Here is a 72,089-nt window from a genome sequence, read left to right on the forward strand (position 1 = left end):
TGCTCCCACTGTCCTGATATTGTTAAGGTCCGGTACCAATATCTTAGCCCGAAACAGGATCTCATAGGGAGTCCAGGAATCAAGGGATTTTCTAGGTAGATTGTTGAGGGATCCAACTGTGCCTAACTGAGCCTAATACCATTTCTCTTAAAGACTGATTAAAGTTTACATTCTTCCTTTTGACTACCATTTTTACCTCAGGATGATAGGGGTAGGAGTACTGAATGGTTACACTCAGTGTTACCATGGTGTGTTTGTAAGCCTAAGAGGCGAATGTTGGCCCCTAGTCCAAATGGAATGTACCAACTGCATATGTTGATGTTTTCGTCACGATAAAGACTTGCAAATCCTTCATACCAGTTCCGGTGTCAGCCGATCACTGTGGCCAGAATCATAAGAGTGGACAGCATGAAACCACTGCAGCCAATATTTTTTATAAGCCATATCTGATTGTAGGGGGACTTAGTGGTCTGAATAAACACAAGCTTATGGTGTATTTGAGATCAAGAGGGTTGTCTCCTGGTGGGTGTACAACGTGGAACCTTTCATCTGGTGGCAGATTTTGCATTTAAGGACAAAGAGCTATATGTATCAAGCTATTTTGCATTCACAATCGGGCCAATTAGCAAAAACGGCCCATTTGCAAATACAAAAAAGGTATTTTACATGTATAAAAACACATTTTGGGATTTGGTAACCTGTTACTGAATTGCAAAATCGGCTTGTGATTCGCTATGCGTGAGGGGTGTGTTTAAGGCATCCCTTCCTAATATCAAATTGCACCAGTATGTAGGAATGTTTTGTGACTGAAATGCAGTCGCAAAACATTAGCATTTTACCACCTTCTTCAGGTAGGTTGGGGAATGTTTGCTACAGCAGTTTTGTAAGAGCAGGCTGTGGTCCCAAGGACCACTGCCTACTCTTAAAAAATGAAAGAAAACTTTACATTTCTGTTTTTGAAATCCATCCCGTTTTCCTTCAAGGAAACTGGCCTGCATATCCCAAAAAAAGAATGCATTATTTAAAGCAATCACGGAGATGGTGGTCTCCTGACCCTAGCAGGCCAGCATCCCTGTGATTTCCTAGGGGCTCCCAAATTGCAATGTACCTCGTTCCCTGCAATCCCTAGAACATGCTATGTGAATCTCTCTGAGTCTCATATGTTGTAAATTGTGAATACATCATTGCAATTCTCAAAAATTCACAACTAGGTGTTTGTAATGTACAATTTTGATATATGCAGCCCAAACTCCCTAATCTGTTTGTAAAGACCTGCCCATCATTAGTGTTACTATAATTAAACCTGCACTGCAATCTGAATTTGGTATAGTCTATCTCCCACTCTGGGAATACTAGAAAATTGTATGTTTTGCAGAATTAAACGTTAGAAGTAGTTTGCTGGAAAGCCTTCCAGCAAGTAGGTGTCATGATGAGCAGTGTTGAGAGCCATTATTATGTCTCTATCTATCACAAAGAACAAACTGCGGCTGATTTTGTGGGTTGAGGCATGTGTTGTAATTAAATGGGACAGTTGGTGTTTCAGTTTTTTAAATCAACTCTAATAATAAAAACAACAACAGCAATAATAATATTCATATTAATTATAATAATACGTCTTGTTCTTACTCCTAATATTCTTAACAATTTTAAATATAATACTGTCTTCCAGGTGAGAGGTTCACACTTGCAGAGTGTCTCATGTTCAGATCTGGCCAGTGAAAGGGCTTGAAAAGGATTTAGGGTCAAGGTTTGAGTTTTTAGGAATTGTGCAGTGAGCAATCTTCTCCATATGATTAGACTAGTCCATTTTCCACAGTTCACCTTCACCCCCAAAGTAGTGAGACTGAAAAACTCAAAGTAATGATGATAGAATATACACACCATGATGCCAAATAAGTATGTTATTCCATCTGAAAAGTAATACAGCAGCACCTTCCAGACCCAGCTCACACTACCCCAGTCGACTCCTTCTGCCACAACATTCCCTTACATGTGCCCCATGCTATTGGGTATGGCTGGAAAATGTAATTTCCGAGTGTAGAAGGGAAAAACCGTTGTGTTCAATCTTGAATCAATCAAGGTACATCGATCGGCAGGCTAAAATATCAAAAGAGAGGTCTGGGAGTCACTCATACTGGAATGACCAACAGTAGCAATAGCAGCAGTTGCTTTTCCTGCTTCATCAGAGATGGAATTCCCTATAACATGTATTCCTACACGCTGGTGACTCAAGGTGTGAATCAAATGGGTCCGTGCAAGGATTCGTTCAAAGTTTAAGTGTACCCTTTGGAGTCTACTCTGGCTCCGGTAGTGTAGATACTTGTTGTAAGACTGGACACAATAATATGAACCAAACAATATGAGTGTGGGGAATCCGGACTCCATATTCTGAATCGCCAGAATTAGAGCTCCTAGGGCCACCATGAGAGTAGTTTTTAATTTGTAATTATCAAATGCATTTTTTATCATTCGCTATAAGGTTATCGTAAACACCTACATACTAATGTGCCTTTGACATAGTTAGCGATTCCTAATGAGGTCATAATTGACCTACTTAAGTAATGTTCTAGAGGTAAGTTAGAATTTTTGACCCATTGGGAAATCCTACAAACACAGGTATGGTGGCTGCCTGTGGACAGTAGACCACCATGTCTGTGATTTCTTTTTAAAATGCTGTCTGTTTTTCTTCAAGGAAAATGGGACACGTTTCAAAAACAAAAATGAAAAGTTATGATTCATTTTAATAGGTGTAGGCAGTGATCTTTGGGACAACCTACTGCTCTTTAAAAATGTTTTTACATACATTCACAAAGGGTCGCAAAACATTCTTACGAGTCCCATCCTAATATCGAATTGTTAACGTGTTTTGGTAAAAGGGTTATCATATGAATAATTGGGGCTTTGTGCATAGAAAAATACTTCTCTGGTCCAAAATAGCCCGATTCTTTGAATCAGGCAAATTGCAAAATGAAAAAAAGCTATGTGCAGGTGGCCCTTACTTTCACCAGCTGTACTGTAGTGTAGTTCCTAGTTTCCCACTAGGCCCTGCGCATTGGAAAAACATAAACAGTAGTATCGACGTGGAACTGCGGATATTCCAGGCCTCCACTGACTATGCTAAACTTAATTGGGTTGTGTTACCAACTAGCTCAGAGGTCACTGGAAACTTTCTTCTCTGCATAGGAAGTGATCAGCTTCCTTGGCACAGACAAGAAGGGATTCAGTTTTCCAACAACCGTGCAACATGACAACTTTGCTCCTCAGATCAAGAGTCAATCTCTAGGGTCGTGTGAAACAATAGACATGTATTTCACTCAGTCAGTCTAGTGCAGTTTACTTTCACGAGATGTAGAGAATAGAGAGACGGGCGTTTGTCAATAAAGGGTTAACATTTATTGCACAGTCTTTCTTCTCGTACAAGAGAAATGTATTGCCACAATTGCAATAATTGTTATTATAAAAAGTACGTACAGTAAGATAAGTATTGCGAAATAGAACTGTAAAAGCATTGATATGGTTTCTTAGCCATACAATGGTTTAAAAGTAATAAAACATATATACAGTCATATATACATTAGGCTAACATACTCAACTGGTGCTTCTAACTAAGCCTACCCCAGTGTGCCTGACCTAAGCCTAACACGTGAAAAGGGGAGTAAGTAAGTAGCTTTAAGTTAAGTTGGTTTTGCCAAGGTTTGTTTCAAGAATTCTCGTCTAAGGGTTTAGTCAACACCATACCTCTGAATAGAATGATGGAGGATTGGTATCTCCTTCAGGGGTCTCTCTCGATATCCCAGTCACCCGCGAGGGTAAACCGGAAGCGCCGGGACTGGATTTCTCTGCACGAGAAAGGCAGCGGCTTCTCTTCAGCGCGTCGAGGAAGGAGGGGGGACAGCGTCCGCGGGCAGCTGGAATCTGCTGGATGTCTTCGCAGAGGGACGGCTGTTCAGCTCCTTAAGCGTACTGCACCATAGTTTGCGCTTTAGCGGCGATAATGGTATCAGCAGCTTCACCACCACCGGATAGCAGGCTGCAGCGACAGAGTGCTAGATTTACCAACACGGGGTCTTGCAGCTCACAGCTCACAGCTCTCTTGCTTAAGGCAACGTTGGTAATATTTATACCTGACAGGTGCCGGGTTTGACGCAAGTTTGCTGGACATAAGACGTCAATTAAAGATGTCACTAGGAAGTGATAGTTATCAGTTGCTCATTAGAGTTCCATTACTAATCAAAACATAGCAAGCGGGGATTTCCAGGTTTGCTAAGTTTTTATCTTGTTGAAGAACTCGGAGTGTTAATCTAGGAATATCAGATAGTGACCACTGCTCTGTCATTGCACTAATTGGTCGCAAAGGAAGTGGCAGAGAGAACTATGCTGGAATGTGGCTCTGTTCGTGTGAGGCCAGAGATGACTTTTCAGAAAATCGCACTTGAACGGTTATGCCAATATAGGAAATAAATGGCTTTATAGCCGAATAGGGGCATAAGGTCACAGTATCGATCAGGAACCTAGATTAACACGCAACACCCACTCCACGGGTTAATGTCCATCAAAATTACTAAAACTAAGCAATTAGATGCATGTGTAACATTGCCCACCCCAAAATACATAAATGCATTCGAAATAGGCGTACTTGTAATACATGAAATGTAGGTACTGTAAGTTTTTTTAAAAGCATAGAAATCATTCAAATAATTATTGCATATGAAATCAATGAACGATTATGCAAAAAGAATTACACATGAAGTATCTCTGACAGAAGAAATGCGAGATAAATCATCACATAAAAATGCATTGTAATAACATGTGTGCTAGAGGCTGGTGTAGTATTGTTATGTCTCTAGATGTGTTTAGAAATAGAAGTGTGAAGCTTCTGTTCTCTAAGAATAGTTTTTACGTTAAGCAAAGAATTGTTTGTGCCAAAAAAGGTCAATATTAGAAAAAATTGTCCAATTCAAAGAAAATAGATTTCCAAAGCTCTTGGCAGTTTTTGTTGATCAGAACTGAAGGCCGAATTCAGAGTTCATCGTATCAGACAGGCTCTCAAAGAATTGGTCTACAAATTCAGGTGATAGTTCAACCAAATTAGATAGCGCTGTAACTTGGCAGGTGTGAGAATGATTGCTGTCATCGAAGGCAGGACCAGCAATGCTCACAGAACGTTGTACCTGGATGATGTTGCTTTTGTCACTCGCTCCACTGTTACCACTTGGCTGTAGTACAGGAGTCTCCACAAATGCCGTCATCAGGATTGGTAGCCGCTGGGGACAACACAATGCGTGAGCCGTTATTGGACTGAGCAAAGTATTGACGTCCATTGGTACTGCTGATGGAAGTGAAAGACAGATGTCCAACACGCATTCATCGCCGCAAAGCATACACCGTAGCACAGGTAAAATGCAATTTTGCCATATCGGTCTGAATGAAAGGAACCAGGTCATGTTTAGATCTCTCAGCCTGGCCAATCCAAGGACGTTAGTTATCCTGTCCCGGTAGCGCATTGCTAGGATTGTCTCTTCCATTCCCATGGGAGCTATGTCTGAGCCGAGGCTTACCATAACGTAGCAGGAGGGTCAAAAATAGAATCCCTGCGACGAGTCCCAAAAATAATGGTATGCCGCCAAAAATGGAGTGCACAAAATTAGGAAAGATTCCCAAAATTGCCTGGAAGGGTGTTAGCAGTCCCGTAAAGACTGTCTTAAATATGCCTGGGATGCTTGTTGCACTAGACATGTTAAGGAGTTGGCTGAACATTTCTACGAAATGCACGGGGCAATTTGTTGATAAAAGGTCATGAACTTCAGTAGCTGTCCTTGCAACTAGAAGATCATACGTCTCTTTAGATGACGTTATAGGCACTGTTGTCTGTAAAAGTACAGATTTCATTTTGCTTAATGTATCAATTCGTATAGAATAGAGATTCAGACGAGGCCAGATGGGAGTCACTGAGTCTGGAGGCCCACTCGGGAACAATGCTTGCATACAGCATTTGACCATGGATGTTACTTCTACTAGATAACTTTTCCCTGGCGCGAGGCCACAACATCTGTGATCCGTTCTAAGAATGTAACTCCCGTTCGAAAGTTGCATAAAGAAGGGCTCTATCTGAGTTGCAGGTGTGACTAGCTGGTGGCATGAAAGGTTGTTTGAATTTCCATCACATGCTCCGTGTAAATTAATACCCTGACACAAAAGTATACCGCTTAGTGAATGTTTACAACTCTCACCACTAAGAAATACATTTTTGTCGCTGTCACTATAGCAAGAATGAGTGTATGGTAATTTCCATATAGATTTTACATATCCTTTACCCAATTGTTCATATTGGCCAGCAGGTATGTACTCAAGGCACTTTTTAAATCGGAAAGTTGTTATCGGAATTGTGATAATTCCGTGTATTATCCATTCAATGACAGGACTCTCTGACATTGTCAATGGTAATCTCTCGAGTTTTTCGATGCTCAGGATTGTATAGGCTGCTCCTTTCTGTGCCAAACTGATCTGTTTATCAGTAAGGTTAAAACTGGAAAATAATGACGTTGTGTTGATTAAACGCCAAGGCACATAGCCTGAATGAAGATTTTGCAGCGTCCAGCCTAATTCTATAATAGAGCGTATTTGAGACTGGCCATGTTGTAACATTAGCAAATCTCTGTCTATCACATCAAAGGCAGAGGATACAATATTGTCCAACGAATATATTCTGGAAGACAGAGTCATTAACCCATTGTCTACCACAGAAAGTGATTTCTCCAAATTAATACGATCAATTTCTCGTATTTTTTCAGCAGTTTCAATTTGCTTTACTTTCCAAGCCTCGTTGTAAGTAGCATAGATACTGGTCGCTATGAAACGCTTTTGACGCTGTCTGCGTGGTCCAAGAATGAAGTCGCGCAAATCAGCACCTTCTTTTAGTAAAGACAAGTGTTGCTTAATTTCAGCCAGTGTGGACGAAGTTAGCCATTCGAGGCAGAGTTTCCCTACACTGTATGTTGTTATAATCCCTGGATGTTGTCTCTGGGAATATCTTGAGTCTAATCTGGTCATTTTTAACCCCTGTGTTTTATTCAGGAATCTATCTTGACAGCTATTTGTGTCTATAGGCCAGATTAACCATTTTTTCCAATCAGGATGTGTTCTGTTGAAATGTAAAATTTGTGACACGTCTAACTCAATATCTGCGGTTACATTTTCAGGTATTGGCTTTGGTATAGACGGTGTTTTAAGGTCTTTGTTCTTAGCTAGGCCAAGACAAGATGTTTGGTGTATTGTGTCATTCAAAAATAACATTTGTTCTGGTATCATGCAGGTTCTAAATAGTGCTTCTATGCCTTGCACCTGCCAATCTTTTGTACCCCAAATTGTTTTCGTTTCAATATTATTTTTCCAATAATCAAAACCAAATGTCATCATTTTGTCATAAAATGCTTCTGAATATATCAATTTAGAATTTGTCAGCATTGTTTTCATTCCTGTTTTATCTAACAGTTTATAATAAAACGTTTCTGCATCACTGGTGTTAAACCCTGAGAAGTATTTGAATTTCTCAAAAAATGCTTTAGAACTGCTTTTAGGTGGTGTAGAACAATGTTCCCATTGATTATACATAAAAACATTTCTAGGCTGTGCAGATTTATGCAAGTAATGATCCCCATAGTGGGTGTAACAGAATAACTGCTCATAACTAGATGAACCTTGTAAATAATCATGATCTGTAAATCTAGCTGACATTACTAAATCAGACATCATGTCATTAATACTGTTAAAGTCCCAATCATCAGAGAATATACTTGGTGTCACAAAGTCACTTAAGGAAACCTTTAGTTGATGAGGATACTTCAGAATTTCGACCGGACCATAGATCTCATAGTCTGTTTTCTCCCATACTTCTCCCATACTACCCCACCAGGTATTGGAATTGCTGTGACATTTACTGTTGACAGTTCTCTTTTCTTCACGTGGGATGATCTGTGTGGTTTCAGGACTAGGTTGATGTTCTGACTTGCTGTGTCCATTCAATTGTAATGAACTTTCCTAAAATTAAAACTAAAATTAGGCATAGTAGGAGTATGAATACCCCTGAGATAATCCAATGCTCAATCAACGGTGAATCCAGATATAGTTCTTTGATTTGTTGAAGGAGTCCTGTTGAATTTTCTTTAGAATACTTTTTTGTTTCTGGCATCACTTCGGGGTCGTTTAAATCTTCAGAGAAGTTGTCGAAGTTGATGAAATAACCAGAGGCAGTTCTGTCAATTGATGGGATTGTTCTTTCAATCTGTCTCTCGGTAGCACTTTCTGATGCCACATCATTGTAGACTGGTGTTGTTTCTTGACGAACTGTTTCAATCTGTGTTTCAAGAGGCACGAGTTCCATGGCATTATTGCATAGTCCTTCATTGTGCACTGCAGGCTGATCGAATGTGATTAGTCTTTCAGTTTGAACCTCTTGGATTGTTGCAAGTTTGGGTATTCTGTTGTTTCTTGGGAGTCCACTGGGCCTACTGTTGATTATAGGCCACATGCTTGTGGTTTTACCAGATCGATAGACACAACTCTGTTCTCCTTATTACCAGCAAGGGGCGGTAGCACAACTGATCTTGTTCCGGTGACTGCCAAGACAGGTACTGCTTTTCTGTAAGAAGGCCCAAATTCCTTCTTAACCGCGATCTTTTCTCTGACTAGATCCCCAATCTTTGGAATCCAGACAGGCCTTGCTGGGGCTGTTGCGGGTGGTGCCTCGTCAGTGGTACTTGGCTGTTGCTTTAACTTTATGTTGCTTAATGATTTTCTTGTTTCATTCAGTTCCTGTAAAACAGCCAAACGATCCTTTACATCAAAGTGCTTTGTTTCTTCTTGTACCACTGACATCTGACTATCGAGGTCCTGAACTCGCATTCTAATTCCGAACAATAGTTCGTATGGGCTGAAACCTTTTAGAGAATTTCTTGGCATGTTGTTAAGACTAGTCTGGACACTTATTAAATGTTTGACCCACCCAGCGCCTGAACCTAATACCTTCGCTGTTATAGATTGCTTTATGTCCCGGTTTTTTCTTTCTACCACACTATTCCCTTCGGGGTGCGACGGACAAGAATACCGCAACCCAATTCCCATGCTAGCCATGGCCACCTTATAAGCTCGAGAGCTGAAAGCAGGACCCTGGTCAGAATGGAACGTGGTAATTCCGTATATGCCGATATGGACTCGCAAATCTTTTATAACCGTTCTAGCGTCAGCCGAGCGCTGGGGGCCTCATTTTTTTAAGTGCTTTTCGTCTTAATGGTGTACACTGGGACGCGCTTCTCTTCTTTGATTGCGCAGATAGACCGCCTCATGCTGTCTAGCAGGGATCCTGAAACTACACTGGCCTGTTCATTACTGTGATCTCTGTTGCAGTCTTCACAATTTTGAGCAAAACATTGGATATCTATACTCATTCCTGGCCACCAGTACTCTGATTGTAATTCTTTCAGAGAGGCTTTGATTGTTTGGTGTCTCAGACCCAACCCCATGTGTGCTTCCAGTAAGAGGAAGCCCCTCCTGCTCCTGTTTGGAATTACTCTGTCCCCCACTCCAGGGATTCGAGCAAAAGGAACGGAGTTTGCATCGATGATGTATGCATAATTGAGTGGATAGTTTACGGGTAGTGCTGCACAGTAGCCTTTTACGGTCATTCTTACTGCCAGCATGGTTTCCCCGTCAATATATTTATCTGTACGCTTTTTTGTGGCTACGGAAGCCGGTTTAGTTGCTTCCGCGGTGGCTGTATTAGCCAATGAATTCCCTGCAACGTGAACGCCATCACGTTGAAGACTCTGTGCGTGAATCACGTGAGTCTTTTGTAGTTCTTTACTTAAAAGAGCTACCTCGTTCCAGAGCAATTTATGCTTTATTGTGGCACCTGTGTCATCTTTGTAGTCGTTTTTGATCCAACTCTGCAGTTTATTGTTGTAAGAGTTGACGCAAAAATGAGAATCGCACACTATAAGTATCGGGAATTCGCGTTCTGCATTTTCAAGCGCAATCTTTAAACATCTAATTTCAGTTCTCTGAATCGAACACTTTCTTACAGATTCAGTTTTTGTTACTTTCGGTCTGATTTTACCGCACAGCCAACGACATTTAATGATCGCACATGCTGCGTCGTAGGATTTTCTCTCTACGTTGAAATGCTGTACAGAGCTATCTGTATAGATTATACAGGCATATTGTGGGAGAGGCAGAATTTCGATTGGCAGAGGATATTCTTCTTCATACTCTAAATCATTCAGTTCTTCGTATTGCGGGGCGAAATAGTATTTTACGTCTTTTGCTCCTAGAGAATCTATACACTGTATCCATTTCGGATCCAGTGACACTGTAGGCAGGTTTACTGGGCTGAATAGCGCTTCGAAGGCGGATTCCGCTGTGAGGATGTTAATCCTTTTGCCGTGTGCTAGTTCTCGTTCATTTGCTAATGCGATTTGCACTGCGTTCACAGTTCTTTCTGTGTGACTGAATGTTTTTCTGCTTGTGTGTACAAGTGAGATTTAATTGAAATTGGTACCTTTTCTCCCTCATTAGAGGTTAGGTATGTGAATCTGCATCTTCCTGGGATGACTCGGATTACAAGATCATGTGTGTTGTCACGTGTGTCTAATTTTGTTTTTGCTAACATGTCTGTTTGCAGTGATCTCAAAATTTCTGTGTGTTTTTGAGTCCAATTGATTTGTTTAAAATCAGGTTTTATTAGTTCGTAGAGAGGTTTAACCCTCTCTGCGTAATTTAGGATGTAAGTTCTTCCGAAATTCAGAAAACCTAGAATGGATTGTAAATTCTTCAGCGTTTTTGGAGCTTGGAGTACAGCGCACTTCTCTAAGAAGTTGTCCGCTAGGCTTTTCCCTTCACTTGATAATTCGTACCCTAAAAATAGTACTGTCAGATGGGCGATTCGAGACTTTTTAAAGTTGAATTTGTAACCCTCTGCTGCGAACCCAAGTATAATGGTGTTCACTCTCTTCAAGTGAGTATCCAAGTCGTCATCTGTGAGATAAATATAATCTACGTAAGATAATGCTTCATCATCATAGATTTGTAGTAACTCTGTTACCCTAGCTGAGAATAGTCCTGGGCTGTACTTGAACCCCTGTGGGAGTCGACAGAATTTTATCTGCGACCCAAATGCGGAGAAAGCGGTCAAATATCTGCTTTCTGGTGCAATGTTTTGACAAAAGAAACCATTAGATATGTCTAATGTCGTTTTATATTTTTTCCTAACTATGTTATTCATTAGGGCTGCACTATGCGAGTTTTGTACTGCAAAAGTTTTGCAACATGTATTAAGATGTCTGTAGTCCAAAACTAGACAATATGAATTGTCTGGCTTGGAGACAGGAAACAAAGGATTGTTCATTTGGGAGGTGCATGTTTCAATCACCCCCTGGTATTCAAGTTGATCTAAGATCTCCCTGACCTGTTTTTTAGCTTCTTGCTTTATGGGATACTGCCGTTGGGCAGTTGGTTCACTTTTTAGTTGGATTTTGTGAGGAGGAGAGTCCTCATCCCATCCTACATGATTTTTATACAATGCAGGTGCCTGGGCCACTGCCCATTTCCTTGCATATGTATATTTTTTGTGAATCGGTGTGTGATTCGAGAAGGCAGGCATAATCACTTCTTCGCCACGAGGGCACTCCCTGACAAACTCTGGGGGCCAATCTTTCTCAGCTAACAGAATATCATAGCCTTTTGAGAGCTTATCCCAAAATAGACCCTTAATTTTCCTAGTCTTATCACCCTCTATACGCAATGTTATTTCGTATATTTTATGGGGCTCGCTAAGTCTGGCGTCGGCAGTTTCAACCTGAATGTACTCATTCGTGTCCACTGTCTCCAGATGACTCATCAAGTTCTTGCGCGCTATACTGATTTCTGCTGCACTGTCCAACATTGTCAATGCCCACTCCCCGTTTTTCAACTGTGTCCTCAGTATTCTCGGCATGGTTGATTACTCTAATACTGGCTACCTTCTTTTTAGGAAATTGAGATTTTTTACTCTGAGCAGGTTCCTTGTCTTTGGACTTGGTGTGCTCTCCTGGGTCTGACCGTCCTCTTCTTTCCGAATTCTGTGGAAGAGATCGAGAGGGACGTGTATCAATACTTTGATATCTATCAGGTTTTTTCAGATTATCCCTATTTCTAAGGTTATATCTTTTCTCAGAGGGCTCCCTCTGGGGAGACTGGCGTTCTCGAGTCGGAGTTCTTTCCCTCCGTTGAGGAGACCTTCCTCTGGACTGGAAAACTTTTTCCTTGGGAGTGGATTGTTTATTTCCATCCCAGCTCTTTTTAGGAGTGTTTAAATTATTTTTAATAAATAATTTTTCAGGATTTTCGAGCAGTTGGGGCTTTACTGGTTTCCCACCCAAGCTGTCTCTACCTAATTCTTCATAGCATTTTTCTATGATTTTTGCAAGCTCAACAGGATCTTTTATATCTGTTTCCCTCAACTTCTGGCGGATCGCCACAGATGCTGCTTCTCCTTTTATGTTGGCTAATAATATAGCCGAGACCTGCTTGAAGTCTTTCAGTAATTTCATACCTAGATTTAAAGCGGGCTCTGGACCGAATTCATTTTGAATCTGTTTTAGCACTTCTGGTATTACCGCCATAGACGGAACACCATGTGTTTTTGTGTAAATGGAAGCAAAGACTGTACCCCAAGTGTCGCAGTCCTCCACGTGTGGTGCGATTCCCATAGGAAGGCAGATGGTCAAGATTCTGTGTTTCTCTATAGGGGTAGTATCAGGAAATACTGCCTCTATTTGAGTGATTTTCTGTGCTAACCAGAAAGGAATTTGTTCCCGTTTTACGGGTGTTTTACCAAGACATGACTGTATGTTCTGTGGTGTAATTTTATTTGTGTTCCCCTGATGAGGGGTCAGCTGGTGTGAATTAACAGCTGGCTGGACTGTTGCAGTCCGCATTACATATTGGACTAATTGCCTATGTATTTTTATTAGTGTGTTTAGCTGTACTAACAGCTCTTCGCTAGACATTTTTGCAATGTCAGGATGTGGTGTGTAGCTGGCTAGAACCGGCCACGTTGCTCCTGGTCTCCCTAGTGGACCGAGCCTAGTTATGTGATCATTGTGTTTTAGGGCGCCATTAAACCAGAGCAGGTGCTCTTGAAATTTAAGTGGGATTTCAATCTCCTCGAAAGGAGCGTACTCTCCCGGAGGTTCCTCTATTTTGTAATAGTGAAACTCTTTTGTTCTAGCGTTTACCGCTGGAAAGTTTATCCATGAATAGAATACCTCTGTCTGCCGATACTCGTGAGCCTCTATCACGAAAATTACTGTACCACCTTGAGGTGTCAGTCCGTTTTCTATAAGTTTTAACGTTATAGATCTTCTTAAGTGGACCGGGATGATTATAGCATCCGGGTCTGCCTGTAGGAGACTCGAGTCCTCCTCTATTAGTATGGAAGCCAGCCTAGCTGCTTCCCTTTCTTCTTCACTGTCTGGCATTTAAAAAATGCAGGCTTTGCAGAGTAGGTCTCCAAGGAGACAAAGATTAGGTGCACAATATTTTGGAACACTGTATCCTTCAACGTTGAATAAACCGGAGCTTTACATAGGAATCTCTTCCTACTAAGGTCGGGCGGATTTTAACCTTTCACCCACTCCAGACGTCTATTGGAGTATTTACGGGAGAAAGGGGTCTGTGTGAAATATGCATGACTGAGTTACTCTACTGTCTTGCGTTAGTTTATCGCCTTACCAAACGTTGGGCGCCATGTAGTGTAGTTCCTAGTTTCCCACTAGGCCCTGTGCATTGGAATAACATAAACAGTAGTATCGACGTGGAACTGCGATATTCCAGGCCTCCACTGACTATGCTAAACTTAATTGGGTTGTATTACCAACTAGCTCAGAGGTCACTGGAAACTTTCTTCTCTGCATAGGAAGTGATCAGCTTCCTTGGCACAGACAAGAAGGGATTCAGTTTTCCAACAACCGTGCAACATGACCACTTTGCTCCTCAGATCAAGAGTCAATCTCTAGAGTCGTGTGAAACAATAGACATGTATTTCACTCAGTCAGTCTAGTGCAGTTTACTTTCACGAGATGTAGAGAATAGAGAGACGGGCGTTTGTCAATAAAGGGTTAACATTTATTGCACAGTCTTTCTTCTCGTACAAGAGAAATGTATTGCCACAATTGCAATAAGTGTTATTATAAAAAGTACGTACAGTAAGATAAGTATTGCGAAATAGAACTGTAAAAGCATTGATATGGTTTCTTAGCCATACAATGGTTTAAAAGTAATAAAACATATATACAGTCATATATACATTAGGCTAACATACACAACTGGTGCTTCTAACTAAGCCTACCCCAGTGTGCCTGACCTAAGCCTAACACGTGAAAAGGGGAGTAAGTAAGTAGCTTTAAGTTAAGTTGGTTTTGCCAAGGTTTTTTTCAAGAATTCTCGTCTAAGGGTTTAGTCAACGCCATACCTCTGAATAGAATGATGGAGGATTGGTATCTCCTTCAGGGGTCTCTCTCGATATCCCAGTCACCCGCGAGGGTAAACCGGAAACGCCGGGACTGGATTTCTCTGCACGAGAAAGGCAGCTGCTTCTCTTCAGCGCGTCGAGGAAGGAGGGGGGACAGCGTCCGCGGGCAGCTGGAATCTGCTGGATGTCTTCGCAGAGGGACGGCTGTTCAGCTCCTTAAGCGTACTGCACCATAGTTCGCGCTTTAGCGGCGATAATGGTATCAGCAGCTTCACCACCACCGGATAGCAGGCTGCAGCGACAGAGTGCTAAATTTACCAACACGGGGTCTTGCAGCTCACAGGTCACAGCTTACAGCTCTCTTGCTTAAGGCAACGTTGGTAATATTTATACCTGACAGGTGCCGGGTTTGACGCAAGTTTGCTGGACATAAGACGTCAATTAAAGATGTCACTAGGAAGTGATAGTTATCAGTTGCTCATTAGAGTTCCATTACTAATCAAAACATAGCAAGCGGGGATTTCCAGGTTTGCTAAGTTTTTATCTTGTTGAAGAACTCGGAGTGTTATCTAGGAATATCAGATAGTGACTACTGCTCTGTCATTGCACTAATTGGTCGCAAAGGAAGTGGCAGAGAGAACTATGCTGGAATGTGGCTCTGTTCGTGTGAGGCCAGAGATGACTTTTCAGAAAATCGCACTTGAACGGTTATGCCAATATAGGGAATAAATGGCTTTATAGCCGAATAGGGGCATGAGGTCACAGTATCGATCAGGAACCTAGATTAACACGCAACAGTACTGTGCAATCGCCTAGTCACTGCGTGTAGGTACTTTAAAGTTAAAATTCAACCTTATACAGTCTACCCTTACCAGCAGCACATGCTGCCAAGTATTGATATTTTGTCCCTATTGCAAGCTGTGCAGAACTATCACAATATTTCAGATGCATAACCTTAGAGTTAGGCATGCTGTTCTTTGTGACAGCCTCTAAGGCCGGCACTGGAATCTTACTCAAGGAGAAGAAGTGATTTAAAAAATGATGATGGATTCAATCCAGATCTGTGACTGGGGGTAAGAGTCTGAAAAGTTTCAGTGCTCCGTCTTCATCTCCTTGTGTTTTCTGTTTTCACCCTAAGTTGGCAGGGCATGGCCAGGCTTGGGTTCCGTGCTCACTTTGCCACTGGATTCAAGCTAGCCTGGCTGGTGAGGGCTGTTAGTCTGAAACCGGTCCCAGGATTCTTGTTTCTGGTCCAGGAAAGATATGGCTTTGCAGTTCAGACTGGACTGTTCCCATGAGGCACAGGGTCAAGACTGATTTGCATACAGCTTTGTCTGAACTGAGCTGGCAAAAATGATGATGGATTCAACACATGTCTGTGACTGGGGGTGAGTGTCTGTAAAGTTTCAGTGCTCTGTTCGTCATATCCTTGTGTGGGCAGTAGAACCATGCCAATTGTTGTTTCACCTGAGCTAATGCTCTCACCACAGCAGTCTGTAACTTTATCAGAATATTTTCTGTTGGTGCAAAACACATCTCAGCATCAGTGTATAAATGTGATGTAGATGCAATTGGTAGAGTATCTCCGTCTTTAAATGCAACATAGCTATATCCTAAAGCAACTGCAATGAAACGAATCACCCGTGTGGGTGAGTAGTGCGCTATACAAGTATCAATTTACATTTACATGTACAAAGATACGGATCACCAGGTATGCTATGTTTACACAGGTGTGTAAGTGTTTTAAAGCTAGCATGGCATCGTATACTAAACGTAAAATCTGTGTGTGGTCAGTTGTCCAGTGTGTGCTTCAAAAGTCTGGACAAATCAAGTCATGGAATGGTTTAACCAATTCTGCATATTTTGGGATGTAAATCCTGCCAAAATGTAGGAATCTCAATATGGATTGCTCTTTCTTCAATTTGTTTGGTAATTGTAAGAGCACCCATTTCTCTAAGAAGTGAGTTGTAAAGCTCTGCCTTTATTTAATTGCTTGTAACACAGAAACAGGACATTTAATCTTTGATTTTTTTCAATGAAATCTGTAGCCCATGTGAGCGAATCCCAAAACAATGCAATCTACTATTGCAAATTATATATAGATCACCATCCATTAAGTAAATGCCTTATCATCAAGATTTTGTAAAAGTTCTGTAACTCGGGCAGAACACAACCTAGGGCTGTTCTTATACCACTGGGGAAAATGTCTGGACTGTTTTTGAGCACTCAGCGCACTAAAGGCAGTCAAATACCTGCTTTCAGCTGCAATATTCTGGTAGAAAATTCTATGTGAGATATCTAGTGTTGTTTTGTATCTTTTAAGGAATATATTGTTTATTACTGCTGAGCTGTGCGCGTTTTGTACTGAGTAAACAGATTTAGCTGTGTTGTATGCATGCATTCTAATACTAGATGATATGACTGGCCTGGCTTCATAATTATCAACAGGGAATTATTCACAGGAGAGGTGAAACTTTCTATTACACCTTGATATTCAATTTATGTGACAATCTCTCTAACTTGATTTTTAGCTTCATTTTTACAGGGGTATTGCTTTTGAGGTTGTGGGGCTAAAATCACTGGTAATACATGATGAGGGGAACCGTCATCCCAGCCCACATGGAACACAGGAGTTAGCACTAACATCCACACCTTGGTGTAAGAGGGCCCTATTCACAGAATGAACTTAAGACTAAATCCTAAACGTACTACCATTTTGGTATTCACAGAAGGCACTTACTACTCTTGGCATTCACAGAATGAACTTACTACTTTTGGGATCACAGAATGAACTTACTACTTTCGGTATTCACAGAATAGACTTAGGACTACTAACTTTACGTCCGCCGCTGGGCCGTAATTTCCGCCACCGGGCCGGAATCTACGGCTCTTTGGCGGAATTTATGATACTGGCACGCAATTTCCGACATAATGCCGTAATTTCCGACTCCGGGCCGGAAAATCCGATTACGGGCCGTAAAATCTAATTACAGGCCGGAAAATCAGATTTTTGGCAGTTGGCCATGTTAGCCAAGGGTAAACTCCTGTCCAAGTGTGTACCATCCCCCACCATTGATCAGCTGACACACTGCAGCCAATCCCAGCCAACATCTCCATTTTGGCATGGAGAATGTTGCCAGTGCCTACCATCCCCCACCACGCTCCAGCTGAAGCCAATTAACAATAATTGACCAGCACTAGAAAACACATAAAAGCAGCACACATTGAAGGAACAAGTTTGTCCACAGAGAGTTCGTATCTATAACGCTCACAGTGACCCTGAAAATGGACATGAGGAGGAAAAGGAACTTCACAGCAGAAGAGACCACCATGCTTGTGGAGTTCATAGTAAGGCACCACAAGCGCCTCTATGGCTTACCACCCTACTGCACCAGTGGGACACAGAAGGCAGAGCTATGGCAGCAGATAGCCACTTCTGTCTCAGCCTTGGGGGAGGACATGAGAACTGTACAGGACATTAAAAAAAGTGGCAGGACGAAAGGCAGAGGGTCAAGGAGAAATAATCTAGGATTGAACTAAGCAGGATCCTCCCTGCTGCATGCCCTATACCCCGAATTCGGCTCACCCTACTGGAGGAGGATATCCTCACTACAATACACCCCCACTTGGTCCTTGGGCTGCCTGTCAGTGATGTTCGTTACGTGGTACCAGGTAAGTGGAATGAAAAGAAAAAGTGCATGAAAAGATTGTCTGTTACACTGTCATTGGGATTAAGGAACTGGTCCAAAGTGTATATAAAAATATAGTCAGTCAGAGACTCATGTGTCACTCTCTGTATGTAGCACCACAAGTCCCAGAATCCTTTGCATTAGAAATGGCAAAACCCTCCCACCCTTTTTAAAACATGGGCACAATACTGCAGCCGTACATGCACAACCCTGTAAATTTAATAACTGTTCATATTGACAGGAAATGTGCAAAGCTATATGGAAATGCTAAATTAAGTTAAAAATATGAAGTAGCAATTGACAAATATTAGCAGGGAAGCGCCAGTACCAATGTGACATGCAATTCAACCCTTGCGCCAACACGGATGCGATGCGTTCAGATGGTGGTGCACTGTGGCGCATGGATTGATAGCTGTGTGTTGAATCTGATGGTGTGTAAGGGGGGCTTTGCTGGAGTTGGGTCGCAAGAGCTATGCAACTCCAATAATGTCCATGCACTGCCCATACCTAATGTGCTGCGCCACTACTTACGTCTGCTTCAAGCAGGCGTAAGGTTACATCGCAGCGGCCTCTGAAAAGTGACTCAGTGAAACCTTGTAGATTTCACTGAATCACTTGTACGCAGCATATCCCAAAGGAATGCCCACCCTGGCTACAGCAAAGCTGACGCAGGTTCAATATTGCGCAGGGCCTCACAATGTGACGCTTCACCATAGAATCGTCACGTTACAAATAATGCTAAATGTGTCATCTGTTGTACACCACCGTTGTGTCACAGAAGTGATGCAACAGCAGTGTAAATCTTATTCAAGGTGCATATAAACCTGCCACAAATTCTCAAAGAAGTACGTCACCCTGTGCCAGCTTAAATCACAAAGCAGAAGGTGAGAGTATCATCAGATGTAAATATGTCATACACATATTCTGTTGTCCATTTTCCATTCTGCCACGCCATAACATCCCCAACACACAACTGCTCCTGCATGCCCCGTCTGCCGCGGTACTTCACAACACTGTTAGCACGCAGAAGATATGGGCAAATCCCCGAAAAGTACCACAAGCACATTACCCATTTGTTTACTTTTCTGTCTTCTCACTCATTGACACATCCAGCCAGAGCACAGACAACTGCAGTAGCAGAGGTCACCGCATCTAATGGGAGAAATCGGCAACGTACAGAGGGATGGTCAAAATGCATACATTGCCAGAAGACGACAGAGAGACAAATAGTGCCCACCTATGTAAGTCAACCAGAGATGCAAAATTCGCTTCATCACAGCGAAAGACAAAATATAAAATGTATTGCCTCATCATACCTTTGTAAATGTGGTACACAACATGTATTTCACAAACAGACTTGGAAAACCAACTGCTCATCTCATCCCTGGCAGAAACCTGCGGAGGGGGCCTGCACGTGGCGATGGTGGCTAGTAGGAGCAGGACAGATGTGAGGCAGGACATTCATGCTATAGGGGCTACCCTGGCAGTCATGTTAGGGTCCCTGCAGGACATGGTCCAATTCCCTCAGGGGGTGAAAAGGATGTGCCAAGCTTTGGATAGGATGAATAGCACTTGGCAGGAAATGTCTAGAAATATGACTGACCTGATATCCATCCAAAGGGAAGAGAGTGCAAGACGTTATGCCTTGGCCATGAAGATGATGGAGGGCATGGTGAGAGTGTTACAAATTCAATCTTCACGGCCAACGCAGGGAGCAGAACAATCATATTGGCCTGCAGGACAGCACATCCACACACCTGTAGCACCAACTGCACAGCCCCACAGCCAAGGTACACAAACACATCTGCACCCATATCAGGCACCCCCTGCACCCCCACCCCCTGCACAAACACCACCATCATCTGGACAGTCACTCGAACCACCTGCTAAAACACCACCAACCTCTGGACAGTCACTCAAACCACCCCCTCCACCTGCAAAAACACCACCAACCTCTGGACAGTCACTCCCACCACCTGTAAAAGCACACCCAAACTCTGGACAGTCACTCCAACCACTCCCACCACCTGCAAAAACACCACCAACCTCTGGACCATCATTCCAACCACCCCCACCACCTGCTAATACACCACCAACCTTTGGACTGTCACTCTAACCACCCCCACCACCTGCAAAAACACCACCAACATCTGGACAGTCACTCCAACCACCCCCACCAGCTGCAAAAACACCACCAACCTCTAGACAGTCACTTCTACCACCTACACAACCAGCCCTTGTCCAGGTACAGTCTCCGAATGTGCAGACACCATCTGCACCTGCACCTCTTGATCACCCTGTACAACGCCCACATACACAGAGGCAACAAGCTCAATCTCATCCCTCCCCGCGTTCATCACCCACACTATTGCGGAAACGCAAACACGATCGCCAGTAAAATTCTTGTGACCAATTTGTCTTGGGGTCCTTAGGGGTAGAGTGTAAGTAAAGATCTACAAAAGTAATATCCTGTTCTGTATCATGTCCTGTCTAGCGATGTAGGCATGTGTGTGTGTGAGACAGTCACAAGAGTGACACAACATAGCAACATGTTATTATGTACCTAGCATATGACTCACCAAATGTGTGTCCACCTTTGGCAACAGTCATTCATAATGAAGTCAAACAAGTTGAACAAAGTAAATTTCCGCAACAACATTTATCTTGGAACTAAAACTAACAGTCCAATTGGAAGGGAGAAATAAAAAAAATGATGATCTTAATGCAGAAGGAGAAGGGAACTTGGATTGGGGTGGGGCAAAACAAATATAATACGTCAGGGAAACCAGTCTATTCACAAGGGGAAAAATAAATCCTCGTCCAGAACAATGCCTTATTCCAAAAGTCAAGTGTCTTTCTGGTCATCCTCCAGGACCACAATGTCATGAACACAAAATGGCTGCCAACAACTTCCTGTGATGTATTTCCTGTCTCCTACTCCCTGTATAACATTGCCTGTATGAAATGATGTGTTCTAGTTTATTTTCGGAATTTGCGGCCCGAAAACGTAGTTTCCGTTTCTGGGTTCAAAATTACGCGCACAAATCAGTCTGACCCTGTGCCTCATGGGAACAGTCCAGCCCGAACTGCCAAGCCATGTCTTCCCTGGTTCGGAAACAAGCATCCTGGGACCGGTTTATGATTCATAATCCTCATCAACCAGGCTATCTTGAATCCAGTGGCCAAGTGAGCAAGGGACTCACATCTGAGCATACCCTGCCAACTTAGGGCGAACAAAGCGATACAAAAGCGGATGATGGGCGGAGCGTTTGAGCAAATCAAACACTCACCCCAAGTCAACTGATCTGGGTTTAATCCATCACCATTCTTTAGCTCATTCATCCACTTGATTCAAGCAAGCCGGGCTGAAGAAGGCTGGAATGCCGTAAACCGGTCCTCGGGAGCTTGTTTCCGGTCCAGGGAAGGCATGGCTTGGCAGTTCGGGCTGGACTGTTCCCATGAGGCACAGGGTCAGACTGATTTGCATCTAGCCATGTCTGAACTGGGGTGGCAGAGTGGGCTAAAGAACGGTGATGGATCAAACCCAGATCTTTTGACTGGGTGTGAGTGTTTGATTGGTTCAGATGCTCCGTCCATCACCACCCCCTTTTGTACTGCATCATTGACAACAGACAGCAAACCACATTTTGTCCATGACACTACAGGTTGCTCATGTGAAAAACGTGGCAACGAGCTGATCACGGACTTGCACGCCCTGCCGTCGGTCATGTGCAATTATCCGGTTTCCCAGATTCAGAGCTAGCCGAGGTTCCAGAGGCATGTGTAAGCCATCCGTTAGAGCAATGTTGTGCAAAACATAACAGGCTAATATAATCTTGCACACAACTTCTAGGGAGTGCTGCAGCACACCCCATGTACGGTGATGACATCTGAATCGCGACTTCAACAACCCAAAAGTGTGCTCTATGATGAGTCCGTATGTGTGCCCTATTGTACCTACGCTGAGGTACAGTGTTTGCACGGCTGTAAGGCGGGAGGAGATGTTGGGAGAGTGCATAGCCAGCATCGCCTCAGGAGGAAAGAAGGGGCAGTTGTTAACATTTCCCTTTTTAACTTGCACAGAACATGATCTATACGTTTGACATGCAGTGTCTGTTGGGCCCTGATTCTCATTGTACAATGGTTAATATTGGGGAGCATTCAGACATTTCAATGGCACATATCACTCATTTTTAGTGCTTGGTACTTACCCAGTAGCCACATGTTGCAAAAATCTCCTGCAGCCATACGCCGGGAAAAGAGGTGACATGCAGAATCTGAAGCTGTCATGTGTACTGCCTGGGCACACTGCATGCACGTCGATGAACATCCCACTGGCATCACAGACAGCTTGCACATTGATGGAATGCCATCTGTGTCTGTTGCAGAAGATGTGTGCAATGTGGCGGGTGGCTGAAGGGCCACATGGGTGCAGTCAATTGCACCCAGCACACGTGGGAATTGTGCAAGGAGATAAAAGTCTCTTGCTGCGGTTTGTCTCATGGCATTTGTATGTAGTTGGGGGCTCTAGCAGTGATGCATCTGAGTACCTGATGCAGGCACCGCAACTGGCTCACCTGGGAAATGCCCACAAGGTCACTGGTGACCCTTTGGAATGACCCAGTGGCAAAGAAGTGTAGGGCAGACAGGATCTTGAGATATGCTGGTATTCAATGTGAGCAGCAGGTCACAGAATCAAGTTCCTGCTCCCACTCACAGACCATATCCAAGATGACTTCTGGTGGGAAACTGTACCTGGCCCTTACATCTTGGCTGGTCATTCCAAATAGGTTGATCCTCTGCCTAAAAATACTCTCAGCTCTTCTCCTCCTGCTCAAGTAGATTTGCCGCATTGCAAGGGGCAGTGCTACGAACACATTCAGTGACATTATGAAAAGGTTTTGTTTGTTTCTGCTATGCATTTATTCATGTTGGTTGGTTGGGATTGGTTGCAGTTTATCAGCTGATCCCTGGTGGGGGATGGTAGGCACTTGAACAGGTGTTTACCCTTGTCTAACATGACCAACTGCCAAAATTCGTATCTTCCGTCCCGAAATCGGAATTTCCGGGCCATAATCGTAAATCACGGCAATATTTCGCAAATATTCGTATTCGTAAATTCCGCCGGGGTGCCGTTAATTCCCGCCTGATGGCGGAAATTACGGCCCGGCAGCGGATGTAAAGTTAGTAGTCTTAAGTTCATTCTGTGAATAAAGAAAGTGGTAAGTTCATTCTGTGAATCCCGAAAGTGGTAAGTTCATTCTGTGAGTCCCGAAAGTAGTAAGTGCATTCTGTGAATGCCAAAAGTAGTAAGTGCATTCGGTGAATATCAAAATAGTCGTAAGTTTAGGATTTAGTCTTAAATTAATTCTGTGAATCGGGCCCAGAATGTTTAACTGATTCTGGAGTTTGGGTACAAAAAGCAGATAAAAAAGCTGTTTCTCTCCCTAGCTATTCGTCACAATTTCTGGTCGCCAATCCTTTTCTGCCAAGAGAATGATGTAGCAGAATGGCAAGTTCTCTCAAAAGAGAACATTAATATATCTTGGTATGACCCTCTTCCTTTGGAGTTGTATCTCATCTAGTCAATGGGGACACTTACCCTAGTATGTGTTGTTTCTACCTGGATATAGTCACTCAACGCAATGGCCACCAGATACTCCGTCAGGTTCCATTGAACTATTGTGACGTGAGCATTGGTATCCAGTATGCTCCTTTCAGTATTTCTTCTTATTTTTAATTAAGGCTTTGACTGTTTCGTTTTATTGTCCTTCTTTATTATGTAGTCAGAAGAATGCTGTGAGTCTTACTTTGGTTTCAAAGACTCCTCTAACCTGGCTCTCTCTGTCCACCTCTCTCTGATCATTTCTCGAATGAATCCTGAAAGGAACAGAATACATGTGTATCAGTTTCCTGATACCTGTCAGGTGTCTGAATATTATCATGGTTACACAAATTATAGTGGGTGTCAGTAGCCTCCTGTTGAGAAGATCTGCCATGAGACTGGCTGTATTCTCTTATCCCAATTCTTCTTCATTGAAAAGTTGAGTGCTTGCTCTGATTCATCATTTTCATAACAACTGTTATTGGGAGGTTTACTAGGTCTGACTCCTAAATTATCTCTACTCACTGTTGCCATTAGTTTCATCCCCATTACAGGGCAGGGGCTGTCCCTTACTCATTTTGGTTCTGTTGAAGTCCCTTTGGCAAAATAGCTAATGAGGGGTTACAATGGGTTTTGGCACACACCCCAGCGAAGACTGTTCCCCAAGTTGGGCAGTCTTCCACAAGGGAAGCTATCTCAATTGGCCATAATATAAAGATTTAACATGTGTGCACTGAATGATGTCTTTAACTGCATTAGTAGAATCTTCATAGCAGTCAAAATCTTCATGTAATTTTGTTTCAGTGCGCCAAGACTTGACATTTGCAGGAGTACTAAATAGAAACATTCTCTCGTATCTGCACAATCACAACTGAGTTTTCTAGGATAAATAAGATTCCCTTAGACATGTTTCACATTAGACCAATTACTGCATATCTTTTTTCTTTTATATTCTCTCTAACATTCTTTTTAAACATATCGGGCTGAAGTATTTCATACAAATATTATGACACCTGTGTTCAGACCTCATGCTCTCTAATTATGTGTACAAGCAGGTGTATGTATTCCTTTCTGCGCATAATACAGTGCTCATGTTTACATAGTTATATAGACTGGGATATAGGTTAATACATCTGTCAACATGGTTTAAACATCAGTGTTCTCTACTACTTTCATTAGACATTCAGGAAGTACACATATTAGTATGCACTTTTTCAATCTTCATTTAAGTACAGTAAAACAAACTTCAAAACGAATTCATACATTTGTTAATATATTTCAAACATCATATTTCTCCAGTGCTTTGCAAGCTTTATAAATAATGCATTACTATCTATAACATATAATTACAAACACAGAAGAACTCCTACGCAATACATAACACACCTTAGACATTTCTATCTCACCTCTGAAATACTATTGCAGAATATGGAAATGTCAGAAACTCCTAAAAGATCATCATTCCAATACAATAAATCCGGTGCACTTCTCTCAGCAAGGTAAAAGTAGGGGTGAAAAGAGAACTCCGCTCCACTCCCCCACCCCCTGGCCCGGTCACTGCTTCTGAACCTAGCAAGGTCGGGTGAGCCTGCCATGGCCCGATCGACACCCATTGACAGTTCCCAGACCTTCGGTTGGCTTTTAGGACTGGGGGCTCCTGCACCCCAGGGCCTGCAGGATGGACAGATCTCAAGCCCTGAGCTCAGTCCCAGCTTCCGACCCTAGTCAGGCTGTGGAGAGTCTCCCTTGGCTCCAGAGGACCCCTGTCCCCAGTGCCTGAACCTTCAGCTGGCTTGCAGGATGGGTGGCTCCCGCTCCCGGGGCCCGCTGGATGAACGGAGCTCAAGCCCCAGGCCCGGTCCCAGCTTAGGGAAACCCTAGCCAGGCCGGGGAAAACTTCCCCAGGCCCCTGTAGACCTCTGTCTCCAGCACCTGGACCATTGGCTGTTTTGCAGAATCAGGGGCTTCTGCACCTAGGGGGATGCCAGACAGAGCTGGACGTCCTGGATCCATCCCAGATTCCAAACATTAGCCAGGCTGGGGAGAGCCTCCTTTAACCCCAGTGGACGTCCACAGTGCCCGGACCTTCAGCTGGCTTGCAGAACAGGGGCTAACACATCTTGTGGCCTACCTGATGGAGCTCAAGCACGGTACCTTGTCCCAGCTTCCGAACCCTGGCCATGTTGGGGAGAGCATCCTTGGATTCCGGTGGATGCCTGCCCCCAGCACCAAGAACCTTGGTTGGCTTGCAGGATTGGGTGCTCCCACACCCTAGGCCCCACCAGACATTGCTCAAGCCCCAGGCCCGTACCAGCTTTCAAACTTTAGCCAGGCCGGGTAAAGTCTCCCTGGGCCAGATGAACCACCTTCCCCAGTGTCCAGACCTTTATCCGGCTTGCAGGACAGGAGGCTCCCTGCACCCTGGGGCCCGCTGGACAGAGCTCAAGCGCCAGGACTGGTTCCAGCTTCTAAACACAATCCAGGTCAGGGAGAGCCTCCCAGGGCCCCAATGGACCCCCTGTCCCAAGCACCCAGACCCTCAGCTAGAACCAAAGAGGGTTAAGCTCAGGCCATGTCCTCACCCTACCGGCCTGCCCGGGAGCCCATGTTTCTCAACTATTAAGGCCCAACATAGTGGAGGCTTACAGCACCGAGGGGAAGGACAAAAATTGGAGTTAGTCTGATTGGCCGGCAGGCTTGCAAACTAGTCACCCTGCCCGCAGGCCATCTGGTCTCCCAGCTTGTAGTGTCATGTGGTTGCCTGGCCCGTAGGGCCATCTGGTCGGCTGGCATGCAGGGCCATCTGGTCACCCAGCTCACAGGGCTATCTGCCAGGTGCTCTGAGGCTGCTGCTCAGGAGGATCCTTCCCCGGGCAGCTCACCTCCCTGATTGACTTGTTTGGGAGCGGGGGGAATAGGAATCCTGGCTGGGCTAAGCCATCTCTTCAACAAGTTGACCTGCAACGGATGATGACCCCCATCTGGGCACTCTGGTGGCACAGGGACGGGAGGGAGATGCCCCATGCCAGAGGGCACATGGTAGAGGCGGCCTCCGACAGACCCACGACACCCCTGCGCCTCTGGCCTGGTCACCCCCTTTCTGCTGCCCGCTGCCTTTCTGCTTTCTCTGCCGCTGCCCCAGCCGCCGCAGGGCCGCCCCCAAGCCTCTGCCTACCAGTTATTCCGCCGCTGCCCCAGCCGCCGCAGGGCCGCCCACCAAGCCCGACTTCATTTTTCCCGCCGCTGCCAGCCCGCGGCCCCGCCCCCCCGCCAGCCGATTGGTCGGCCCGCTCCCGCCTCCCCGCAGACCCTCCCTACCGGCTCCCTTCTTAAGGGGACCCAGACCCTTCCAAGGGAGCGACCACTGCGCCTCTGGCCTGGTCGTCCCCTACCTGCTGCCCGCTGCCTTTCTGCTTTCTCTGCCACTGCCCCAGCCGCCGCAGGGCTGCCCCCAAGCCTCTGCCTACCAGTTATTCCGCCGCTGCCCCAGCCGCCACAGGGCCGCCCACCAAGCCCGACTTCATTTTTCCCGCCGCTGCCAGTCCGCGGCCCCGCCCCCCCGCCAGCCGATTGGTGGGCCCGCTCCCGCCTCACCGCAGACCCTCCCTACCGGCTCCCTTCTTAAGGGGACCCAGACCCTTCCAAGGGAGCGACCACTGCGCCTCTGGCCTGGTCGCCCCCTACCTGCTGCCCGCTGCCTTTCTGCTTTCTCTGCCGCTGCCCCAGCCGCCGCAGGGCCGCCCCCAAGCCTCTGCCTACCAGTTATTCCGCCGCTGCCCCAGCCGCCGCAGGGCCGCCCACCAAGCCCGACTTCATTTTTCCCGCCGCTGCCATCCCACGGCCCCGCCCCCCCGCCAGCCGATTGGTCAGCCCGCTCCCGCCTCCCCGCAGACCCTCCCTACCGGCTCCCTTCTTATGACGCCCCCGGAGCGACCGCGCGCAGCGGGAGCGCCGATTGTGCGCCGAAGGCGCGCCAAAGGTAAGCCCGTCTGCGCCCGTCCGCGCCTGGACCGCGCCCAGTGCCAGGACCCCTGGGCCCCGCAGACACCAGGCCACCCGCCGGACCTACGACGCCACCACCCTCAACGCACTCAACACTGGCCGAATCCCGGGATGCTACCGAGCCACCCCGAGACGAACCCACGGACCCTTCAGCTGCCACACCTGCAAGTTCACCTGCATCCGGACCTGTCCCGCACCAACACCCGCCAAGCCGAACACCAGCAGCAACCACCTGAAGTGCATCCTCCTCAACACCCGCTCCGTCCACAGACACGCCATCGAACTCTGGAACCTCCTCGACACCACAGCCCCTGATGTCGCCTTCCTCACGGAAACCTGGATGAACGACTCCTCAGCGCCCGACATCGCCATCGCCATCCCAGAGGGTTACAAGATCACCCGAAGAGACCGCGACATCCAGACTGGAGGAGGCCTCGCCATCATCTACAGGGACACCATCCGCATCAAGACCAACACCGACGACACCCTGACAACCGCCGAACACCTGCACTTCCAGATCCACACGGACCCCAAAACCACCCTCAGAGGCACCCTGATCTACCGACCCCCGGGCCCACACACACAATTCAGCGAGGACATCGCCGACTTCATCAGCCCACATGCCCTCCCCTCCGCCGACTACATCCTCCTGGGGGACATCAACTTCCACCTGGAGAACAACAACGACCGCAACACCATCACCCTGCTCGACAACCTCGCCAACCTCGTTCTCAAGCAGCTGGTGTCCACCCCCACCCACCTCGCTGGACACACACTCGACGCCGTCTTCTCATCCAGCAAAGACATCACCTTCAGCCACACCACCGGACTCCACTGGACGGACCACAGCTGCGTCCACTTCACATTCAAAAGAACGACGATCCACCACCACCAGCAACAGGTTGCTCGAAGAAGCTGGAACAAGATCACAGCCGACCAGCTCGCCGCTTCCCTGAGCCAGCACCCTCCCGCCAGCTCAGCGAACCCCAGCCAGGCCGCCGACAACCTCACGAATTGGATCAGCAACTGCGCGGACGAACTCGCCCCACTGAGGACCCCGCCCAGCAGACCCGGCAGCAAGAAGGCCCCATGGTTCACCGACGAACTCATGAGCTCCAAGAAGAACTGCCGAGCCCTCGAGAAAGCCTGGAGAAGGGAACCAACTCCGGACAACATGACCACACTCAAGCTTGCCACCCGGAAGCACCACCAACTGATCCGCACCACCAAGAAAACTGCATTCAAGGACCGGCTGGACAACAACGCACACAACTGCAAGGAACTCTTCAACATCGTGAAAGAGCTCTCCAACCCCGGAAATAACGACATCACCCCATCGCAAGACCTCTGCAACTCCCTCGCCTCCTACTTCCACAACAAGATCGCGGACATACACAACAGCTTCAGCACTCAACCGGCACACGCCACAACTGAACCACCGCCCCCCACCACCACCCTCCGCGCCTGGACTCCGATCAGCACCGAAGACACCGTCCGCATGATGAACTCCATCCACTCCGGATCTCCAACCGACCCCTGCCCTCACCACGTCTTCAACAAGGCCGACGCTGTGATCGCACCCCACCTGCGGGACATCATCAACACCTCCTTCGACACCGCCACCTTGCCGGAGAGCTGGAAGCACGCCAAACTCAGCGCCCTACTCAAGAGACCTACAGCGGACCCCACCGAACTCAAGAATTACCGCCCCATCTCGCTCCTCCCGTTTCCAGCCAAAGTCATCGAGAAGACCGTCAACAAACAGCTGGCCGCCTTCCTCGAGACGAATGGATCCCTCGACCCCTCACAGTCTGGCTTCCGAGCCAACCACAGCACCGAGACCGCCCTCATCGCTGCCACCGATGACATCCGAGCCCTGATGGACAACGGAGAAACAGCGGCCCTCATCCTCCTAGACCTCTCCGCGGCATTCAACACTGTCTGCCACCGCACCCTAGTGCAGCGCCTCAGCAACGTCGGAATCCAGGAGAAGGCACTGGAATGGATCATCTCCTTCCTCGACGGAAGAACACAGAGAGTCCGTCTACCACCGTGCAAGTCAGAGGCCACCGAAGTCATCTGCGGCGTCCCTCAAGGATCCTCGCTGAGCCCCACCCTCTTCAACGTCTACATGAGCCCCCTCGCGGCCATCGCACGCCAACACAACCTCAACATCATCTCCTACGCTGACGACACCCAGCTGATTCTCTCCCTCACCAACGACCCCGCCACCGCCAGAGCCAACCTTCACGAAGGGATGAAAGACGTAGCCGAGTGGATGATAACCAGCCGCCTGAAACTGAACTCAGACAAGACGGAAGTCCTCATCCTGGGCTCCTCGCCCTCCGCCTGGCACAACTCCTGGTGGCCCCCCGCCCTGGGCACCGCACCCAAACCGACAGACCACGCACGCAACCTGGGCTTCATCCTGGACTCCTCCCTCTCCATGACCAGACAAGTCAACGCCGTCTCCGCGTCCTGTTTTAACATCCTGCGCATGCTACGGAAGATCTTCCGGTGGATCCCCACTGAGACCAGGAAGACGGTCACCCAGGCCCTCGTCACCACCCGACTGGACTACGGCAACGCCCTCTACGCCGGAACCACCACCAAGCTCCAGAAGTGACTCCAGCGAATCCAGAACGCCTCAGCCAGACTCATCCTCGACATCCCCCGACGCAGCCACATCTCCGGACATCTAAGAGACCTCCACTGGCTCCCCGTCAACAAGAGAATCACCTTCTGTCTCCTCACCCACGCACACAAAGCCCTGCACGACCAAGGCCCGAGCTACCTCAACAACCGCCTCAACTTCTACCCTCCCAAACGCCATCTCCGATTGACCAACCACGCCCTCGCCGCCGTCCCCCGCATCCGAAGAGCGACAACAGGAGGAAGGTCCTTCTCCTACCTAGCCGCCAAGACCTGGAACTCCCTCCCGTCCGACCTGCGCCTGACCCAAGATCACCTCTCCTTCAGGAAGAAGCTCAAGACCTGGCTGTTCGAGCAGTAGCAGCACCCCCCCCCCAAGCGCCTTGAGACCCTCCGGGTAAGTAGTGCGCTCTATAAATGTCTTTGATTGATTGATTGATTGATTGACCCCATCCATGTCCCGCCCACCATCCCAGCGGCAGAGGGACCCACCCCTGGGTTTGCTGGAGGCGGGCATCTGCAGGCACCCATGCACAGAAAGACAAAAGCTTGGCTTAGAGGATGACTTTCAATAGATTGCAGTGAGGGTGCTACTCTGCTACTTATGAAACCCTGACCCAGAACCAGGTCATCTACGAATGAATTATCACCGGGTACCCCATGAACATGCGGTGTACTAAGGGCAATGGAGGCGGTCCCCAAGTGAGCAGCTCTGTGTACCAGCCCCCGGAGAGAGCCCAGCTATCCCAGGCCAACCGAGGCTCCACTGCACTGCTGTATAGTTAGGGTTTAGGGAGGATTCTGACTAGAGGCGTACTGTCATAATCCCACAAATGGTAGTTTCGTCCCATTGGCTCCTCAGCCAAGCACATAACCAAATGTATGAACGTGCTATTCCTCTCGGACTGAGCAAGATTACACTCACTCACGGAGGGACAGACCCGCGTTAATAATGAAGTAAAGAACCCTGACTTAGGCAGTTTGAAAAACAAGGAGAATCACGGACTGATAAAGCGAGGACACATAACTAGCCCGCAGTGGAAATATGACGTCACTTGGCAGCTAGGAGGCTCCCCCTTTTCCACAAAAAACTCCTGATTCATCACTATAGGGATTCCAAGACAGCTCCACCACATATGATCTTGGTTGTTGAGAAGACTTAAGAGTCTTTCTGGTCCTGATGAGAACCCCACTAGTTTGAGGGTTCGAAACGCGTCGACCTGGTCCCAGGTCACATGAATTAAGGATCATCATTGTTCCTTTAGTTGATTTAAAGTTAGAAATTGAAAAATCACTATAAATAAATATTATGTACATATTTGTATATAGAATTTGTTATATAAGGTGTCTTCGCACAGAGAATATTTATTTCAAAAATTTACAAAAAATAAAAATGCATGCTATATCATTATATGATGCAAATGATTAAGCAGACGTTTATGTTTCATTCATAGGGGTCATTAATAGGTTTCAGTTTTCAAAAAATTATCAGTCCTGGCACACATATTGTTATTTAGACTGATTCCGAGTCAAGGCTCATTCCTGTTTTCTGATTCCTCTCGTACTGAGCAGGATTACTATTGCAACACATCATCAGTAGGGTAAAACGAACCTGCCTCACAACGGTCTAAACCTAGCTCACAATCCCTATTAGTGGCTGAACAATCCAAAGCTTGGTGAATTCTGCTTCACAATGGTAGAAAGAACCGTCATTGAAGGATCAAAAAGCAACATGGCTATGAACACTTGGTCGCCCTGTGGTAACTTTTCTGACACCTCCTGCTTGAAACCCAAAATGTCAGAAGGATGGTGAGCCCCTGCTTTCACAGTCTATATTCATATTGAAAATTAAGATCAAGCAAGCTTTTGTCCTTCTGCTCTTTGGGAGGTTTCTGTCCTTCCTGAGTTTGCCTTAGGACACGTGTTATCGTTTGATAGGTGTACCACCCCAGTCAAACTCCACACTTGCCACTGTTCCCTTAGTGGGTCGCGCCCAGCGGGTGCCGGGTGCTTGCCCTCTCGCCTTACCGGTAAGTGAAAAAACATTAAGAGTAGTGGTATTTTACTGGTGGCCCAAGAGCCTCCCACTTATCCTTCACCTCTCATGTCTCGTTACAGTGCCAGACAGAGTCAAGCTCAATAGGGCCCTCTTTCCCCGCTGATTCTGCCAAGCCAGTTCTCTTGGCTGTGCTTTCATTAGATAGTAGGTAGGGACAGTGGGAATTTTGTTCATCCATTCATGGGCGTCACTAATTAGATGATCAGGCATTTGGCTATTTCTGTACCACTTTGCAGTGGCTCATTCTGGTTATTATGCTGCCCATCAGCGGCAAATCAGTTTTGCTTCCAATAATACAACATTTGTTTGATCCCTCCGGAGTACATCCACACTGAATGCTGTCCTCACTGGAACTGGGATCCCTTATAGGCCAGAGATAGTACACCCTGCAGTCTTCTGCTACGGATGGTAAACTAGGGCCTTTGACATGATCTGAATCGTTTATTTATTTGAACTGTTTTATATAGCGCTGGCTAGACTCGAAGGTATCAGAGCGCTTTACATCAATATCAGATATAGTCGCAAGTTACATCATTCCAAGATTTCACAGTTACAGAGCATAGTTACATAGTTACATAGTTACGTCGAGAAAAACCTTAAAGATATATTCTTTAAGGCAAAGAGCCTGCATGGGGGTGATTCAAGGGAGATGGTTAGGTGCAGGGGAAGTCGACAAAGAATGAAGGAGGGAACGAGGTGGGAGAAGGAGAGAGAAAGAGTATGAAAGAGGTGGGGAGGGTGAGGGGGGCACAAACCGGAGGACGAGTAAAAGCAGCATCCTAAGTCCGGTAAGCTGTGATCCCAGGGAAAGTGGAATAATTCCCACATCTCCGCTGCATGAGGCTCCTTTTACTCAGAGGACTCTCTCATAGGGGTCTTCGAGACTCCAAGTCTTAACTACTGGATGCTTCCCGACAAGGGGAGAGGGAGTGCTTTGGCAATAGGGGCCATACTATAACTAAGCCTGGGCGTAGTTCGCGTAGCCGCACTCCGCGAGCTACGCGAAGATGCACTTGCACTCCGCGAACTACGCATAGCTCCGCGAGCATGCGTAGTAGCTTGCTTGACCCATTCGCGAGCCATTTTTCGTCTTCGGGAGCGCCGTGGAACTCTGGAACCTGCTCGACACCACATCTCCAGACGTCGCCTTCCTCACGGAAACATGGATGAACGCCTCCTCAGCGCCCGACATCGCCGTCGCCATCCCGGACGGATACAAGATCACCCGGAGAGACCGCGTCAACGAGACAGGAGGAGGCATCGCCATCGTCCACAAGAACACCATCCGCATCACGACCAATCAGACGACACCCTCACAGCCGCTTAACGTCTTCACTTCCAGATACACACCGACCCCAAGACCATACTCAGAGGCACCCTCATCTACAGACCCCAGGACCTCGCACACAATTCAGCAAAGACATCGCAGACTTCATCAGCCCGCATGCCCTCGCCTCCGCTGACTACAAAGGTAAGCCCGTCTGCGCCCGTCCGCGCCTGGACCGCGCCCAGTGCCAGGACCCCTGGGCCCCGCAGACACCAGGCCACCCGCCGGACCTACGACGCCGCCACCCTCAACGCACTCAACACTGGCCGAATCCCGGGATGCTACCGAGCCACCCCGAGACGAACCCACGGACCCTTCAGCTGCCACACCTGCAAGTTCACCTGCATCCGGACCTGTCCCGCACCAACACCCGCCAAGCCGAACACCAGCAGCAACCACCTGAAGTGCATCCTCCTCAACACCCGCTCCGTCCACAGACACGCCATCGAACTCTGGAACCTCCTCGACACCACAGCCCCTGATGTCGCCTTCCTCACGGAAACCTGGATGAACGACTCCTCAGCGCCCGACATCGCCATCGCCATCCCAGAGGGTTACAAGATCACCCGAAGAGACCGCGACATCCAGACTGGAGGAGGCCTCGCCATCATCTACAGGGACACCATCCGCATCAAGACCAACACCGACGACACCCTGACAACCGCCGAACACCTGCACTTCCAGATCCACACGGACCCCAAAACCACCCTCAGAGGCACCCTGATCTACCGACCCCCGGGCCCACACACACAATTCAGCGAGGACATCGCCGACTTCATCAGCCCACATGCCCTCCCCTCCGCCGACTACATCCTCCTGGGGGACATCAACTTCCACCTGGAGAACAACAACGACCGCAACACCATCACCCTGCTCGACAACCTCGCCAACCTCGTTCTCAAGCAGCTGGTGTCCACCCCCACCCACCTCGCCGGACACACACTCGACGCCGTCTTCTCATCCAGCAAAGACATCACCTTCAGCCACACCACCGGACTCCACTGGACGGACCACAGCTGCGTCCACTTCACATTCAAAAGAACGACGATCCACCACCACCAGCAACAGGTTGCTCGAAGAAGCTGGAACAAGATCACAGCCGACCAGCTCGCCGCTTCCCTGAGCCAGCACCCTCCCGCCAGCTCAGCGAACCCCAGCCAGGCCGCCGACAACCTCACGAATTGGATCAGCAACTGCGCGGACGAACTCGCCCCACTGAGGACCCCGCCCAGCAGACCCGGCAGCAATAAGGCCCCATGGTTCACCGACGAACTCATGAGCTCCAAGAAGAACTGCCGAGCCCTCGAGAAAGCCTGGAGAAGGGAACCAACTCCGGACAACATGACCACACTCAAGCTTGCCACCCGGAAGCACCACCAACTGATCCGCACCACCAAGAAAACTGCATTCAAGGACCGGCTGGACAACAACGCACACAACTGCAAGGAACTCTTCAACATCGTGAAAGAGCTCTCCAACCCCAACGCCGGAAATAACGACATCACCCCATCGCAAGACCTCTGCAACTCCCTCGCCTCCTACTTCCACAACAAGATCGCGGACATACACAACAGCTTCAGCACTCAACCGGCACACGCCACAACTGAACCACCGCCCCCCACCACCACCCTCCGCGCCTGGACTCCGATCAGCACCGAAGACACCGTCCGCATGATGAACTCCATCCACTCCGGATCTCCAACCGACCCCTGCCCTCACCACGTCTTCAACAAGGCCGACGCTGTGATCGCACCCCACCTGCGGGACATCATCAACACCTCCTTCGACACCGCCACCTTCCCGGAGAGCTGGAAGCACGCCAAACTCAGCGCCCTACTCAAGAGACCTACAGCGGACCCCACCGAACTCAAGAATTACCGCCCCATCTCGCTCCTCCCGTTTCCAGCCAAAGTCATCGAGAAGACCGTCAACAAACAGCTGGCCGCCTTCCTCGAGACGAATGGATCCCTCGACCCCTCACAGTCTGGCTTCCGAGCCAACCACAGCACCGAGACCGCCCTCATCGCTGCCACCGATGACATCCGAGCCCTGATGGACAACGGAGAAACAGCGGCCCTCATCCTCCTAGACCTCTCCGCGGCATTCAACACTGTCTGCCACCGCACCCTAGTGCAGCGCCTCAGCAACGTCGGAATCCAGGAGAAGGCACTGGAATGGATCATCTCCTTCCTCGACGGAAGAACACAGAGAGTCCGTCTACCACCGTGCAAGTCAGAGGCCACCGAAGTCATCTGCGGCGTCCCTCAAGGATCCTCGCTGAGCCCCACCCTCTTCAACGTCTACATGAGCCCCCTCGCGGCCATCGCACGCCAACACAACCTCAACATCATCTCCTACGCTGACGACACCCAGCTGATTCTCTCCCTCACCAACGACCCCGCCACCGCCAGAGCCAACCTTCACGAAGGGATGAAAGACGTAGCCGAGTGGATGATAACCAGCCGCCTGAAACTGAACTCAGACAAGACGGAAGTCCTCATCCTGGGCTCCTCGCCCTCCGCCTGGCACAACTCCTGGTGGCCCCCCGCCCTGGGCACCGCACCCAAACCGACAGACCACGCACGCAACCTGGGCTTCATCCTGGACTCCTCCCTCTCCATGACCAGACAAGTCAACGCCGTCTCCGCGTCCTGTTTTAACATCCTGCGCATGCTACGGAAGATCTTCCGGTGGATCCCCACTGAGACCAGGAAGACGGTCACCCAGGCCCTCGTCACCACCCGACTGGACTACGGCAACGCCCTCTACGCCGGAACCACCACCAAGCTCCAGAAGTGACTCCAGCGAATCCAGAACGCCTCAGCCAGACTCATCCTCGACATCCCCCGACGCAGCCACATCTCCGGACATCTAAGAGACCTCCACTGGCTCCCCGTCAACAAGAGAATCACCTTCTGTCTCCTCACCCACGCACACAAAGCCCTGCACGACCAAGGCCCGAGCTACCTCAACAACCGCCTCAACTTCTACCCTCCCAAACGCCATCTCCGATTGACCAACCACGCCCTCGCCGCCGTCCCCCGCATCCGAAGAGCGACAACAGGAGGAAGGTCCTTCTCCTACCTAGCCGCCAAGACCTGGAACTCCCTCCCGTCCGACCTGCGCCTGACCCAAGATCACCTCTCCTTCAGGAAGAAGCTCAAGACCTGGCTGTTCGAGCAGTAGCAGCACCCCCCCCCCAAGCGCCTTGAGACCCTCCGGGTAAGTAGTGCGCTCTATAAATGTCTTTGATTGATTGATTGATTGATTGACCCCATCCATGTCCCGCCCACCATCCCAGCGGCAGAGGGACCCACCCCTGGGTTTGCTGGAGGCGGGCATCTGCAGGCACCCATGCACAGAAAGACAAAAGCTTGGCTTAGAGGATGACTTTCAATAGATTGCAGTGAGGGTGCTGCTCTGCTACTTATGAAACCCTGACCCAGAACCAGGTCATCTACGAATGAATTATCACCGGGTACCCCATGAACATGCGGTGTACTAAGGGCAATGGAGGCGGTCCCCAAGTGAGCAGCTCTGTTTACCAGCCCCCGGAGAGAGCCCAGCTATCCCAGGCCGACCGAGGCTCCACTGCACTGCTGTATAGTTAGGGTTTAGGGAGGATTCTGACTAGAGGCGTACTGTCATAATCCCACAAATGGTAGTTTCGTCCCATTGGCTCCTCAGCCAAGCACATAACCAAATGTATGAACGTGCTATTCCTCTCGGACTGAGCAAGATTACACTCACTCACGGAGGGACAGACCCGCGTTAATAATGAAGTAAAGAACCCTGACTTAGGCAGTTTGAAAAACAAGGAGAATCACGGACTGATAAAGCGAGGACACATAACTAGCCCGCAGTGGAAATATGACGTCACTTGGCAGCTAGGAGGCTCCCCCTTTTCCACAAAAAACTCCTGATTCATCACTATAGGGATTCCAAGACAGCTCCACCACATATGATCTTGGTTGTTGAGAAGACTTAAGAGTCTTTCTGGTCCTGATGAGAACCCCACTAGTTTGAGGGTTCGAAACGCGTCGACCTGGTACCAGGTCACATGAATTAAGGAGTCATCATTGTTCCTTTAGTTGATTTAAAGTTAGAAATTGAAAAATCACTATAAATAAATATTATGTACATATTTGTATATAGAATTTGTTATATAAGGTGTCTTCGCACAGAGAATATTTATTTCAAAAATTTACAAAAAATAAAAATGCATGCTATATCATTAAATGATGCAAATGATTAAGCAGACGTTTATGTTTCATTCATAGGGGTCATTAATAGGTTTCAGTTTTCAAAAAATTATCAGTCCTGGCACACATATTGTTATTTAGACTGATTCCGAGTCAAGGCTCATTCCTGTTTTCTGATTCCTCTCGTACTGAGCAGGATTACTATTGCAACACATCATCAGTAGGGTAAAACGAACCTGCCTCACAACGGTCTAAACCTAGCTCACAATCCCTATTAGTGGCTGAACAATCCAAAGCTTGGTGAATTCTGCTTCACAATGGTAGAAAGAACCGTCATTGAAGGATCAAAAAGCAACATGGCTATGAACACTTGGTCGCCCTGTGGTAACTTTTCTGACACCTCCTGCTTGAAACCCAAAATGTCAGAAGGATGGTGAGCCCCTGCTTTCACAGTCTATATTCATATTGAAAATTAAGATCAAGCAAGCTTTTGTCCTTCTGCTCTTTGGGAGGTTTCTGTCCTTCCTGAGTTTGCCTTAGGACACGTGTTATCGTTTGATAGGTGTACCACCCCAGTCAAACTCCACACTTGCCACTGTTCCCTTAGTGGGTCGCGCCCAGCGGGTGCCGGGTGCTTGCCCTCTCGCCTTACCGGTAAGTGAAAAAACATTAAGAGTAGTGGTATTTTACTGGTGGCCCAAGAGCCTCCCACTTATCCTTCACCTCTCATGTCTCGTTACAGTGCCAGACAGAGTCCAGCTCAATAGGGCCCTCTTTCCCCGCTGATTCTGCCAAGCCAGTTCTCTTGGCTGTGCTTTCATTAGATAGTAGGTAGGGACAGTGGGAATTTTGTTCATCCATTCATGGGCGTCACTAATTAGATGATCAGGCATTTGGCTATTTCTGTACCACTTTGCAGTGGCTCATTCTGGTTATTATGCTGCCCATCAGCGGCAAATCAGTTTTGCTTCCAATAATACAACATTTGTTTGATCCCTCCGGAGTACATCCACACTGAATGCTGTCCTCACTGGAACTGGGATCCCTTATAGGCCAGAGATAGTACACCCTGCAGTCTTCTGCTACGGATGGTAAACTAGGGCCTTTGACATGATCTGAATCGTTTATTTATTTGAACTGTTTTATATAGCGCTGGCTAGACTCGAAGGTATCAGAGCGCTTTACATCAATATCAGATATAGTCGCAAGTTACATCATTCCAAGATTTCACAGTTACAGAGCATAGTTACATAGTTACATAGTTACGTCGAGAAAAACCTTAAAGATATATTCTTTAAGGCAAAGAGCCTGCATGGGGGTGATTCAGGGGAGATGGTTAGGTGCAGGGGAAGTCGACAAAGAATGAAGGAGGGAACGAGGTGGGAGAAGGAGAGAGAAAGAGTATGAAAGAGGTGGGGAGGGTGAGGGGGGCACAAACCGGAGGACGAGTAAAAGCAGCATCCTAAGTCCGGTAAGCTGTGATCCCAGGGAAAGTGGAATAATTCCCACATCTCCGCTGCATGAGGCTCCTTTTATTCAGAGGACTCTCTCATAGGGGTCTTCGAGACTCCAAGTCTTAACTACTGGATGCTTCCCGACAAGGGGAGAGGGAGTGCTTTGGCAATAGGGGCCATACTATAACTAAGCCTGGGCGTAGTTCGCGTAGCCGCACTCCGCGAGCTACGCGAAGATGCACTTGCACTCCGCGAACTACGCATAGCTCCGCGAGCATGCGTAGTAGCTTGCTTGACCCATTTGCGAGCCATTTTTCGTCTTCGGGAGCGCCGTGGAACTCTGGAACCTGCTCGACACCACATCTCCAGACGTCGCCTTCCTCACGGAAACATGGATGAACGCCTCCTCAGCGCCCGACATCGCCGTCGCCATCCCGGACGGATACAAGATCACCCGGAGAGACCGCGTCAACGAGACAGGAGGAGGCATCGCCATCGTCCACAAGAACACCATCCGCATCACGACCAATCAGACGACACCCTCACAGCCGCTTAACGTCTTCACTTCCAGATACACACCGACCCCAAGACCATACTCAGAGGCACCCTCATCTACAGACCCCCAGGACCTCGCACACAATTCAGCAAAGACATCGCAGACTTCATCAGCCCGCATGCCCTCGCCTCCGCTGACTACATCCTCCTAGGGGACCTCAACTTCCACCTGGAGAACAACAACGACAACACCACCACCACCCTGCTGGACAACCTCGCCAACCTCGGACTCATGCAACTGGTGAACACCCCCACCCACTACGCCGGACACACGCTTGACCCAGTCTTCTCCTCCAGCAAGTACATCTCCTTCAGCCACTCCACCGGACTCCACTGGACAGACCACAGCTTCAGAAAGACCACGACTCACCACCACCCGCAACAGGTTCCCTGCAGGAACTGGAACAAGATCACCACCGACCAGCTCACCACTTCACTGAGCCAGAACCCTCCCGCCAGCTCAACGGACCCCAACCAAGCAGCCAACAACCTCACACAGTGGATCACCAATTGCGCTCGCCCAACCAGCCTCGACCACTCGCAGTCCGGCTTCCGCGCCAACTACAGCACCGAGACCGCCCTCATCGCAGCCACTGACGACATCTGAGCCCTGCTTGACAACTGGGAAACAGCGGCCCTCATCCTCCTGGACCTCTCCGCAGCATTCGATACGGTCTGCCACCGCACCCTAGTGCAGCGCCTCAGCAACATCGGATTCCAAGAGAAGGCACTGGAGTGGATCATCTCATTCCTCACCGGAAGAACCCAGAGAGTCCGCCTCCCCCCGTACAGATCCAAGGCCACCGAAGTCATATGCGGCGTACCACAAGGATCATCACTCAGCCCCACCCTCTTCAACGTCTACATGAGCCCCCTCGCAGCCATCGTACGCCAACACAACCTCAACATCATCTCCTACGCCGACGACACCCAGCTAATCCTCTCCCTCATCAACGACCCAGGAACCGCCAGAACCAACCTACACGAAGGGATGAAAGACGTAGTCGAGTGGATGAGGAACAGCCGCCTGAAACTGAACTCAGACAAGACGGAAGTCCTCATCCTTGGATCATCACCCTCCGCCTGGGACGACTCCTGGTGGCCCCCTGCCCTGGGCAGCGCACCCAAACCAACGGACCACGCACGCAACCTGGGCTTCATCCTGGACTCCTCCCTCTCGATGACCAGACAAGTCAACGCCGTCTCATCATCATGCTTCAACATCCTACGCATGCTCCGAAAGATCTTCCGATGGCTCGCCACCGAAACAAGGAAGACGGTCACACAGGCACTCGTCACCAGCCAACTGGACTACGGAAACACCCTCTATACCGGAACCACAGCCAAACTCCAGAAAAGACTCTAACACATCCAGAACGCCTCCACACGACTCATCTTGGACATCCCCCGATACAGCCACATCTCTGGACACCTGAGAGACCTTCACTGGCTCCCCGTCAGCAAGAGAATCACGTTCCAACTCCTCACCCACGCACACAAGGCCCTCCACGACCTGGGCCCCAGGTACCTCAACAACCGCCTGACCTTCTGCACTCCCAGCCGCCAGCTACGATCGAACAGCCACGCCCTCGCCGCTGTGCCACGCATCCGAAGATCCACCATGGGAGGAAGATCCTTCTCCTACCTGGCAGCCAAGACTTGGAACTCCCTCCCCATCCACCTCCGCCTGACCCAAGACCACCTCTGCTTCAGGAAGCAACTCAAGACATGGCTGTTCGAGCAGTAGTGGACCCCCCTCCCCCAAGCGCCTTGAGACCCTCTGGGTGAGTAGCGCGCTATACAAATATCCTGATTGATTGATTGATTGATTGCCTGCATGCTCGGGATGTGTAGCGCGCAAAGTTACCCATGAGGTTTGTCCCGCCCGCTTGCGTCCCCTTATTTCCGGTCACTACTAACGTGTTCGCGAGTTATTCTGTGCCAGATTGCAGTTTCTGCGTGTTCGGCAACTCAATCTTCCCGACAAGCATCCTCGCGCACGCGAAAATGCTATTGAGCGCGCGAGAACTACGCTACGCAGCAGTTCGCGGAGTATTCGACAACTTTGCGTTCTCCGCGGAGCGCGGAGTTGCCGAAACTCCGCAAACTCCGCGAACGGAGCGTAGTTCTTCGCCCAGGGCTAACTATAACCTCAACTGTGAGTGGCTCCTTTGACGCTGTGGACTCTCTCAGAGGGGTAACTGAGACTCCAGAGTATTCATATTTGATCTTTCCCCAACAAGGGGAGGAGTGCTTAGACAAATAGCACAAGGGACAAGGGCTAGGTGACGTAGATACATGTTATGAAGCAGGCAAGGGGAGATATGCAGGGAAGAGGGGCTAGAAGCAGGATAAGTGGACAAAGAATGAAAGAGGGAAAGAGGTAGGGGAGGATGAGAGACAAAGCATGAAAGAGGAGGGGGAGGGTAGAGCAGGCACAAGCTTACCGGACCATGGAGGAGTAAAAGCTGCATAAAAGGTCCAGTAAGCTGTCATCCCAGGGGAAATGGTATCAAACCCACATCTCCGTTGTTTGACGCTTCCTTTACACCAGTGGTTCCCAAACTAACTGTGTGCTGTGGCTTCTTTTTGGAGCCTCCAAACCTAGCCAAGGGAGCCGCACACCAAGCACTTTAATGCATTTAATGTTGAAGGGTCTGTTGGGTTCAGTTAAATGAATTATACTTAAACGAATGATGTAGATGATTTATAAGTGACATGCCTAAAGCTGTAAATGTAGTGCTTAATTGATGGCTTGTCAAGGGAGATATCCTCCATATTTCACTGGATCCCCACGTTCCAATACTCCCAAAGTAGGAGGAAGATGCCTGATTTATTTTGTCTGACTCGCTAATAGTTTTGTTTTTTCCCAAATGCATTTTACACCAATTCAAGTTATCAGGAAAGTACAGTTACCCTGTCTATTAAACACACTTAATATCATTTAGTATTGAAATTTGCACATAGGTACATCCAGTACAAATCTCTTTCAGTGCGCATACATTTTCAGACAGGCCTGCTCACTCCTTGAACACAGGGAAGTAAAAAACAATACAAGGCATAATGCCAAAATTTTGAAGCAAGAAAGAGGGACGTTTAAAAAAAACAAACAGAGGAATGTATTTTACTTGCATTGATTTGGAGTTAAATTTAGGGAGGAGACAGCAACAATAAAGCTGTATGTGGTTTATAAAATCATGAGTCACCCTACTGTTACAGGTATTTTGGCACGTTTGACATGGGTAGGAATGAAAGTACATGCAAATATTCTTCAAGTGCATTAACACTTTGTCAATGGGGCCTACATGCATATGGGTGCTATCTAGCACTGTAAATGGGATAAAGTTTGAGAGGGTACTCTAAAAAAAAGGCATGGGAAAAGAAGAGTAACTAGGAATATTTTATTAGACGCTACTCCTAATTAATACGAAACACCCTGCATATATGATTATAATACTGTCATCTGCTTCATCTCAATTATTTTCAGAGAGAAAAATGCAAGTATTCCTGAGGCCGGGCTTACATCCACTTCCGCCCTCCTTAAAAAGTAACAGTGGGGAGCCAAGGGCAATAGCCAATGGGTCATGGGAGCGATGGGTCAAAAAATGTTTGGGAACCACTGCTTTACACAGTTGACTCTCTCAGAGGGGTCTACGAGACTCCAAGGCCTACCTACTGGATCCTTCCTCAACAAGGGGAGAGGGAGTGCTTTGGCAAGTGGTGCCATACCAAACCTCAACTGTGAGTGGCTCCCTTGGCGCTGTGGACTCTCTCAGTGGGGTCACTGAGACTCCAGGGTATGGATATTGGATCTATTCCCAACAAGTGTAGAAGGGGTGCTTAGTCTAAGGGAACAAGGGACAGGGGGTTAGGAGGAGGGTCGGAACTGGCAGTTCAACAGTGGGGGAATATAAGACAGAAAAAGACAGGGTCCTCGAAAGGCAAAAGTCAGGGAGAACCGGGAGACAAAGGTAGGAAGCTAGCGACTTGAAGAGTCCTACAATGAAGAGATACAGAAAATGAAATGTATAAGTTGTGGAGTAACTCAGGGGAGAGATGCAAATGGGTAAGCTCAAAATCGCAAAGTAGTGATAGTAAGTACAATAAACTGCTAAATATATTGGTGGTTGGAGTTGTGTCTCTGCAGATAGAAAAGTCACTCAGGATTCCATTTACACAACAATTAGGCAAAAAACGATTATATAATATTTATCTACAGAGTGAACGTAGAAACAAGACATCCAAGGGGGTAGAAAGAGGGAGGGAGGGGGAGATAAGATAGGTGATAGCAGAGATGGTATCTACGGAGTGAACAGAGAAACAAGACATCCAAGGGGGTAGAGAGAGGGAGGGAGAGGAAGATGAGATAGGTACAATCTTGTTCTCAATGCGAGTGGGAGGTGGCCTAAAATAGGGGAACAATTTATTATTACTACAAATAACACCCCTAAAGTAGGGGAACTGGTATAATTACATAACAAATAAATAAGAGTACAGCCATCAAATTAGGGTAGACAATGAATAATTGAGAAAAACTACTTACACAATTAGAATAAAGTCAGAAATATAGGGTGGCCATGATTAGTTATGATTAAGATTTAGGAGAAACATCAGCAAAGGCAAAATCTAAAACATTTTTTTATCTCTAAACATAGGTAATGAAGCACCTATCATAACACCGGTAATGAAACACCTATCACCTGTGATAGGGAGGAACTGGCTAGCCTTCGGATACTAATTGCGGCCGCTAGATGGTGCTCTAGGTTAGAGAAAGAATCCGCTTCCTCTGTTACTAGAAACAAAGGTTTAGGGAGAGCAGAGATAGTTTAGGCAATTATAAGGCGGTGGACAAGCCCAGGTTATAGAGCCAGTAAAATAAATAGTTTCAGGAGCAAGAAAGGCAACAGAGAGCAGCCATTTTACATGAGAGCAATAAAGAAAATCACAAAATGGCCGGCAGATAGACCGTAGTTAAAAAAAGTCAGGGGAGCAGGGATGAAGATAGGTACCATACCAGCATCAGCCGGTCAAAAGTTAAAGCTCATCAGGCAGAGCGTAGTAAAGAACTGGGGCAACAGCCAGTGATAATGGGAGATCTCTGTTGTAGACAAATGCCGGGGACCATCTCAGAAGTCTGGTCAAACCAAAAAAGACAGCCCGATGCCTGCAATCATAATCCAAGAAGGTGGGTGGGCATCACCAATTCAAAAGCCACTTACCCTATCAACAGAGCGGGTCTGTGGAAACGTGGAAAACCGGCCATAGGATGCCCATGCAGGCAGTGCGTTGAAGAGGATGTGAGCTGCGGTGATTAATCAATGGCTTAACAGGACAGGGGAGCCGACTCATGTCAGCTGTGCCTGTGCAACTTAGCCAGTGAGAGGGAGCTGTGATGCTGCCGTCTACCTCAATGTCGAAATAGTCTGAAGGCAGAGGGCTCACACAAGGCTGAAGTCATGTCTGACGAGTGGCCATGGGTTGTAGACCACCTTTGCAGCCCATCTATCGGGGCAATGCAGATAGCTCAAGCAAAGATCTGGGTGGCTGGCAGGGGGCTCATTGGTCCTCGGCAAGAGAGGATGTAGACCGCTGCAAACATCTACATCGAAACATACTAGCTGTAGGGGGCCCACAAACGACTGAGCAGATGTGTCGCGGGAGGCCGAGGCCTGTAAACCACCTTTGCAGCTCATTGTTCGGGGCAATTGGCAGGGGGCACAGAGAACAGAGGAAGACCATCCAGCCATCGCAAGAACCAGGCCAGAGGGGCACCCCGACCAATCGTTGTTGCTTGTTGCATTGTTTGAAGTGGGTGCTGGTTTGTCAACTTTGGTGAGGAGGTTAATGATTTCTGGAAAAGAAAGCACCTCCTATTGCCATCTTAATAGGGTTTTTATTCTCCAGGAACTACCCCATCTGGAATTGTGTTAGATTGCTTCGCCATTTCTCACTATCACGCTTGCTGCCATGATAGAACCTTGTTTGGCCTATCTCTATAGACTTCTTTTCACAGAGTCTAGCACTATAGAGGCAGTTACCGGCAGGACCACTGGGAGGTAAAGGCAACTGCAATCGAAAGTAGGTTTTAAGGGAGTCATAGTTACTCCTGCCAGTTACCCCCGCTTCATTGAATTTCTTTACTTTGACATCAGAGCACTGGTCAGAAATCACATCACGTCAACACCCGCCTCGGGGAAGATGGCGGCCGTGCTCTCGGCCAAGTGAGGCGGCGTTTTGCTCTCCTGGACTGTAGTGGACCCCTGAAATGATTGCTCTGCCCGGCTTCTGTAAGTTTGCCTAAAAAAACGTTTATTCGGCGTGGAAAGTATTGACCATGTCTATGGCACTCACCTTCCGCCTTGCCTTCGTTACACCTGGAATCCCTTGGAAGCTCTGGTGGTTCTGGCGGGGTGTGCACCGTCCTAGCCATAGCTCATTCGGATCAGTGTTTCGTGAGGTATTTTCATCTTCAAAGGCTGATAGTTGCTCTCTTGGATATCACCTTACACCGCTGGTTCTCGAAAACAAGATGCCGCCGAAAGCACTTTTTAAAGCGCCGGCTGCCGATCTCAAATCCTGCGGCTCAACCCGCGGTCAGCAGGAGGCGGACTTGAAGGGCTCTACAGCCGGTGTTCAGAAAACGCGTCTCGCAGGTGCGGACAAGCCCTCACCCGCGATCCCTGCGGTAACTGCTCCCGCTCCTTTGATCACCACCAAGGAACAGACGCTGCCTGCGATGTTTGACAGGCTTGGAGCTAAGGAGAAAGCTTCTGCCATAAATGCCGGTTCTCCTGATATAGTGCAAGAACAAGAACTAAAAACGACCGGAGACCTGGTTGGAAAGGAGGGGTGAGCCTTTCTGTAAGAGTAACTGTAACAGTACCCAACATCGTATTGTCTAATGCTGGAAGCCCCCCACCCCATATCGCCCCTCTTAAAATTCCTGAATTAACCCATTACAACAGCTTGCTAAAAGAGGCAGTCGTGACTCCAGGTTCAGCTCCAGACATATCTGTTGCTATATCTTTTCCTTCTCAGTGCATGTTGGGTAATGAAGTCCAATCTTCCAATAGCCTCATATCTGCTTCTCTGGAGTTGCCAACAGAACATTCCCATGAGACCAGGGGGTCTGTGCTTCTGGGAGACCTCAATTTTCATCTGGAAAAGAGCAACAACAGCAACGCCACCACCTTACTGGACAACCTCGCCAACCTTGGACTCAAACAACTTGTTAACACCCCCACTCATCACGCAGGCCACACACTCGACCCCATCTTCACCTCAAGCAAACATATCTCCTTCAGTCACACCACAGTTCTCCAATGGACGGACCACAGCTGCGTTCACTTTGTCTACAAAAAGACCACAACCCACAACCATCCTCAACCCACTCTACGAAGAAACTGAAACAAAATCACCATCGACCAGATCTCCTCCTCGCTTCTTCAAAACCCCCCTGCCCACTCTTCGAACCCCAACCAAGCAGCCATGAACTTCACTCAATGGCTAACCAACAGTGCCGACAACTTAGCACCTCTGAAAAAACGTCAAAACAAACTAGACCGCAAAAACGCTCCCTGGTTCAACGATGATCTTAAGAAATCCAAGAAACTCTGTCGCTCCCTCGAGCAGGCCTGTAAAAAAGACCCGAACACCAGCACCAAGGACGCCTTCAAAAACGCCACCCGCACACACCACCAACTGATTCGGACTGCCAAGAAAGATGCACTTAAAGACCGACTAGACAACAACGCCCACAACAGCAAGGAATTATTCAACATCATCAAAGAATTTACCAACCCCTCTGCCAACTCCAACGACATCACTCCCTCTCAAACCCTTTGCGACTCCCTAGCCTCGTTCTTCCACGACAAAATCGTAGACATCCACAACAGCTTCGACAACCAGCCCAGAGACCAACCCTCACAACCTTCTGCCATACCCTCACCCCCCTAGAACATCCTCAACGACTGGAACCCTATCTCCACCGAGGACACCATCCGCCTGATGAACACCATTCACTCTGGCTCCCCTACAGACCCATGCCCTCACCACATCTTCAACAAAGCAGACTCCATCATAGCACCTCACCTCCGGGATGTCATCAACTGCTCCTTCAACTCCACCACCTTCCCGGAAAGCTGGAAACACGCCGAACTCAGCACCCTCCTGAAAAAACCCACAGCCGACCCCACCGAACTCAAAAACTACCGCCCCATCTCACTCCTACCTTTCCCGGCCAAAGTCATAGAGAAAGCTGTCAACAACCAGCTCGCCGCCTTCCTCGAAACCAACAAATCCCTTGACTCCTCACAGTCCGGCTTCCGAGCCAAACACAGCACTGAGACCGCCCTCATCGCAGCAACAGACGACATTCGTACTCTACTGGACAATGGAGACACAGTCGCCCTCATCCTCCTTGACCTCTCTGCAGCCTTCGACACAGTCTGTCATAGCACCCTCTTACAACGCCTCAGAAACATCGGAATCCAAGGAAAAGCACTGGAATGGATCTCCTCAGTCCTTGCCGGAAGAACTCAAAGAGTCCGCCTCCCACCATTCAAGTCAGAGGCCACTGAAGTCACTTGCGGAGTTCCACAAGGATCCTCACTCAGCCCCACCCTCTTCAACGTATACATGAGCCCCCTCGCGACCATTGCACGCCAACACAACCTCAACATCATCTCCTACGCTGATGACACTTAACTGATCCTCTCACTCACCAAAGACCCGACCACCGCCAAAACCAACCTACATGAAGGAATGAAAGAAGTTGCCGAGTGGATGAAGCACAGCCGTCTGAAACTAAACTCAGACAAAACAGAAGTCCTTATCCTAGGTTCCTATCCCTCCGCTTGGGACGACTCGTGGTGGCCAGAGGCCCTTGGAAAAGCACCCATCCCGACGGACCACGCACGGAACCTAGGCGTCATCCTGGACTCCTCTCTCTCGATGAACAGACAAGTCAACGGCGTTTCATCATCTTGCTTCAACATTCTTCGCATGCTCAAAAAAACATTTCGCTGGATCCCCACCAAAACTAGAAAAACGGTCACCCACGCACTGGTCACGAGTCGCCTAGACTACGGGAACACCCTGTATGCCGGCACCACCGCAAAACTTCAGAAAAAACTCCAACGCATCCAGAACGCATCAGCCAGACTCATACTAGACATCCCGCGTAACGACCACATATCTGGTCACCTGAAAGACCTCCACTGGCTCCCCGTCAATAAGAGGATAACATTCCGCCTCCTAACCCACGCACACAAAGCACTTTACGAACTTGGACCCGAATGCCTCAACACTCGACTTTCCTTCTACACCCCCCCCCCCGCCAGCTACGCTCCTCCAACCAAGCCCTTGCCACTGTACCTCGCATCAACAAGACTAATATGGGAGAAAGATCCTTCTCCTACCTGGCAGCTAAAACCTGGAACTCACTTCCCACTCACCTTCGCCTCACTCAGAACCATCTAGCATTCAGAAAGCAACTGAAAACCTGGATATTCGACAAGTAATTCCCCACCCCATCATGCGCCTTGAGACCCTCTGGGTATGTAGTGCGCTATATAAATTATTTGACTTGACTTGACTTGACTTGGAGACACCAGCGAGGCCATCTCAGCTACCCCCGAAGAGGTCTCATTGGTAACGATCTATCGAACCATAATGATGCATAGAGAAGCAACTAGACAAGAAAGCATGCGCACGCAAAATGCAGAACTCTCTTCGCCGTGTAATTAAAACCTGTACTGAGACCACCACTAGGATTGTTGAATCTGAAGAACGGATTTCAGCTCTCGAAGATGCGGCAGCCACTCAGAAAGATCTAGTTACAGAGGTCAAAGAACAACACAAGGACATTTCATGGAAGCTCTCAGATCTTGAAAACCGGGCGAGAAGGAATAACCTCCGGGTCTTGGGGATAGAGGAAAATAAAGAAGGCGATGATGTTCGGCAGTTTATAGTGAAGCTTTTTTCCGATGCATTCCCAGAGGTCACCCAGTGGGATTGGAATCTCGAAATACAGAGAGCGCATCGTTTTCCACTTAATAAAAAAAAGCAGTCTTCTGACACTGTCAATAATCCCTTTCCCCGTGCTATCCTGGTATGTTTCAATAATTTCCTTGCCCGTGAACGTATTTTTGATCTTGCTAGACTCAATAAGAAGCGATCTGCTAAGGGCTGTCAATTCTTTGTTCGTCCGGATTTTTGCTCAGAGACGGTCACGCGCCTCTCGCATCTCCGGCAACAGATTTCTTTATTTCAGGCTAAGGGAGCCCAGGCATTTCTGCTCTTTCCGGCAAAATTAAAAGTTATTTTCAAGGGACAGACAAAGTTCTTTCTCTCTGAGATACCTGCTAAGGAATTTGTGGATTCAATATAGCTAGAGTTAGGCAATGTATTATATTGTTTGATAAATGCAGGGTAGTAATCATTTCTTCTCTTATTTTCTTTTTCTGATGACCCGAGAGGTATATATAAAATGCTGATTCTTTTTTTTCGCTAACGTCTTTGGGTCATCTGCTATCTTTCTGGAAAGGGGAAAACTGCTGGTTCAGTGGAGTGGATCGATACGCTTACTCAACCATCACAAGGACCACGGTCCTGATGCCCAGTATGGGGGGTGAGTGGTATGGGGGTTCTCTGGGTGGGTGGGTGGGCTATGCAGGGATGGGTGGGTTGATTGGGGTGGGTTGTTGGGTGGTGTGGTGGTGGTGGACGGAATTGACCGGATTTGAGGTTTTCAACAGTTGCTTGTGTTTTGCAAATGTATTTAATGTGATGCCAACTTTTTCATTTTCTATAAAAATCAGCTGGATTGCAATTATGTGTGCTATAAAATGTTTAATAGTTCTTCAGGGCTATTTTTGTCTTTTGTCTTTGATCAAACCTTATGGCTGTTCCCAGATTGATATGTGCGACTTGGAATATTTGCTGATTGAATTACCCTAAAAAACGCAGGATTTTTCATAAGATGCTACAGGTGATGTTGGTGGATCTAATTTGCCTGCAGGAAACCCATATCCCTTGGGGCAATCGGGCTTATCTCAAATTTTTGGGCTATGATTTAGTGGCATATACCCAACAAACCTCTACAATCAGGGGCGTTGCTATTATCTTAAAAACCGGGGTTGGGCAAGTTAAAAGGGTAAAGTAAGATAATTTCGGTAGATGGGTAATAGCAGAGCTTTTGGTTAGGGGTCGTTTGTTCTCTGTCTGTTTGGTGTATGCTTCCAATCTTGACGACCCTCAGGTTTTGAGGAATTTAAATATAGAGTTAACTACTTGGCCCCATCCAATGTTTTTTTGTGGTGACTTTAATATCAATATCCACAGTCACTTAGATATAACAAAACATAATGCATATGTTGGACGAAAGCCCCAAGTTTATAAGGCGCTTCGGATTCTTCTAATTGAACACAGTCTGACTGATCTCTGGCATTATCACAATCCAGATCAAGAGGGCTATACTTTATACTCAATACCCCATAACAAAATGGTCCGTATCGATTTTGTCTTTACCTCTCTTCAAACTGCATGGTCTGTCAAGAATGAAAGTAACCCAAGGACTTTATCTGACCATAATCCCATTATTTTTAGTTGTCCCTGGGATCATCCTGTCAATCAAATTAGACCATGGACTTTTGATAGGAAACTCCTATTAGATAAATCTTATCAGGAACAACTCACTCCTTGGATGTCAGAGTTCTTTGAAATTAATAGCAACACTGCCCCGGTCGGTATTGTCTGGGATACATTTAAAGCCGCATTACGTGGTGAAACTAAGAGATTTGCCTCTCACTGTTGGAAAACAGAGCAGCAAACAGTTAAAACCAGACCTGCAGCTCTTCAACAAGCTGAATTCGATCTGAGTCTTAACATTCGTATGGGGGAAGACCTAGCAGCAAGTTTTAAATCAGTTGCTGTAGCAAAGTCAAATCTACGAAAACCTTTTTATAAAGATATAGCAACCAAATATTTTCAATTTCGATCCTCAATGTATGAGCTGGGTGAAAATTCTGGCAAGGTTTTAGCTAAATGGTTACAACAAAGGGCTGTAGCTAGTCAGATTACTAGGGTCAAAGACCAGTTTGGTACTATACAAGACACAACTAATGGTGTGGTAAACGCCTTCGCTGATTTTTATTCAACCTTATATACAGAGGATACGAACATAACTCTCCAACAACAAACTAGCTTACATCAATTTTTTCAATCTATGGACACCCAGAAGGTTACAGATGATCAGAATCAAATTTTGGCTGAGCCTATTAGTTGGGAGGAAGTTGTAAATGCTATGAAATCCCTTTCTAATGGCAAAGCTGCTGGGCCGGATCTCATCCATTTGGAATTTTATAAAATCTTTTCATATACATTCAAGCAACAAATGTTAGAAGTTTTCCGCCTCGCCCAGACTGGGTCTGTCCCTGACTCTTGGCGACAATCGACTATTGTTCTCTTTAAAAAAAAAGGCAAGGATGAATTAAATCCTGCATCATATCGGCCGATTGCGCTAATCAACACTGATAGCAAAATCTACTCAAGGATATTGGCTCTCCGTTTAATCCAAACAATTCTCCCTTTGGTCTCTATTTGCCAGCACGGGTTCATTCCCGGCCGGAATACGACTGATCACATCAGGCGTGTTGTAGCCCTTCTTGATTGGGCAAAGGTCACAAACTCCACCCTCGGGTGATCCTGTTGGACGCCGAAAAGGCGTTCAACAGGGTCTCCTGGGGGTATTTATGGGGTGTTTTACGCTGGAAGGGCTTCACACCAGAGTTTATCCAGGCTTTGCAAGCTATGTACATATCCCCAACTGCTAAAATCCGTATTTCGGGCAGTGAATCACATTATTTTCCTATTAGCAGGGGCACCAGACAAGGCTGCCCCGGCTCTCCCCTTCTTTTTGCCTTATTTATTGACCCCTTCTTATGTATGATAGAAAAATTGCAGATTATCACTCCTATCACTGTTCATGGAATTGAATATAAGGCATTGGCATATGCCGATGACATTATCATATTAACTGATAATGTTGCCCGATCTTTCCCTGCACTGGAGTCTCTGGCAACTCAATTCGGCCTAATTTCGGGCTATAAGTTAAATATTGCAAAGACCCAAATGCTACAATCTGCGGCTATGCCAATTTCTCATGTTTCCATAACTACGGAGGCAACATATCTTGGTATTCAAATTTCGCCTGATGTAGATCAGATCCTCGACCTGAATTATTCTCCCGTTATTGATTCTCTTCATAATAAGTTAGAACGGCTGGATCATTTACATCTTTCGTTATTTGGCCGATGTAATATCCTTAAAATGTTTGTCCTCCCTACATTTTTATATCTTTTCACATCTCTTCCACTTTTAATCCCTAGTTTAATTTTAACAAAAGCAGAAAGTATATGTCAACGATTTCTATGGTCATATCGCAAATCAAGGAGGGCGGCTAAATGGACTTGTCTCCCGCAGGATCGTGGGGGTTGGACAGTTCCGAACTTAACGTATTATTATTGGGCATCTATGATCCAACACTTTTCTTTTCCTCTATTAGATGATGCTGCTGAGCTTCCGGTACATCTATCACCATCAATATATTCAATATCATTGGGAGATACCACAAAAGGTGTACTAACCCGTATTCTTGAACGGAGCTAATTTAAAAAAACTAAATTCAAGGTATTGTGGGCATTATTCTCGGTATGGCAAAACATTTTTCGTCATTTTCATATTCCTAAGATCAATCATTACAACCCACTAAATGTTTCCGGATTACTTTCAGTGATATTTCAAGAGGGGGTGGCAATTACTTGGATATCTCTTGGTTTGAAGGAGATTGGAGATTTAGCTGATCTCGGGCAAATGGCATCTTTTGTTTTTTTGAAGGAGAAATTTCATTTGCAATCCAATCATTTTTTTCAATATTTGCAATTGAGAAGCTTCCTTGATAAAATATTTCCTCAAAATTCAACAATGTTTCAAAAAGTTATAATAGTTGAATCTATAAGAAAGAAAGAAAGAATCAGCAGTTTATACCAGACCTTTCTATCTCAACTTCCTGATGATTTATATGACCAGAATAACAAGTGGGCGATTAAATTTGGAGTACCATCTATTGATTTAAAATTCCCATTGGTTTTAGCTAGGTCTGTTTTGGTTTCAGGTACTCTGCGTTCGCAAAGTTATATGGCTATGTTTAATCTTTATTATACGCCTGCAAAGCTTGTTAGATGGGGGGTTGTCAGTGGGGGCAAAGGGTCGTTCTGTGCAAGATGAAAATTTAGTTCCGCAGATTCTGTTCATATGTTTCATAAATGTCCGGAGCTTTCCTTCTTTATCAATCAAATTGAAACTTTTCTTACTCAGATAACCCAAACTTCAGTTAAAATTTCAGCGGAAATGGTAATCACTGGTTATGAATATTCCACGGCCCTTGAAAAAACAAGACATTTGCACGCTTTTTTGTTTATCTCTATGGCTATGATTAGACTCTGTATCACATCACTCTGGATAAATTCTGAACCCCCTACTTTTTGCCATTTGAAGGCCAGAATGCTGGCATGGTATAAACTAGAGACTTCTGTACAGGCTTTCAGAGAAAGGAAAAGACGTTTAATTGCTTCTAAGAACTGTGCACCTTTTGAAAAATGGTTGGCAAATTAATTAATAATGTTCTTGAATTATTATTGTATCATTTTTTTATGTATAAATTCTGTATGATTTATGTTTGTTTGGTTTAATCTGTCTCCCACCACCACGGGATAAATGGAAAAAATCAATAAATAAAAAAAAATAAAAAATGGATCCCCTGGTCCGAACTAGTTCTAAGTCAGCTGCTAGACACCGGCGAAGGGAGAACGCCAGCCCCTCAGCCCCGGGAGGAGACAATGGGAGAGGCAACCACTGCAGTTGAGCAGATCCATAGGAAGGGCCTGGCTCACGTCCAGAGTTGCTGCTGCCCTGGAGGGAGGCTCTTCATGCAGCCACGGTTCCCACCCAGCGCCGCTTTGTGCCCCAGCCCAACCGACCCAGCCCTTACAGTCAATCGTAATCCCGAGGTTACAAATTTGACTTGCAGACTTTCCTTACCTACATTGTTTTACATGCCAAAGGCTTTTCACCTTGGAAAACTGCTGCGGATATCTGTATGGCCCAGATTTTCAAGGACAAGCGAGAGCTCACTGGACGCTACCACTCCCGGTTTGGGGATCTGAACTCAACTCCCTTTCGTTGGCCGAGGGCAACAAAGGCCTTCGCCCGTCCGTTCCGAACAGCACTTGCCCATCTCTTAGGACCAACTGACCCATGTTCAACTGCTGTTCACATGGAACACTCCTCCACTTTGGCCTTCAAAGTTCTCGTTTCAATATTTGCTTCTACCACCAAGATCTGCACCTGTGGTGGTTCTACCCGGGCCCTCGCCCTGGGCTTCTGTACACACTGCAGCGGCCATCCTACTTGTCGCTCAACTTAGCCCCCACGGCTTTCATCACCGGTGCCGGTCAGGTGTGGGCTCGGCACTCCAGAGCCATCCATTTTCAGGCGTACTTAATTCAGCAGATGAGTTGTTACACACTCTGTAGCGGATCCAGACTTTCATGGCCACCTTCCTGTTGTATATATCAACCAATACCTTCTCTAGGGTCTGATGAACGTTGGCATCGGGCACCTTTACCCGACATTCAGTTCATCGCTCAGCACTAGCCTTACCAAAAGTGTCCCACTATGCTCCACAACATGGAGCCAGGCTTCTTACTCATTTAAAGTTTGAGAATAGGTTAAGATTGTTTCAGTCCCAAGACCTCTAATCATTCACCTTACCAGATAAAACTGGGGGCTCTGAGTGCCAGCTATCCTGAGGGAAACTTCAAAGGGAACCAGTTGCTAGTCTTTTGCCCCATACCCAGGTCTGATGATTGATTTGCACATTACAACCGCTACAGACCTCCACCAGAATTTCCGCTGTCTTTGCCCTGCCCAGACATAGTTCACGATCTTTCGGGTCCTATCACGCATGCTCATGCCCCACCTCCGTGATGGAGCGGGCAAGACAGGCCGGTGGAGAGCCTACCCCTGGAAGCACAGCAGGATCCCACCTCAGCTGGCACAAGCTGGTGCACACCTTCATTGTGCCACAGGGTTTTGCTCGTCCCTCCGACTCACGCACATGTTGGACTCCTTGGTCATTGTTTCAAAACAAGTTGGGTGAGTAACTGACATCGCTGCAGGCCCCTGGCATCCAGAGTAGGACTCCCTGCCCTGTAGCACAACACTGTCGGGGTGCACTGAGCAAAGTCCACCCCAAATGACAGTTGTGACAGAAGAAGGGGCTCCGTCACCCCTTCCCCGCCCCAGCGCACCCTGAGGAGAGAGTGTCATGTGTCTTGTACAGGCATGTTGTTGTGCTCCCTCTGTTAGCATGAGCAAGTTGCAGGCCACTCACTCTTTTGCAAACGTTACCATACCAATTTATTTTGGTTAGTGGCATGCAGAACTTTCACACAGAGCTGCTGTTGTTTTTGCATTGTGTTCTTTTCTTGGATCCAAGGTTCATGCTATTTAATGACTATAATCTAAAACCATTCAAAACCAGAAATTACTTATCAGAGAGACACAAGGTTAAATACACCTTGATAATCCAGTATGTGAGTAAGTATGTCTTTAACGGACGCTTCTGTGTCATGTTTAATGGATATTGGTTATTGAGGCTGCAGTTGAGGGCAGATCATAATGGAATAGCATGTTGTGGAGAATCCTTATCCCAACCATCTTGGTTGCAGTATAGGACAGGGGACAAAGTAAGGCACTTGCAGAAGCATATGCATTTTTCATTTCATCAGGGACAAGATGCGGAAATGAAGGGAAGATCACATCCTCACCAAAAGGACAAGTAAGCACAAAGGCAGGAAGACAATCGACATCCACTCAAATAATGTCATAGGAAGGTAAATTGTCCTAAACATTAGCATTTATAGTGCATTTCAAAAATGCTTTATTCGGTATGTATGAATACAACCATATAGCAACAAGCAAAATAAAATTAAATACAACATACATTTGTTTCAGTTTTGGTTTGCCATATGCCGTCTTTACTCGAGTACAGTATACATTTAGCAGCACATGTCCAACAGTCTTAAAGTGCTTTTTAGTACGTTTGTCTACTAGTACATGTGCAAATTAGCAGTATAAAGTGCAAAATTAACTATACCGTCCTTGCTAATGTACAGTATACATTGAGCAGCAAATATCGGACATTCTTAAAGTGCCTATTTAGTGCATACTTCTAGTAATACATGTGCAAATTAACAGAATAAAGTGCAAAATGGCTATACCGTCCTTCCTGAAGAACAATATACATTTAGCAGCACATGTACGACATTCTTAAGGTGCTTATTTAGTGCATACGTCTAGTAGTACATGTGGAAATTAGCAGAATAAAGTGCAAAAATGACTATGCCATCCTTCCTGGAGTACAATATACATTTAGCAGCACATGTCCGAACAGTCTAGGAATGTTTATCAGTGCATTATTCTAACAGTACATTTTCAAATTCGCAATATTAAGTGCTATAAGTGGAAGAGGTGCTCAATTTCAGACACGTATGCAAAAATGTATATATTAAAACAATATGATCAAGTACAAAACCGTCAATAAAGTGCATCATGGGTTGAGTTCATACGATAATTGATTTCCGTGCAAATATACATTTTAAAATATAAGTGGCCACATGGAAACATACATCTGGGGTCTCTAAATTAAACATCAGTTGCATCGCTGTTTTTGTACTACGCATATTATATTTTAAAAAGATGGGTTTCAGATAAAATTTCCTAAAAGAAGTATAAAAGCTACAAAATAGCATAAAATGACAACCACTCTGTTGAGATTTACCATCACATGGACATAAACATGTCCCGGGTTTCTAATTTGTAGGGAATGCCACTAGGTGGTGCACAATTCCCAACCGCAAACGGGTTAGTACAAAACGTTCGGAACTGGTGGTAACAACGGTAAGGTAGGTTTGAAAGCCTTCATTGATGTTATATTCCAAATAAAGATTAAACGTACTTTGTTTTACATATCCGTTCATTCTGGTCCCGTCTGTATATTTACGGAATGTGACTTTAAGCTACTGCTTAGACAACACTGACCCTGTTATTGAATCTTTAAAGATGTTACAGCCAAACAGCGTCTTATACCAGTGTTGTATGTGGCATAACCAGGGAATATTTCAGCGGCGTTCGAGCTTTAAACAATCATTAATCACATCCTTCTTTTGCCCAGATTGAACGCCATAGGGACAAGGGGCGTAAAGCAATTTAATCATTAACATAGTTTATGCCAAGTTCCCTATGTACTATCTCAGTTGAGGCCGTAGACGGGACACAAAGTAATTGTTTCAAGAACACATTCTCCTCACGCTGAATCAAGTTAGCACTCTGGGCATGATATCCCCATATCCCGGCGCCGTATAGGGCTGATGTTATACATCTTGAGTTATATATTGACAACATCTCGTAAATTCTGCGGCCCCCTAGTTTAGCAGCAAATCTAAAAACACAACTTGTATTCCTTGCCATTTTAAAAAGGACACTATCTTGTTCATTGGCCCATCTCCCATCTCCTGAAAAAGTGATGCCTATGTAACAGAAACTCCTGACGGATTCTAATTTCTCCCCATCTAAAAAAAAGGACCTGCATTTTCTTGGTTTCTTGCCACATGTTATTGTGAAGGTCTTTCCTTTATTAATTTTCAAATTCCTACTTTCAGTGAATGTGTAAAACCTATTAATCAATTGTTGCAATCCATTTTGGGTCCTGGAGAGAAGAACCGCGTCATCCGCGTATAAAAGGATTGGAATTGGGTTACCGTTATTAGTAGGTGCATCTGCATTAGTTTGTCTTAAAATTTGGTCTACTTGATTTAACAAAAAGGGAAAATAGGAGTGGGGCAAGTATACATCCTTGTCGAATACCTCTATCAATTTTAAAGAAAGGGGTGCACTCTCCATCTGATCCAAATCTGACTTTACTGGACAGGTTGTCATACAACCTGGCCAGGAGGTGAATGATTTCAGTTGGGGCTCCCATTGCCAGCAAAACAGGCCAGAGCAGTGCGTGTTCCACTATATCGAATGCTGAACTCAAGTCAGCAAAGCACAAGAATAAGTTACCATCTTTAGCTTTAGTGTACTTGCTGACTATAAGTTCCATGTTCACGCACTGCCCCATTGTTCCCATCCCCTTACGGAACCCGTACTGCACTGGGGATAAGATGTTATTTTCCTCGACCCAGGCTTCCAGTCTCACTAATAGAACTCGACTGAGGATTTTAACTGACGAGTCCAGGAGTGAGATAGGGCGGTAATTTCGTGCTTCTGACCTGGAACCTTTTTTATAGAGCGGCACAATAATTGACTGTCCCCATGTTATTGGAAGCCTATCTTCTATGGCCGCATTAAAGTAACGTGTCAATATTGGGGCCCATAGAGTCATTTCATATTTATAAAAGTCCATAGGCACCCCGTCCGGCCCAGGAGCTTTGCCACCCTTACTATTTCTGATTGCCTCCGTAACCTCATCTAAGGTCACAGATAGCTGCATTTTCTGCCATTTAGAATATGGTACAGTGCCTACAGTTAGAATTAGCCCATCTGTATTAACATCAGAGTTACAAATCCCAGTAAAATGGGCGATCCATGCGCGGCAACTGACATGAGAACTAATTTCAGGGATGTTATCATTCTTTAGAAAGGGGCTATTTACAGTTTCCCAGAATAATTTATGATCTTTTGTTTCTGCAGCCATATCCAATTTCATCCATGCCTCGTTTTGCAACTCTTTTTTTCTGGATGCTAAAGCAGTCTTATAATTAAGTCGCTCTTCTCTAATTTTATCTGTATCTCTGGGCTTAACATCGAGCGCTTTTTTTAGCTTTTTTAGTGACTGGGCACAGTGCTTATCAAACCACACAGCTTTAATTCTCCTCGGCTTTCTATTTCTAGCTACCAGGGAGTTCTCAATTGTTTTAGTTATTTGCAGAAAGTTGGAAAGTAAGATGGACGGGAACACATTAGGTGCTAAGCAGTAGCCTACCTCACTACTGCATTTGAGAATTATATCCACCATAAATTGTGTAGGGTCTATTTTGATCCACTTGATCCTTATACCATTTGGTCTCTCAGCCGTGATCCCTTGAATAGGTCTTCCATACACATTTGTTTTTGGGCCCATCCCATTAATTCCATCGATATGCTGTTGTGATCACTCACTGGCTGTTCTATTACCCAGACATTAGAATAGACGGATCCGTTAGATACCAGGATATGGTCGATGTTTGAATGGGCATCTCTCCTTCTGAGCGTGACTACATGCTTTAATATTAAAATCTCCTACCCAGAGTATTACTGGGCGGTTACTTGATAGCGCAAGTGTTTCTTTTATTGCCTGCTCTACATCCAATACAATCATACCCCCGTTAGGACCGACAATATTGTTATAGAAGTTGACTATAACTAGGTCCCCACATTTACTATGTACCAGACGCAAAACTGATGCATACTGACCCACCTCCACATATCCGCCAGGGCTGAACTCCGTTAGGGTAGTGCATACCAGGGTCAATAAGCCACCCTTTGCTCTACCTTCCTGGGATGCTACTGCATTCACGCTATAGGTAGTGTATCCTCCAAATTTGTGCACTATGCCACGTCTCTTGTAGACAAATTATGTCGTGACCCTGCGTGATGAAATTATCCCAGAATGGAGTAGTTACTTTAGCAGCAATTCCCGCTATATTCCAGGTGATAACCTTTAAAAAGTCAACAGGGTTGCCTTGTAAAACATCAGGATAATCAATCAATTGCGGTGTTTCTAGACTCACATTGAGATTTATGTCTGAAATGGTGGTTACATTTTGCATGATTATATCATCGTTTTTAGACTGGTCAATAGTAGTCATATTTAACACAATGTCACCTTCTGCCCCAATTTAGCCCGATAGCCCCTGTTCAGTTGTGGCTATTCCAACAGATACAGTAGTTTCAGATTGCAAAACCATAGATAGCAGCTTATTGAATGGATGAGAACATGGGGAGTGTCTGGTTGATTGCATTACTGCATGGGTAGTGCCTGAGTGAATGGCTAAGTGTATGGGTAATGCTTAGGTGATTGGATAAGTAGCACCTGATTGAATCAATGAGTACAAACTTTAGTGCCTGGGTGTTTGGAGGAGTGCATGGGAAAGGCGTGTATGAATGGATGAGTGCATTGATAGTACCTGGGCAATTGGATGTGCGCATGGTTAGTACATGGGTGAATGGATGACTGCATGGGTAATTCATGAGTGAATGGATCTGTGCAAAGGTAGTTACTGCATGTTATGTTTCTGTAATTGTGAAGTTGAAGTACTAAGATATCTTTGTTCTTTTTTTCAATAGTGGCTGCTGCTAGACATCTTTAAAAGTCTCAAACCACTTCTAACAGCATATACATATTGCATAGAGATTTCCATGGCAAACATAAAGTGCTCTAACAATAGCTTGCCATCACTTTATTTTGCCCACTTTATAATTATAAATGTCAGAGTAGTTCAGCACATTTATACAATAAAACTATACACCCAGGTAGAGTCTTGTACAGTCACTCACACTTTCGCAGATATACTGTTTACTCAATTTATACACCCAGTCACTCATCCAATCAACCACTCACTCACCCACTAACTAATTGTCATAGGCAAAAAAAGACATACTGTCTCCACTATTGGTACATCTACTATTATGTGATTTTACTTACTCATAGAGCTATTTAACATGTTAATACAGATACTAAAATATACACTCTGTCACCAACACACCCCATCAAACCTGAACAGTTGCCTAGTAGCAGTCACAGAATGGATGGCCTCTTCCCATTTAAAACTTAATGGGGAAAAAATTGAATTGATGTTCCTGGGGAACACAGCTGACCCCAGTTCCACTCTTCATTGGCCACTCTGTATGGGCCCCCCTCCAGAACCAAAAAAGCAAATTAAAAGGTTGGGCATGTGGCTGGATAATACTCTTACTTTCAACCAGCAAGCCATAATACTCTCCGCCACCTGCTTCGGGCTTATGTGTATGCTGCAGAAAATTCTACCTCTTCTCCCATTTCAGGCCCGCAGGATAATGGTCCAGGCCATCATCCTGTCCCGTCTCAATTATGGGAATGCCCTATATCTGGGTGCACCGATGAGCACACTCAAAAAGCTGCAAGTCACCCAGAACGCAGCAGCACGTCTACTGTTAGGCCTGCCCCGTAGTCACTCGGGCACCGCTGCCCTGAGAACTTTACACTGGCTGCCCATCCAAGCCAGAGTAAAATTTAAGGCGATGTGCATAATGCATAAGGCCATGTGGAAAAAATGCCCCCGCAATGATCTGTTCCTTAGCCACTCCTTACTATCCTCAAAGATCATTGCGTTCAAGCACAGCCTTTTTGGCAACAACACGCAAAATCAAAAGGGCCAGGTGGAGCGGACGCTCCTTCTCCCTGAATGCGGCTGTGACTTGGAACTCTTTACCTTCCACGCTCCGGAATGAGTCCAATCTTTTAAAATTCCGAAAAATCCTTAAAACTTTTCTTTTTCCAAATAAATCAGCAGTCTCCCAGAAGTAAGCAACTACAGCGCTACGAGGCCTTCGGGTAGTAATGCGCTCTACAAAACCAACTTTCATATCACAGTACCTTTTACAACCCGTCAACCATGCATACACTCACTAATGTTAGTCACATTTCTATGTATCTACTGATGCAGCCAATTATTCAGCCATACACCTAGAAAGTAATCCACTCACTCCTGTAAACAGTGAGGAATACACTGACTAAATTATCTAATACTATCGCAGTCAGTCAGTTTCTTCTATAGATAGTACCATACATATTAAATATTACATGTGTCCACTGACTTAGTCAGTTAATCACTGTTAGACTTGACATCTCTGGCATAGTTTACCCTAACATTTTGCCTTTACCTCCTGTATTTTCGATGCTGTGCTGGATTTCATTTTTTGCTGATAAGTCCCTAGTAAAGTGCACTGAGTGTGCCAGGGCCAGTAAGTCAAATGCTAATAGTTGGCCTGCAACACTGATTGTGCCACCCACATGAGTATCCCTGAAAAGGTATCTCAGAGCTGCCACTGTAGTGTCTGTGTGCAGATTTACACTTCCATGTTGACCAGGCAAGTGCATCTACTTGCCAGACCTTTGCATGTAAGACACCCCTATGGTAGGCTCAAGGTACCCCACTTGGCAGGATGCATTGCATGTGAAGGAAAGAACATGTACTGTTGTGTGTTACATGTCCTGATAGTAACATTATGGCAATTTCTGTTTTCACTATTATTATTTTTTTTGTTATTTTTTTTTAGTCCTCATTTGCCTTTCCCTCTTTTCAAGCATCACCAACCACTGTGCGTGTCCATCGCCGAGAAGCTTAAAATTTTAGTTGTCTCCCGCAACGAGCACGATTTCATAGCATTGGTGGCAGAGGAGTCCTGAAGAAAACCAGAGGGGGGAGGGGGAGGGAGTGGGCTTGCAATTACTCCATCGAGGTATTTTTTAACCTGTAGGACCAATAGTGAGCCGAGGAGACCAAGGTTCATGGAGTGTTATAGGCATAATCATAGAACTCAGGGAAAAAAAGAAAGAAAAAAAACACGGAGCACTATCTCCACTGGACCAACAGGTCCCAAAAAGCCAAGTTATGTCTGCTACAAGATCTGGTCAAGTCCAACTTAGATGTTTCATATAGTGACATCAACCAGCCACTAAGTGATGGAGCCGGTTTTTTACAGAATGGTCTCCTAGCCAGGAGGATTGCATAGAACAAAAGAGGACCGTGACTGGCCTGTGATGCCAGAATCCAAGCCAAAGATTATTAATGGCAAAGTGATGGAAAGTGATATATTTAAGATAGAGTCCAGAGTTGACTTCACATTTTCCCAGAACCAGCTGATGTAAGGGCAGTCCTTAAACATATGTACATCTGATGCTTCGATGAAGTCGTATTTATTATATTTCTTTCCTGGGAGGAATTTGGAGAGCCTCAAGGGCAAGAGGTAAGCCCGATGTGCCGTGAACAGGTGATTACGTCTCAAACACGCAGGTTTAACAAATTTATAAAGGAGAGTAAATTATTTTACCGAAATCTCCTGGCACTGAGGGGCTAGCTCTACCCCCACAGCTCATCAGGTGAAGTAAGCTCCCCATCAACCTCATCTAGCAGCCTCCAAAACCATAGAGCTACCTCTTTGCTTCCCCCAACTCGCTCTACTAGCTGCTGTTCCAAATTGCTAGCTTTCCCCAGTGCAATTCCTTTCCGACACAAGGCCTTGGCCCAGCTAGAGAGACCAGGGCCAACCTGCTCACGTAGCTCCTCCCATGCCCTCACAGACACTTCTACCAGCAGCTCACCCCATCTTATAATCCCAGCATCCTTCAATGGAATAGACAGGCTACCCTTTTAACATAACGGTAGGCCTGTGGAATTCCACACTGGTGAAAAGTTTGAGTAGTAAGGCAGCCCCAATCTCTTTCTAATCTGTACCCAGGCTTTCGCCAGGGACTGAAGAATTTTCAGCTCGACTTTTTTAAAAGAATTTCTGGTCTCCATATTTAAACAGGAAACCATCGATTGGCAAATCCGCTCCAACGAGCACGGCTTTAAACATTGGCCCTATCGATGAGCTAGATGGTGTTTTTAAAAGCATTCTGGAGTAGGACAACTGAAAAGCCCATGCATAGTGCTGTAAATCAGGTAGTGCAAGCCCCCCCCCTTTTCCCTCTTCCTCCTCAACTTCTTCCATGCCAGTCTGGTTGATTTGTAATTCCAGATTAAGGAATTAATCTCTCACTGGCACTTATCCAAGATTTTCGCATCAAAGGCCAGGGGGATGGTGTTAAAGATGAAAGTGAATTTGGGGATGATAGTCATCTTTATCAAGCTTACCCTACCCAATATGGCGAGTGGAAGGTGAGCCCAAGATTTTAATAGCTTGCTGCACTCGTTGTAAACTCGATCCAGAATATTTTGTGCAATTTTCCCAACATCTTGGGTAACCCGTATTCCCAGATATCGCATGGAGGTGGTCACCCCCAGATGTATATATGGGATATTCCAAGCCATTGTTTCTGTTTTGCTGGCGTTAATCTCGTACTCTGAAATGCGTCCAAACCCTCCGCCCCCTTGATAACAGCAGGAAATGCTAGAACCGGGTCATATGTGAAGATGAGAATATCATCTGCGTAGAGTGCGACCCGCCTCTCCCACTCCTTAAACCTAAAGGAAGGCATATTTTCTTCTGCCCGCAAAACTTGGGCAAACGGTTCAATGTACAAGTTGAATATGAGGGGAGAGAGCGGGCAGCCCTGCCGCGTGCCCCACGTGATGTTAAAAGATACTGTCAGGACACCATTAATTAACAGCCTTGCCGATGGAGCTCCGTACATAAGAGTGATGGCGCGGCAAAAGCCTTCACCAAAATTGAATTTCTTCAAAACGGCTAGTAAATAGGGCCAATTGACCCAGTCAAAGGCTTTTGTCACGTCTAAAGTAAGGGTGGCCAATGGAATGGAGAAAGCTGAGGCAATGTCTATTGCCCCCACCAAGTCATGTGTTAGATCAGATAACTGACGCCCTTTATGAAACCTTTCTGATCCTGGTGTTTTCACTATTAAAAGGCTATTTGTCCCATAGGATAGAATGGGAGCTACTTTGTACCATCTTACAAGTGTAACTTCCCATTGGGACAAGATGGACAAATAAAGTTTTGTCATTCTCAACTCTGTAAGAAATAACACATCTTTTAGTAAAGATGGTTTTTAAATTGTGTGACTGAAAATGCCATTCTTACAAAGTAGTTGTTATCTTGTTTAACCATTCTGTGTGGCTCTGCCTGTTTATGGATTAACTGTCTGGTTTTGTAGTGACAGGGGCTGGGGATATGTATTCACTGTAGACAGCCACTGGGTGGGTTGAGGTGTGCCTGGCTCATCATGGATGACTCAGAGTTGAGCTGAATGGGGCTTGTTTGCATTTAGAGTAGGAGTGGGCAGAATTTGTGTAATCGCGTTACGCAAATCTCTGTGAAAGCGTCCAAAATCTCTGCAAACATGCGGAAATATTGCGAAGATGCAGAAGTGCAGCCCCGGCTGTTTGCGATGTTTTTTGCGTGATCGCGTTGAAAATGTGTCTCCAACATGTGGTTACTAATGGGCGCGGCCATCTTGTTTTCACTTGTCTCGCCCACTCGCAATGCTTATTTCCTGTTCCAGGTGGTGCAATGCATGCTCCCTCCCATTCGTGATAAGTATTTCCTGTTCGGGAACGTGTATTATGTGTTTGCAACACTTTCTGCATGCTTGGGGGGAAATATTGGGCAAACTTGCCCATGCGGTCACAATGGGCTTGGCCATCTTGTTTTTCACTCTAGTGCTATGGTTCTGGGGCCTGTTTTTCAATCCTCCTTCTATCTTTTCAATCCTTTGTTTCAGGAACTTTTTTTTATCTTTTTTATTTATTATTTATCTTTTTATTTTCCTGATTCTATATTTTTAGTTTTTGTCTACTGTTTGTGAGTTTTTACCTACTTTTTCACTCTTTTTCCATAACCTGCTTTTTTAATTTCTTAAACTTACTTTTTAATTTTTACCTTTTCTTTTCCGCCCCGCCTACCCAGAACCATGGCAAAGGGCCACAGGGGCTAGGCTCGTCGTAACCAGAGCTACGACCGCCGTCATTGCGGAAGGCAGCGCCCACAGGGGGTGCAGGCATGGGCCTTTTTTGGGGAGGCGGAGTTGCCCGCACTTTTTTTTTTTTGTGCAGCATCATCTCCCCCTAACTCTGGCAGCAGGCGGCAGGCCTGGGTCCAGGTACAGGCTCTGGCAGCTTTGGAGAAAGGTACGCTGCGCTGAGCAGTGTTTTGCTACTCTGGTGTCCGGCGCACCCATAACCAGTTATCCTGGGCCAGGAGCAGGACCTGTCGACCCTGCTAGAAAGTGGAGGTCCCGGGGCTTGATGAGTAGCTATTTCATTATTGCTACTTTGCGTATGTTTTTCTGCTCTGTGTTATATATTTTGAAAATATTTTTTTCCAACCGTCTAGAATGATGCTGCTTACATTGCAGGTAAATTACGTTAAAAAGTCTTTGGTGATTGTTGTGACCTAGGTGCTCTGCGCTACTAATTTTACTTGTTTGCAACTTTGCGCTTGCTTAGCGTGATTATGTAAGAGTGTCTTTTAGAGAACTTAAGTTAGGTAATACTATAGTAAGTCTAGTTATTCCTTTGTCCTGTCACTAAGAGAGTGTCTTAGTGTGAGTCTTCCTGTTTTTAATATTAATAATTATTATTCCCTAACTTTAATTGGACCGTATTTTTTTCTGAACTATTGTTTCCGTTTCCTAATGCTATTTTTTACCAATTCTATTCTCCTTCGATCTAGACTATTTCTTAATTATTGTTATCCCTGCCTCAAACAGCCTTTGCTATGACTCTCTGTACTACTACTATTATTCTATTTGTAGCTAAGCTTGATCAGTTGGCCACTCTTTTATTTAAAAGGCTTTAAATAAAACTCAGATTCCCCTGTGACTCTAGCCATTGAGTCCAGTCCTTTGGGTTGTCCTCTCCTACTACTTCTAGTCTTCTTAATCTTGAGGTTTTCTTAATCTTGAGGCTTTTCCCATCAACAAAATGCCCAACCATATTTTACTATTTTGATTGGCTAGGACATGCTACTACCGTTGTAGGGATTTTGCACATACAGAACGTTGCACAAGAAAATAGGATGTTGGTGATGGGAGGATGGATCTTCCTCACACCTCAATCAGAACCCACCACAATCCCCTGCCTGACTAGTTATAGATAGTAGTGTCTCAGAATTACTATTAGCTCTTTGAACCCCACAAGATACCCAATGAGTAAACAACACTGAACATAAGCCTCCTGACCTCTCAGTTATGGAAGCAATGCGATCACTCACTCGTGTAAGTCCACAACAAATACCACAGAGTATATGTATGTTCAAAAGGTTTATTTTCAACTAACAAGCTCTGTACGTTGTTCTATAATGCAGCACTAATAGAAAAATGCATAAGATTAAAAAAATAAACATTGTTACAGTTAGTTACACTTACAACAACTACAAGTCCATAGATCAAAGACTAAATGCAAAATCATGATAACTGAAAAGTAGTGGAAGCACCACCGTCCCTTAGTAGGAATATAGGTTATATAAAATTATAAATGAAGATCTCTGAGCGAATTCTTGGGACCCCTCACCTTAGAAGAACCTATTACTGGTTACATCATAAGCTCTGCAAAGCTCTGGTTCGTAGAAGGGAATCTTCCATCTGGTGCGCATTAGTATATTGCAAGCATTTCTCAGTTGAGCCAAAAAGTGTAGCATTTTTATGGATAAGCAATATGGGCTAACACCAGAACAACATAACAAAGTGGCTTGTTTTGTTCGACCTTGTATGCAGTGCAAATACAGTAGCAGTATGAGCTCATGTGGGCTCAAAGGCGTCTTATACAACAAGCTGTGAGGTAATGTGCGCAAAATGACCCTATAAACCATATAACTACTAGTGTCTACTCTACTACCTGATTTGTACTAGTGATGTATGTTGTATATGTATGTATTAACTCTTTTTTCAATCTTTCTAGTGAAAAACAGGGGGAGGTGTACATAACAGAAAAAAAATTCAAGTTTTTCTAGGCTTAACACCGACCGCCAGTGCCGGGGCCAGCGGCGAAAATGAACCGGTTGCTGAGGGAGAAGATGCAGCAGTTGTAGAAGGAACAGCAGAAGGTGAGCCAGCAGCAGTGGCGGGCGGTGGTAAATTATATTCCTAATCCTTACTTATTGACATTACAATCACTGCAAGGGTGTACTGTAGATTGTATTAGTGGCGGGAGTGTTGAGTAACCAATGGCCTCTTCTATTTGACTTCAACTCAGCTCTGAAAGTATTATGGAGTAGAATAAAAGTCAAATCAGATTACCTTGAGGGATGGGTGGAACAAAAAGGGAAAGAAGGGTGATAGGAAGAAGGAGGAGCGAGATTCAATAGTTATTACTGGCAGAGAGGAGGATATGTTGGATACATGCATGCTTAGGTGGCTAATAGGAATCAGATGAATATGTGGTTGAATGCCTGAAACTCCCACAAATGTTAAAGGCCAAGGAAGTGGGAGGATAGACACATTCCACAAATGTTATGTACTGTGGGTTCTAGTGCTACTGTGCCACTCTGTGCAAAATTAATTTGTCTTACTCCTTTTCTAAGAGTATATAGCTACTCCTTCCAAAGGGAAACCGGACAGGAAGGAGTTGACAGCCAAGGCCCAGCGCTGGAAGCTGGAGGCCATACAATGGGAATACTATTGTTTATTGGTAAGGCAAGTGTGCATTGTTTTCCCAAGTATAACACAGGGTAAGGCCCGGCCTGTAAATGTGGATGGAAAAACAAAAGGGATATTGAGAAATCAAGTGAAAATAATTTGCACAAGTTATGGTGTAGTGCAACAAGAACACTTTCAGATGCGGCATGGATGCATCATGTCTACTCTAGTCTGCTTGAATTATTAACCAACAACAACAACAACAGGACAGAGCAGGCCCACGGAGATGGCAGCCTTTGCACATCGTCCATTTATCGTACATTTTCTGAAAGAGTTGGACAAAGCATATATCCAGTAACATAACATTTTACAATTTAAGGGACTAAATCAATGCACCGCTTTCATACCACACTACACTCAACTCCACCGCTACACAGACATTTAGGTCTGCTGTGGTTGTTGCTGACTTGTTTACCTTTTATGCCTCTCATGAAACGCCCTGACATATTCCATCAATCTTCTACGATCCTACTTAATGACTGCAAAGATACTATGATACTGTGGTCATCATCATGATGGTGTTGTTCAACTTAGTCTGCAGTGTACCGAGGGGTGAGTCCAGATTCCATATTCTAAAATGCAATGGATCGGCCAACAGTAGAAGTAAAATTTTGTTATTAAACAACATGAGTTGAAATATTGACTTGAGTCACTCTTAGTGTGTAGATTAAATAGTACACTTTGACTTCACTTCATGCACAAAGAAACAACAACACACACCAATCACTCAGAGTTGGTGTCCAATGCATGCCATTCATTACCTGTTCCTTCTCATCTTAAGTGAAAGGGGCAGTCTCACTCACCATCATCATCATGGTGTTGTCCTACTCAGTGTGCAGTGTAGATTGAGTTCCTTTTCTATATTCAAAATGCAATGTATCGGCCTGCTGTAGAAGTACAAATTTGTTATTAGAAATACAAGAATGGAAAAATTGCCTTGAGTTACTTTTCATGTGTAGATTACATATAGTACGCAATCAATTAACTTCATGCACAACAAACAACAACACAATCACTAAGGCAGCGTCCAGTGCATGGCATCATTCATTACCTGTTCCTTATCATCTTCAGTTAATGGGCAATCTCTCTCGGCACAGAAAGGAGTATAGCTACAGTAGTCATCATCATGTTCCACTTCTTTTGGACGGACTTAACAAGGAAAGACTTGCTTTTCTATTGTATAATGCTTAATCAAATCATTATCTGGCTTGAGGGCAATTTATTTTGGGAGATTCAGGATGATAGAGGAGCAGGATTCCGAAGGGTGGACTGTGAAATGCAGACTCAAACTCGTATATAGCAATAAAAAGACTAGAAGATGGTGGTGATGAATTTGTTGTGATTTAAAGTTTATAACCAGAAGACAGACACACAAATAAAAGAAAATAAGGGCAGAAGTCAGTAAGCCTAATTGTCAGGGAAGTATTGCTCATCCTTAAACTCTGGGGGTTCAACCAGAAGTAGGTAATCATCATCTAACACACTACTCCCATCACCTGAGCTGCTGTCCTCATCTTCCTCCCTTGATTCATGTATTGTGTAATTCGGTAGGATAAAGTGCTGATTAATTTTGATCATGGTTAATCTATCCACATTTTTGGGCAAGCGACTGGTCCTTCTCACTGTTACAATTGAACCAGCAGCACTGAAAACACGTTCAGAAGAGACACTTGCGACAGGGCAAGCCAGATAGTTTATTGCCAGCCTGCAGAGCAGTGGCCATTGGCCCATTTTCCCATACCGATACCAATACCTCTGTTGGGTCATCCAGATAGGCCTGGACCATCCACTGAACGTTCAGTGGTGCTACACTTTTGTCTTTGCATCAGCACTGTACCTACCAATTCCGTGCTGTAAATACCAATCGTTTAACGATTTTACTGGGCCTAATGATCCAATTCTTGCTTTTGTCAATAGGGTTGGTGAGTGTTCTGATCCAAACGCACTGCCCTCACGCTCCCAAATTGAACTTGACACAGGATACCCTGCTGCAGAACTTGTTGTGGGTTTATCTAGCAGGCTTTTGATTAGCAGCCGTTCATTTCTCAACTTACTGACTGACTCAGCTATTCAAGTTTTGTACCGGGCGACATCCATTTCTGAAAAAGGAATTAATGACTTACTTTTCAGTGCCAATTTTGACCGTGGATCCAGAATTATGGCACAAATGTAATGCTCTTGTGACAAAATCTTATTTTACACCCTTGTATTGTCAGCTAAGCGACGGGCTAAGCTCTCCACCAACTCAAATGCTTCTTTTTTTCCTTTATACCTTTGTACAATTCAGACACCTCTCAGCTATAGCATTTTGATCTAGCATTTGCAACAATGAGTTAGCGTGGCCCATAGTACAGTTTTCCTTGCTGACTTCACGGGCGAAGACCTCGAAAGGAAGAAACAACTCAGTCAGGCATTTAACTAGGCACCATTGGTCCATCTGAAGGGTCATGACTTTCACAGTAGCACCCTTTCTTTGCATGACATATTCATTGATTGGCCTGTACTGCTCAAACAGACGGTCAAGCATGTAATAAGTTGAGTTCCAACGTGTTGCCAGCTCCTGGATGAGTTCTTTGACTGGCA

The 72,089-nt window shown here is 46.1% G+C and overlaps 3 pseudogenes; all 3 read right to left on the minus strand.

Moving 5' to 3' along the window:
• Positions 1–30,994: 30,994 nt before the first annotated feature.
• Positions 30,995–32,618, minus strand: LOC147718236 (28S ribosomal RNA; annotated as a pseudogene).
• Positions 32,619–37,205: 4,587 nt separating this feature from the next.
• Positions 37,206–38,830, minus strand: LOC147718237 (28S ribosomal RNA; annotated as a pseudogene).
• A 16,332-nt stretch (positions 38,831–55,162) lies between these two features.
• Positions 55,163–56,242, minus strand: LOC147718238 (28S ribosomal RNA; annotated as a pseudogene).
• Between the last annotated feature and the right edge of the window lie 15,847 nt (positions 56,243–72,089).

The sequence above is a fragment of the Lissotriton vulgaris genome, chromosome 4_1, assembly GCF_964263255.1.
Source record: "Lissotriton vulgaris chromosome 4_1, aLisVul1.2, whole genome shotgun sequence".
Taxonomy (NCBI): domain Eukaryota; kingdom Metazoa; phylum Chordata; class Amphibia; order Caudata; family Salamandridae; genus Lissotriton; species Lissotriton vulgaris.